The sequence below is a fragment of the Diadema setosum genome, chromosome 8 (genome assembly GCF_964275005.1).
Source record: "Diadema setosum chromosome 8, eeDiaSeto1, whole genome shotgun sequence".
In the NCBI taxonomy this organism is placed as follows: domain Eukaryota; kingdom Metazoa; phylum Echinodermata; class Echinoidea; order Diadematoida; family Diadematidae; genus Diadema; species Diadema setosum.
Genome location: NC_092692.1, coordinates 6,909,453 through 6,981,541, shown reverse-complemented (window position 1 = coordinate 6,981,541; position 72,089 = coordinate 6,909,453). Strand labels below are relative to the sequence as shown.

The following is a 72,089-nucleotide window of genomic DNA, read 5'->3' as shown; positions in this document are numbered from 1 at the left end:
TCATCGAATAAACTTTTGATACCCCTTAGAACTGCATGCTCTTTGACATCTCATAGAGTGGTTTCTGAATATCTTGCAAAACGTTAAAAGCTAAATCCTCACCTCGACCAGAACTGTACACACCCTTCAAGAAGAGGTACATGAAAGATATATTTTCTGAGAAGTGCTGAGCTGCTGAGTCTCCCTGATTCTACAGGAGGTTTCTTGAAAGTTTCAATGTTTTGTTATGTTTAGATAAGGAAATATATAAAACCTCTCTGATAGTGGAATTTACCCATTCGATTGAATTTAAAAAGTATCTCATTGGTTGGTCCTCAGAATCTCTATAAGTTTGATGGGTGAGTGTCAGCAGCCCTGGAGGTAACCTCCTAGCTCTATTCTAACTCTCAAAATAACCAGGCAGGTAGGAACCTAGCATCACTCCATGTAAATGCAAGTCATTTATCTGCAAAACCCGTCATTTCACCAAAGTTCAGTCGTGAACCAAGTGCTTATATAGTTGCAACTATATGGATGCAAATACTGTGAAAGTGGAAATTTTCACAGTGTTTAAATTTTCGCGCATTTCGTGCAACCAGAAAATAAAAGCACGCAAATATTTTTGCTTGCTTTAATGTACCAGCAGTTGATGTCTTGATTCCATGGATTTAAAAACATGCGAAACTCTTCTTAACCGGCCAAGAGCAAAAAATCAGTTGCTCAAAAATATCCACTTTTACAGTACTTCTTTGCAGCTGGAGATTTGGGAGAAGTGAATAGTGTTTTTGATAAAGGATAGTCATCAGTTGTCCTTCACATTCTGTGTTGCAGTGAGATGACTGGGAAAAAGTGGTTTGGGTGTGGGGTGATGGGGTTAGGAATTGGGAGTGGTTTAGGTGGAGATATGAAAAGCTATGAAACATCATTTTGTCTAGCACAAATAGGTCTGAGACAGTCACTACTTTGAAATCTACCTGGTGCAAACTGGGGTTCATGCCCTAGTTAAACTCTTGTCATCACTAGAGCTCTTTTGAAGTAGGTCCTCTATTGAACACTGTAAAGCATACAAGACTGAAAAAAAAAGATATATCAGAATGATTTTCACTCTTGACAGCTTTGAAGAGTAGCTTGATTTAGTAACAAGAAAATATGTCTAAGTGGATCAGAAAACTGCTAATCTTTAGCAGCTCCAATAACCCAAAGAGACCTTGCCTCTAATCCCTCCTGTTTGTCATGCCTGGTCAAGGTCTATCCTTTGGGTGTAGGGTGTTGTGATCCTAAATTCCATCACTGAAAATATACCCAAGGGAAGATATGGAGAAGTATTACTGTCACTGGAAGGGCATCGGCACCCCTCCCCCCCCCCCCATTAGTTGTGTATTCACCTTGTGTTTTATATACCCTTCTTATAGCTGTGCAACACCTCTGCTTTCAGTGTACAGGATTTATTTGCTGCACAAAGATGTAACACCCCGTAACACGATTGTGATATGTCCCTGTAACATCACCATCTTCACTCATGATAAAATTGTGAAGTATTCCAGGATCATTTTCAGTGCGCTGGAGTTAGCATTAATGTGTGCTAAATTTAAACTATGTCTTCTTGCTATGGAGGGAAAATAATGCATTTACTTCAATGTCTTGTACAACATGAAAATCACAAAATAAATCATCAAGATGATACTCAGGTTTCATCTCTGTCACAATTTCCAGAAATAGATCACTAGTTAAGCAAATAATCAGGATACTTGTTAAGAATATGTTAGCCTGATAGTGCATCAGGAAAGAGTAGATGTTTAGCGGTCTCCATAAACTGGCCCATACCTGCTTCCTCCCATCTTGTGGCAAATTGTGACAGTGTTCCTGTCCACTAGACAAATCATCCACATCCTCCTTGGTTAAGGAATCAATTACCACCTCCTGCAATTCCCTTCCAGAGCTGGGGCTAGTTCGCTGGTCTGGAGAGTGCACTATCACTGGTTTGGAGACCAGTACTGTATCATGAACATACCTGCATTCTATTCTGCATAGACAGAGCACAACATTGGGCATGGAGACAGTGTGTGGTCCAAGTATAATGAATCTAACTTAAAGCTGAGACTCATGTAGTAAGGATTTTTTTTTCCAAAAAAAAAATGTCAATTCGCTTTAGCAAGATTAGATTTTGTTATGAAACATAGAGAAATGGGCACAAGTTTGTTAGCAGTTGAGGTTGTTCTTCTTGGTACATGTTCTTCTTTTTCAGACTTTACGTTTGAAGATAAATGTACTGTTTTAGGTGAATGGGTATATGGGTGGCCTCTTCATGGGGTTGGCACCCTGCTCTTTGAATGAATGAAGCAGGATATTTTACATGCATGAGTTGTGACTCTCATGTACTGGTGCCTCCATTTTATGTCCTACTGTAAAAGTGGAAATTTTCACGGTGTTGAAATTTTTGTGCATTTTGCGCAACTAGAAACTAGCATGAAAACAAAAGCACACAATTATTTTTGCTTGCCATATGTTCCAGTAGTTGATGTCTTGATTCTGCAGAATTAAAAACCCGCGAAACTCTTCTTACCTGGCCGAGCACAAGAAATTAGTCGTGCAAAAATATCCACTTTTACAGTATCTGAGGGACAGAATGCTTTTCCTCTTACAAGAGGGGACTTCATGATTACACACAAAGGTATTCAATTATAATTATTTCACAATAAGCTCTCCCGGCACTCAAACACATGTCATCTGTTAAACACACAGCACAAAATTATTTTCAGATATCATTTTATCTAGAACACAAATAGAACAATAATCAAAACACACATATTACACAAGCTCATTGATTTACATCTATAGTACTGGGCATTGAGCTTGCACATATTTTAAGTTCCATGTACACGTTCAGTGGCACTGTGATTCTGAATAAGGTTTTCTTGTATAAAAAATGTGAACTTTGCTGGAAAAAAAAAAACACCCACACACACATTGTCATGTGAGTATTAGCTACAAATTCAGGTTGCCGTGATGATGTGGTCAAATGATAGCTCAAGTTTAGGTTCAAAGAAATACATAACTAGTAATTCAGGTTGCCCTGATGATGTGGTCTATGATAGATCAAGTTTATGTTTAAAGAAATGCATAACTTTACAAGATATTCAACCTGCGTTGATTAGGAGGTGACTGGAAGGAATTCTGAGAGTATAGACTCCTGTTCCCTCAAATCCCTCTGAACTTTCTGGCAATGAGTTTGGTGTAAATCTGCCCTTTGCAGAGAGTCCCTATAGCCTTGAACTTCACAGTTCTCCCCCTGAAAAAGGGAACAAAATTTGCGATAAGATATTTTAAAATGTGCATCTAACACAGCTGCCTCTCCTGTTTTTGTCGTCATGATGACAGAGCTTGTAGACTGGACTTCTTTATCAGAGGCTGACTCTTTGTGTATGTGTGTGAGTGTGTGTGTCGTGTGAGGTGTTCGGTGCCAGGATCCCAAATGGAATTGGAGGGCTAAAAATAACGAAGTTTGGTCTTCTTAGACCTTGCTTGATTTGCTGGGTAATGATCAGGTCGCATTCTGCATGTGCCTGCCGGAGGCTTCAGTGAGTTTATTAGAATGAGTCTGCAGGTTAGCAAAGTATTTGAAAGAAAAGGAAAGGAGAGTAACAGTGAGCATATATGTGAGAAGCATGTAATCCATTCTCTACCCAAATGATTACATGTGTGTATGCTAACTTACAATTTCTAATATCTCACAGATAGACGTCTGATGAAATACTGTCTGTGGCAAGCACAGGATTCATGCTCTATGGGGCCAAGCAGTTCCAAAGGATAATTGTAAAATTGAAGACACACATCAAGTATGCCATCAGTCCATAATTGTTGATGACATGAAATCCCATGACTGTCTGAGAGTTTCTCTGACTCTTATTAATCTTCTTCTTCTTTTAATCTCAAACATGACTCTGATCAAAGTGTTAGGATTTCTTATCTATTATTGAGAATAGTTTGGATGATGACTTCATCTCTTGTGAATCTATTTTGACTAGTATGACTACTATGACTAGTATTTTTTTTTTGTCTCCATTAACACGATCCATTGCATGATCAGTATGTGAAGTTATACATTTGTGCACAGTCATTTCATTTTGAGTCAGACTTTTTAAGCATGATGTGACCAAGGTATTTTAGGCCAAAAAAAAAAAAAATCTTGATATAGTCATTTACAGTGTACTTCACAGTATGACTGTTTTATCTGTGTTTAAAATTTTTTTTCCTAATTGTTATTTTTGCCAAATAGATTGGAATTGTCGTATTGATGAAATAGTAATCTCTAAATGATTGAGAATTAACAGAGAAAAATATCTGTAATGAAATACATTTGAATGAGAAATTACTTTTAGAAAAAAAAAATGTAAAGCTAAACAAAAGTTCCAATATTTTGGTAATTGCCTATGCACAGATTTTTAGTCTTTCTTGTGTGTACAAACTCCTCTAGAATGTAGGCCTACTCCATTTTGATGTATTTACCAGCCAATGTACAATTCCGGGAGAACTAGTAAAATTGCTGTTGGAATGCTCATGCATGTCAACAACCTGAAAGAATACATAAAGAAATCAATATTGAAATACCCAACATAGTGAATCCCCAACATCTTGTTAAAACAGTAGAACAGCTATGAAGTCATCGCGCATTTCTATAGAAGTATACAATTATAATCACACAACACACATACGCAGTCTTGGCAATTGTGACTTCTGAAAATAGTTCCTCACCCTTACCAGCCCCTCCACCTTTGCCCTCATTTTGTCAATTCTCATCAGCTTCAGCACCTTAAAGTGATGTTAAGAGTCATCATCTATTAAAAGCTTTGCCATTTACCCCTACCACCACCATACAATAATGACACAAATGCCTCATTTTATGGTGCAAAGGGTCCTGTTTCAAAATGGCATTGATGTTTTTTGGTTGCTAGGTTTCACGACTGATGTGTGCTTGTAAAGTTTGTTTGAAGAGCAACAAGTTGTGACTTTTGCACCACTTCTCTAAAGCTGTGATGAGGGGTTACGCTGGAGAGCAGTGTTTACCTGTACAGCTGTCCTGGCAGATTTTCCTTCTTTAAATTAGATTCTATAATTATAATCCTTGGCATTCACAGGACGTACAGGTTTGGAAAGCCTATTTTTGTGAAGGTCAGTTTACAGAAGTTTGACCACAGATCTTTGGCCAGTTCCCGCCATGGCGTTTTTTCCTCTTCCTGGAAGGGAAGGTGTTTGAGTCAATCCCTTTTAAAAATGTGTGAATTTATTTGTAACCTTGATTGGATTTTGGCTCTAGGTATATGATTATAAACAATGACTCAACTTTGTATTGTATTTATGTTGGCATTCCTATCGTTAATGCTATATATTATATGTTTGAGACCTTCCAACACAAACTGGAACAAAATAGAGCTGTCAGATGAAATTTGCCGTCAGTTGTACAGAGGAGATTTTTTGATTTAGAATGACATATAACTCATCAAATAGAGGATGGGAATTAAAGCCTGTAGGAAGGATACCTTTTTCTTATAAGTGTGGATTTATCAAGCATCTATTCCAATGCATTGAATAACCCTATGTTTCATATGGAATTAAAAGAAGATTTAAAATAGTATACCAGTCAGTGTGACTACATTATCAGACTTCCCTAAAACTTTGATGACTTATTATCAACATTTTATTCTCACTTTTGTCAAAGTATCAAAACTTAATACTGACTAATTTCTTTAGGTTTGAGTGAGTTTTTTTCATGGACACCTTGACAATCCGAATCATTGTAGAAAACCAACTTGAACAAAAAAAAAAAGGAAAAAAGAGAGGGTGTTTTTTATGACCATTCAAAACACTACCCTTATGATTCCAAAATGGCTGACTCTCTCAGAAAACATTCAAACCAAATATCAGTTTGGTTGATACAAAATGCATATTTCCAAGCCCAGTGAATAATTAACCCATGTGAGAACTTGATGCAGTGATACAGGGTCTTATTTTTCTATGTATCATAGTTGATATAGATCTCAGTACCTACTTATACCTTATGCAGCTATCTAATACACATATCATGTCAAGACCATAGTATGAAAGGACTTTAATGGAAGTGTTAATCTCTAACATCCCAATTGCTTTTGCACTTAGAACATGATCAAGTTTGCCAGGCTTCTTGCACTTTGAAATATTCCAGTTAACAGTGACTGCGTAGATATGACACACCCTCCTTATTAGGGACTTAATTATGAAAATACCAGAGATGACGAACAATGTCATAAATGCAGATTAATGAGAAAATCTCATTCGCATGCATTATCATGCCCCCATGGGAGAGTTACCTCTAATCTTGAGGATGAACATTTGGCCCCTCCCTTGTGCCCATCCCTCTCCTTATTGGGACCAACTGATCACACATTTTAATCCCCCAGATGCATGATAGCTCCTAAAGTAGTCCATATGTGTGAGATTATTCATAGTCTCAGAACTTTTAACAGTTCAGCCCATGATTGGTATAAATGTCAGTGTATACCTTGTTTTAACAACAATGATAATTCAAAAAGTTCAGGTTTCAAAAATGTACAATCAGTTTATTCAATTCAAACTTTATTTTCATTTTTTTTTTCAACAGAATATATACAAAGTGTTGATTGAAATTGGACATGAATTCGAATGATACACAGGAAGCGAAAATAACAGTATGTTGTTGTCTATGATGAGTGAAAAAAAAAGGAAAGCTTCATGTAACAAATTTTTCTATGATTAAATAGACTTTTTAGTGAGCATTTTCATTGAAATGATGCAAAATGAGAAAGTTTTGTCATTTTGTATAGTGTCATAGTTTTCTAGAGCAGTAATGTTAGTCACAGTCATGTATGCAGATTAGAGGGGGGTAAAAATGCCATGGTCTCAGAAGTTCCCCTTTTGTTTGAACACAAATTTGTCTGTTCTTTACTCACTTGAAATGTAACAATTGTTTGTGGGGGATCATTTCCAACAAGCCTCATATGCACTTTTAATGATCCCTCCATTCAAACTGTATAAATTGTAGCAAAGCAATTGCATTTTTGAATTTTGTAAATGTTATGTTTTGAAATGGAGATGAATGAAGGAATGAATGAAATTTTACCCAAGTTTTTTATTTGTGTGTGTGCAAACAGGAAGGGGATTCTACACAGTAAGTGCCCTTAAGTATTTATAATATTTGCAATCATCACTTTGCAAAGAAACTGTTCACAGTTGCTAACATTTTTGACAAAAAGAACAAATATACAATATTTTCATTTCTAAAGAAATGGATACCAGAATTTCTCACTCTGAATACACTTATCAAATGACAATTTAATTAGTTTTCTATCTGTGAGGAGAGTTCATCAGTTTGGAAACAATTTGGCTGACAGCCTGTTTCTATCCATTTTTTCTTGATATTGTGTGAAGCAATGTAATATTTGTGGAGATCGTTTCATCACGAGTTAGATCAATAGCTTTATAATGTCTTCAGTTATAAACTGTCTCTTTCTCAGTCTAGTATATAAAAAAGAATGGGGAAGAAAGATAAAGACCAAAACAGACAGAATAAAAGACATAAAATGACAGTTACTGAGGCTGGATGGTGTTCATACACTACATGTTAAATAACATACCATTTGTAAAATTTTTGAGTCCTTAATTTGAAAGCAATTTTTATACAAAAACACCTAACAACAGCAACAACTCAATTCCCATATGCATGGAAGTACTTATATTTACATTTATGAAGAATTACTCTTAGATGTGTTACTTTTTATATAGAGGAAAACCTGATGTATCCCCAAGAGAAAGTGAGGAGGGGAAAGATGTTGAATGCATGTTTTATGTTCAAACTGATACACTTTGTAGCAGGTGGATTATAATTTCATAGATTTTGTACTAATGAATACTTTAAATGAAATTGTGAATTCCAAAGAAGTGTTCACTCAATATGGAGATGTTCCTCAGTGGAAAATCAAGTCACCAAAGTCATTCTACTCTTGTAGATTTGACAATAAAGATCACCACTGATTTTAATGCTGTTTCTTCCTATGTACAAGAGGACATCAGACATCATCTTTTAATGCAAGGAAGTGGTATGTATGGCTTTTGGAAGCTGCAGCAACAAAAAACAGAAACAAAAACAAACACAAAAACAAAAATGAAAGGGGCAGGAGTGCAAGAGAAAAAAAAAATGTCTACAGAAGTAATGTACTCTATTAGTGGTGTGAACAATAACAGGAAGAAGTCGTGTGCAGCTTCAATCAGTCCGTCTAATGAGAGTATAAGCCCTTAGAGTTCAACTTCTGAAGGTCTGAGGAAGTTGGCTCAATCAAGGTAGGGTCTGATCGTGGGAGGATCGTGGGTAAAAGGGCAGCTATAGTCTATTCCTCAGCCTTCAGCTTGAAAGTGCCCGCTTAGATTTTTGCTTATGAAACAAGTATTGCATGAGAGAGTTATCTGAAAAAAAGTTCCAAAAGCTTAATTTTGCCAACCCCTATATTACGGGCCACTTCTACATTGCAGAGTGAATGAAATGACAAAAGATGATTTGAAGGGTGGGATATGACAAGAGATGACTTGAATAGTGGGATTTGGACATATACATGTAGGACCGCACGTCATAAGTGGGATCATTTTATTTGTTGCGCTTATTTCTATTTTCATGAAAAGTAGATTAATCTTCTATTGTACTACATTTTGTTTTGTTTTTCATGCTTTTGTTTAATTTCATTATGCATACACCTGTGTGTTGTGTTTGTGTTTGTGTTTGTGTTTGTGTGTACTTACTGGATCGGTGCAGCATGGAAAAGTCCATTCATTGCGCAAGAGCAAATCAGTTTTTCTTAGAATATGACGTCATTATTCTCCTTTGCTGCTCCTGCACAATTTGAGATTTCTGACAAAACACCTCATTTATTTTCACTTGTAACCTCAAAAATAGGTCTTTGGCAAAGTGAACAGTACAGTGAACGTCCGCACATGTCTTATGAATATGTATGTTAAGTTTCATGAATATTCAGACGTGCGACCAGATGTGTCTGTAAATAATCGGAGGGTAGTTTTCTGGGACAATGAAACATGAAATGTTGAATAACTTAAAAAATACTTAATTGTTTTTTGTGATTTTTCGTATGTGGATAGAAATCATCATTTTACATTAATACCGGAAGTTTGAGCGATTTTGGTCAGTGTGTAGCGGAGATATGAGAAAATGAAATTATGGTGAAAATGAGAACGCCCGATTCGGACTGCCTCGATGACGGTTGAAAATTCAAAACCTTTCGTGGGTTTCAGGGGAGTTAATTATAGTCGTCCACTGCGACTGTATATTCTCTCTCTGTGTTGGCAACATTACACTCAGTGCTTCCTAGCATCCAGTGGCTTTAGCTGGACTTCCATGGCAAGAAAACAAAGCTGACACTCCAGATCTGTTCTCCTAGGCATGGATGAGATCATCCATCCCGGATTAGCTAGAGCTAAATGAGTTCAGGGACTCCACTGCAGCAATGTGGAAGAATTTCTGCTCTACATCCAAAGATGTGTTACTTCCATTACCCTACCTCCCAATAACTCCCACTACAGCGTGAAAGATCATCAAAGCAATTCTACCTGAAGTACATCCCTTTGGTGTTGCTTGACATTTGAACTTCTGAACAATCATTTCATACACCGTCTGTCATAGATAGCCACCAGTGAGCAGAAAATATTATCAGTCAACAAGAGTGAGGATCTACTATGGCTGCTAGCAACAAACTGGTCCACCAATTTAATTAATTACAATTCTACATCTCCATTAGATAAAGTCCCAGTGAATCCTCTAATGATCCACTTCTAAGTGACACATGTTTACATTAGTAGCACTGAGAAGCAAGTCATTACTCACAAGAATGGCATTATCTACACAGTCTAGGTGGAGAAAAAAAGTTGGTTTTACCACTAACTCCTTAGCAGACACAAGTGCAGAGCCTGTAACAGTCTTCTAATAATAAAATGGAGGATGTTGGGAATTGTAAGACCTCCCTTTTTTCATTTCTGTGGCTTCCTTACGACAGACTGTCCCCAGGAAGCCCCTAAGCAACCTGTTGTCTAATCTGCTCACACTGAGCAATCAGGTGGTACTTAGCACCTTAAGATCCAGCAAGTGGATTAGCGTAGGGATAATCCCTGACCCCAGAGCTTTGTACCCATGGCCCCACATTCCCTTGACTTGGTAGACTTGTAAAGCAGTGTTGTGCATTCCATAGGCAGTCGTGATATGAGATGACGATGATTGAATTTGCGGCAGTGGAATCGATCCTTATGATCTGAGCTGAACCAGGTCCAAAGCAGGTGCCTAATTCTGGGTAAGGTGGTGGCTTTATTAAGGTCTCACTGAACACAATTGCAGATGAATAATACATTCAAAGAAATTCAAGTTTGTAAGGTATGCCTCTTTGTTTGGTTGCGTATCCTGTGCTTATATCTGAGAGTATGTTTCTAATCATCTGATTCTTATTGTGTTTTCTTTGCGAGTAATGTGGAAAGCATGTGAGTAGCAACACTTTCATTCAATCAGTTCCAGGAAAGTTTCTTCATGTTGATAATGAAGAATAGAAATGTTTCAGATTAAGTGGATCTCATCAAATTGGAGGCAAGTGACTGTTTCCATACTCCTCGCATTCCATTGAATGGATTCAGTTGATGTACACTTATGTAGGGTCTTTTTCTCTGTAGTATTCCTTGGGATTTGCTCTCTAATTGTGGGAACAACCAGATAAGGAATCCTACGAGAGCAGCACACACATACATGGGTGAGTTTAGGTGTCCCTACCGCAGAGTGTCTTATCTGCTCTCTTAAACATATTGAGATGAGTTAATGATTCTTGTACTGAGTTCTTTTTGTGTGCTTATTTAGTAATAAAAAAAAATAATAATATTAAGCTTTTTGGATCTCATTCAATAGCACAGATTTTCACTAATGCATAATCAATAATTAAGATAACATTTTCTGGAAATTTTTCTTTCAAGTTGTGAGAAATTTTGAAAAAAAAAAATATATAATGCAACCTGACAAGTGCTTAACTCTTTTCTTCCGCAATGGATGATTGCAATCTAGAATGTGAGCTGTCTGTTTGGTGAGCAACATGTACGTAGAACGATTGATTACAAAGCGGAGAGACGACAGGTGTTGTACTGACTGGCAGCATGCTAGTTCTCATTGCTGTCCAATTCAAAATCACTGGAATTTTAGTTGACAGATTGACAGGTACTACAAGGAGCCAATGGTGGTGATGTAAGTACTTGTCATCGATTGGTGTGTCAGGCTCAGAGCTGTCAGAATGAGCGTGAGTCTGGTTGTTTTGCCTGTAAAACAGGGTAATAGATGACTTCATATGCCTCATGTGAGTCTATGCCTTTCTTTGTGATCAAGCCCTTCTTTGTCTTCATTTTTCCAATCTTTGACAATAAATTTATACCATTTTGGTGGTTGCCATGGTTTTTGCATGGTTGTCTGAATGTACAGAAGAAAACCATTGGCAAACAGACAGACAGACAGAGGGGAGAGAGAGAAAGATAGAAAGAGAAAAACACATTTTAAGTGAAATGGGGAGAGAACAAGCATAATAATTTTTTTCACTAAGATTTGATTTCATAAATAATTTGCATAGATGACTTTCAATTGCACATTTTTTGAACAAACACCATATAACTATTATTTATTTTACATTTCATGGCCAAAAAACAAACAAACAAACAAACAAAATCCAGATAAGTCAGAAATGCCTAATCTCATAGGTATATGACATCACATAAACATGGGTTCGTGGATTCATCTATGTGATGCACAGCCCTTCTTTGTCTTCATTTGTCCAATCTTTGACAATAAATTTATACCATTTTGGTGGTTGCCATGGTTTTTGCATTGTTATCTGAATGTACAGAAGAAAACCATTGGCAAACAGACAGACAGACAGAGGGGAGAGAGAGAAAGATAGAAAGAGAAAAATACATTTTAAGTGAAATGGGGAGAGAACAAGCATAATAATATTTTTTTTTTCACTAAGATTTGATTTCATAAATAATTTGCATAGATGACTTTCAATTGCACATTTTTTGAACAAACACCATATAACTATTATTTATTTTACATTTCATGGCCAAAAAAAAAACCAAACAAACAAACAAAATCCAGACAAGTCAGAAATGCCTAATCTCATAGGTATATGACATCATATAAACATGTGTTCGTGGATTCATCTATGTGATGCACAGCTCAACAGAATTGCTCAATGCCTGATCTTTGTGCATATTATGATCCTCATTCTTATAGTTTAATGAATAACAATGGTTAAAACTAAAACCTAGAAACTGAAACAAGTATGTTCCCATCATGGACTCATTATCATGGTATATTCAACTAACCAAACCCCTTCTTCCAACATCCCCAGGGTATAGTACGAGAGAAGTAAGAATGACATCGATCATGTTCTGAGGACACCTTTGCCTGCTATGCATGTTTGTGCCTCATGAGCCAGAAAGTGGGCGGATCCCTCCCCCCTCCCTGCTACAAACCCACTCCTCTTTTTTCTTGAAAGAGAAGCATATCCTGCTCATTGGCAAAGCCAGTCAAAAGACAGAATTGAAGTGAACATCTGCAGTCTACAATAACAGGAAGTCTCTTTTCACAATGTGTATTGATCTCTTCTTCCTTCTCCTCCTCCTCCTCTTCTGGTATTACCCTGTGGCGATTCTCATTCCGTGCTTTCATTCACCTCAGTAAGTAAGTTGGGTATATTAGATTGTAGGATTTGGTATGCAGTGAGGATTTATATGTGGTGGTTGTCACCATTTTTTAAACCTGTAGGAAATGCTAGAGAGAACAAACCCATATCAAGGGAACTAACACCTGCTGCTGAATCGATACTGCGGTGCAAAAGGGATCAGTAGTATTAATTAAGCTGGAGAGGTTACTTCTGTAGCTCTAGAATGACTTGTTTTTTGAGAATCAGGCAGGCTGAAATTCTGGTTTTAGTTTTTTCTTTCAATAATCATTTCTATCTCTATCATGTGTAAGATTATTTAGACCACACATTACAGCTTTTGTTGTATGATTCGCATTATACCGGTCATTGTATTTGTCTTTTTTCCTGATATCTTCATGCTAGTATCGAGAACCAAAAGTCAGTAATGCACAAAAGTAGGATGATGTATTGAATGACAGCATTATGCAGTCAATTGCTTTAATTATCATTTAAAAAATTTGATACCATGAAAAAGGCCGTCAGCACCAATACATGAAAATTTCATGCTGCGAATATTTCTTGCTTTTGAGTGCTGGCTCTCTGAGCATGTACACACCAAGAGTTGAATCTGCGAAATCGACCAGTGGCTGACCAATGGCTGATCAGTGAATCATCAAACTCTCGCTAGCAGAGGAGTGAATATAACTACATTGTAAGCATGGCCCTGCCTTCCTGGTGCGGAGGGAACAAGGTTTTCTGATGGTTCCTGTCAGATTAATTAGAGTCAATTGGAAGTAATTAAAAAATCAGGCTATTTTAAGTCTTACGAGGACCAATACATCATCAGTTCCTCATACACAACACCTGCCATTTGCCTTTCTCTCCCCCCTCCCTCTCTCTCTATATATATATATTATATATCTGCCCATCTCTCTCCCCCTCCCTCTCTCTCTCTCTCTCTATATATATATATTATATATTTGCCCATCTCTCGCCCCCTCTCTCTATTTCTCTCACTCCTATGCACAACACAGCAGTGTCCAGATTGTGGTTTGGTCATTGACCTGACTTTTTAAAGGATATTTAATGAACACCACCTGTAGAGCTTTGAAACAGAATATGGACATTTCAGTGAATGAGTCTGTAGTCTATTGGTTTCACTTTTATTATACCACACATAAAAAAAAAAAAATTATAAACTGATACCATGAATAATGAATGATTCCTGTGCATGATTATGTACCTAGCTCCCATAGATAAGTTAAGTTCATGGTGAGATAAAAGCCATATGAGCTTCCATGGGAGTTTGACAACACAAAGGCCATGATGACATCATCTTTAACTTTAAATGCTTTTGTGTGTGTGTGTGTGTGTGTGTGTGTGTGTGTTTTTTGAGTCCACACACTTGCAAAAGAAACTCAAGCTTGCTAGTGGGTTACAAATCTCCAGCTTTGAAACCCACTAATTTGTGTACATATGCATCTTCCTATTGGGTGAGACATTGAAGTATTGTTGTTGTTTTTTTTCCTTAAAGAGCATGACCCAAATATTACCGTCATTTTCTGTCCTTTTGCAGAAATCCCAGACAGCTAAATAAGTTACATGACACCTGCTGCCCTGAAATGCCATTATGTCTAACCCATTTACATCTCTGAAGTGGAATTCCAAATGGTTCTCATTGTCTACGTGTCTCCACTGGCAGACATTGATGCCAGGTTCAAATCTCATCACGTACCCTCCATTACCTCCCCTCACCTAAAAAATTAGGTCTGCTTTAGTGAGACTCTGCTGTTGTTGAGACAACATAAAGGCATGACTTGGACCCCGTTTACAGTGCGGGGCCGGGCTCGGCCGCGGCTCGGCCGCGGCCGAGTCCGGCCTCAATTGCGCGGCCGAGCCTCGCAATTTTGTCCGTTTACACTGCTGGGCTCGCCCGCGCTTTTGATTCAAACCTTTCAATATTTTGTCGTAGTGGCGCTCTGCTTGTAAACAAACGCAATTTGGTATTGTCTGGTGTTCAGACCCTTTGCCAAATGAATTCCGTGGCGACGAAGTCGCCGTTCGGGCAAAGGCCTTTGCCGAAGGAAAAAATCCTTTGCAGGACAAAATCACCTTAAACTATACTAGTTTTCGACGTTGAGGGGGTTAATATCCTGCATAGCGAAAGATACAGGCACAGGATTTGGAAGCCAGACTAAAATTGGCCGCGCAATTGGCCGCGCATTTGGCCCAGTTTGCGTTTACACCAAGAAGAGGCAGGGCTCGGCCACGGCCGAGACCACCTCCAGAGCGAGGCCAAATGCGAGGCCAATTTTGGCTTCGCATTTGGCCTTTTGCGCGTTTACACTGAAGCGGGGCTGGGCTCGGCCGCGGCTCGGCTGCGGCCGAGCCTCGCACTGTAAACGGGGTCTTGCACTGTTCAACAAGATTATTTTTTTCTACTACTACAAATTATGCACACTTACTGTTCCTGGTTTATCTCATTGAACAAAACTGTTTTTATTTTTAAAATGTGTTGTTTAGCTTAAGGTCAGGTATGGATGGCTCTGCTGGTCTAGTAAGTGAAAAAAAAAAAGCTGATATGATTTTGCAAAGCTTTAGAACCTTCAGTTTAATATTGCAATATCTCGATGACATAACACACTAATAACGATCATTCACGGTATATCTATCTAAACAATATACCGTATCTCTGTTCCATGTAATGATTGCTTGCAGCTTGTGTTCAGATTTTCAATGTGCAGAAGACAGAGACAGTTCTGAACTTCCAGTCTCCAGAACTTGTTCCTGCTCCTGCTTTGTAAATAATGAGTTCCACCACCTGTAACACATTCCAGTACTGATCTCTACCAATATATCCAGCATTCCAATCACCCAAATATAGGTTTAGGGTGACGTACATCACCTGTTTAATTAGGGTCCTAAAGAATTCAAAGTGCAAATGGCCCCAAATTAGTCTGGTAATTATTTCCGAGAGGAAGAGCAAGAGTACACAGTTTCCTGTCAAGATGAATAAATGCTATTGATTTTTCTTCTGACGTCATTAAATGATTGGGGAAGGAGGAGGGATGGGCAGCATTGTTTGGTCTAACTAGATCTTTTGTTGAACTTGGTGGGGACTGATTATTTGGAATACTTTCCTACACCTAATTGATCCATCATCTCTGGGGATTTTGACAGAAAACAATAAATTCCCTTTCTTTTCCCTTTTTTTTCCCGGTTGAACTGGAAAGCCGTTAGGATGTCCAGGGGAGGGAGGATTTAATCTATAGAGCAATGATCTGTAACACTGCTTCCGTTACCAAAATTCCCATGTGGACCACAAGATTGTCAAAGTTTGTGTTTTGCTTGAGGTGCAGCCCCTTAGAGCTCTACTGTTGGTAGCTGTGAAGTGGATAGAAATACAGTTTGGCATGGACAAAGAAAAGGATAACACCCTCACTGATGAATAAGGGGATGGATTGGGTAGCAAAGGAATGGGTTGATGTCCAGTCTAGACCAAGAGCAAGTTCATTGCTAAATGTGAAAAAGCTTGCTAGGAAGTGAGCATCATGCTCCTGTAATAAATGTCTGTCATTCTTTTTATGTTAAATCCACAACAACATGGAAAACTAGGAAAATACCAATGTAGAAATAATAACAGCAGTACAAATTGAAACTATTATCACTATTGTTTTTGTCATCATTTGGATTATATTCATTATCATGCTCATGTATTACCGTCATTATATTTTTTTGCATATATTTAACATAATATGACTGACAAACATACATTACAGCATCATTATCAGAAGAAGAAAAAGTATATTAAATTAACTTAATCTCCACAATTGTTATTGATTTCGTCTTGTTGGAAAGAGCATGTGTGACATTAATATTTCAGCTAAGAAAGTTTTCAGTTTGTTAACTCAATGTAGCACCAAATGGCAGCACCCATATAGCACTAATCTGCAGAATAGAATTAGGGCCAGCTGAAGTTGTTTTCTCCAAGGTTGTGCATAGATCAGGAGCTGAAGTCATTGTTGTTTGTTCATTGTGCCACTTATTGCTGTCAACAAAACTGTGTTCATTATGTGACAGATGTGGCAAGCTTTTCTTTCCTCTTCTATTAGGTTTTTGTTGTTTTTTCTTTTGAAAAAAAACCCCCAACCTTTCCACACCAAGAGAAATCTATTGAACCGGCTACAAAATATTTATGGTAGCAGCCATTGTTTACCCTCAATTCATTATTCACCCCTACCTGTCCGTGTGGGGTACCAGCCTGCCCCTCTGTTGTGTATCATTCTCAGCTTGGCTCCTATTCTTCGGTCCCCTTCGTTCTAGCCTGTGTGAAGAGGCAACACTTATGAATATTTGATGTCAAGTAATGATTGCGCAGGGCACACAATACAGGAGTAGGCTGGAAGAGGCACATGACACACACCTGCCCCAGAAATATTGTCTTGTTTCGCTGCTCAGCATGGATAACTCTTTTTTTTTTCTTGGTATACAGAGACTCCAACCCAAGCCATCTTTTAAACAGGAGATTCTCCTGCTTGAACTCTGTAGCAAACAGGAGACTCTGAACATAAGCACAATGTTGTGTAACATCCCTCGCAGCTGGGGTCCAGGGCCCACTAAATTGCCCTGGAAACTCTTGCTAAGGTTGTAGATGCCCTCTGGTGCTGTTTTAACCTTATTTTCAAACATACATGACAACAGTAATGTTGGGCAGGAAAATGCTAAATCATAAGCAGGAGAAAAAGTGGGAGACATACAGCTAGAGCAGGAAAAATTTAAACTTGAGAGAGCAAGAGATTTTGAGAAAATGGCATCATATGAGTTTAAGATCTCTCAGTGAAAGCCAGAGTTGAGATATTTTTAAGCTTCTTCTGAGATTTGTTTTCCTTTTTAGGGGGGGGGGGGGTGCAAAATTGAGCTGGGAAATATATTTGAATTTCTGTGCCAACTCTAAGTCTAATTTACTTCAATTTGTATTGGTTTTTTTTGTTTACTCTCAAATTGCATCCACAAACATACTTATGAAGGATATGATTTCAGACGTGATTTCATAATCTCTGACTTTGCATCTCCTTCGTGAATAATTCAATATAGCTTTTGTATAACTTTCTGTCTCTCATTGAACATGCTTTTACATACTCTTGTCATCCCCTTCCCTTTATTTAGTAGACAACCAGACTTATTATTTAACACTTCATGGATGTTCTTTTGGACATATGCCTAATCTAACAATCAGGAATGAATCAAGTATTGCAGCCACATTATTTTCACAGCTGTGTAGATCCTGATAATGGTATGACTTGACGAACAAATCAGGCAACAAAGAACAAAAGGGTAGGAATTAGGTTTTGGTTTAGAGGCATTGATCAATAAAACTCAGTTGAGCCGAGATCGTCATGTAGCCGAACTTTCCAACTCAAGCAAAACAGGGGATGTAATTGTTAAGAGCTTTTCCTTTTGTGAACATGAGTAAGGGATGTATTCTCTAGAGATTTGAATTCCTACATGAAGTGAATTAAATTGAAAAGATTAAATGACTGTGGTTCTGTCATAGGACGCTAAACATCAGACTCTGTGCCTGTGGCCTTTGCACAAGTACTTAATTGCTCATTGATATTGGGATGAGTGCTCTGAAAGTGAATCTCGGCTGTTTTGTGTTGTCTTATCAATCCTGTGATCCCATGCATTTCATTTGGCAGATATTTACAGTTTGTTGCCAAGTTACACAATGTAGTGTAGAAAAAAAAATTAGCTACACAAGCAAAGACACATATAAAGTTGCTTTTGTTGGTGGTACACTTTCCGGTTTTACAAGGACTAGATGATATACCATACATGAAGAGCTTTATCTAAGTCCTCTCACTGGTCATTCTTTTCAGGATAATTTTTTGGGTTTTTTTCTTAGAGAATTTTTGCAGTGGTTGTCCCCATCCAGACACACTATAATTCATTACAAATACCAAGCAAAAATTATTCATATCATTGACATCTGAGAAATATGGAGTGTGGCAGCTGCTTCTGTATGTAAGCCAAACGAAGTGGTCATGCAACAGTATTGACTCACAGGACCCTCAATTGACCTCTCTTAGCCTAGCACTAATGCATGCGCAAGAATTGTTAATCCACGGAATTGTCCTTTTAGATAAATCAATTATTGACCCATCCCAGAATAGGGTTGAGCCTCCAAAACGACAACCTGTTACTCTCTGCACGTTGTGAAGCAGGAAAGAGAACACCTGAGGTTCCGTAGGATTAATAGTCTCTAGGGAACACTGTTGTGCAAGATGTTTTGGATTATGACACAAATACGATCTGCAAAATGGGATTGACCAAGGACATTCGAATGTATCCATTCTTTCAGAGAGTGAGCATGCAAACTTAATCCTGTCATTTTCTTGATTCACCACGTTTTGGTGCAGATTATGCATCACATCACTAGGCCCATTCACACTTGCGGTAAAAGGCCATGGTATTTCGTAATGTGAATGCACAGGCTGTGTGAAATACTGCGGTATTTAGCGTGGTACTAGTAATTCAAACTTCTTGAGAAATATGTAAGCCAGCTATGAGTGTAAATCGTGTTACAAATTATCACCCATCGCACTGCTGTGTATGTTTTCATGTGAGCTGACATAATTCCTGTCTTCTCTCCATAGGAGATATATGCACAGTGCTTACCTTGGAGAGGTATACTTTTTGGCCAGAACCACCATGGTATTTCATCAGTGAGAACAGTGACAACACATTATTGTGGTATTTAATACAATGGTAATTCCAATGTGAATGCGCCTACTGATGAATATGCGTCATCAGAAAACTGTTAGTATGGAAGCAGTTTGTCGATTGTTGGTTTTATTTCAATCAGCTTATGTGATTAAATCTTACGATAATGATAGGTAGGATATAACAAAAGATATTCACATGGAATACAAATAACTTTCATTCTGTTCCCCAAGTCACATATTACGAATCGGGGCTGTGACATATGCGGCATATCAAAATATGTTGAATTGATATTATGAATATGAGGTAATGTATAAAAATGACTCCAGTTCACAATATTGTGAGAGATTCATCTGGTGTATATAATCAAAAGTGTCAACATGTATTTAGGCAGATCCTATAAAATCTCTCAGTCTTACATACAGGTGGTTTATTTTACTACATCATCTTCTTTTGCATTTTTCCCTTCTTTGCAGTTTTTACCAGATAAGCAAGACGTGAACTTTGCCATTGAATTACTTGTTCTTGAAACTCCTTAAATGTCCAATTATTGAGAGTTACTGTGCAAGGTTGATTGGCAGTATGATAACACGGCATGGACTGACGGAAGTGACATAATCCATTCTGGAATAGGTTTCTCTGCCAAATCGTGTTCTATTGGTGCTTGATAAAACTCTACTTACTAATCAAATCTGTCAGTTTCCTGGCATGCTGAAATAAGGCTTTGAATAAGAAGATAACGCAAAGCTGAAGGGCGGGAACCTGTATTGTGGGTGACCACCAACACATTTTATCTACATTTCTGGTATGTTGGCAAAACAACACAGACATTGGCGCCGTCTTCAATTAACTATGTGGTGGATGTCATGTGACATATCCATTTTATAAAATTATGTCACTGGTGTCCTATTAACCCATTGAGGACAGGCTGATTTTGCTACAACACACATTTACCATAGACACCTGCCCAAGTATAATTGGGTCCAGTCTTCATTGGGTTGTTAAAGTATCAAAGTATGAATTGTATCCTGCAGGGCCAAAGTAAGTGAAACATTGTAATAGTCTGTTTGTGGTATTTATATATTACTTTAGTGAGATGCTCAGTATGTTTCCCCATTTTCAGAAAGGAAGATGTATTATATGTGCAAAGAAAAAACAAACATCCAAGCTAAAATCTATACTGCAGAGTCCTTTCATGGTTGAAATGAAGGATATCTCATTTAGTTAGATTTGGTAAGTGTCACATGCCATTTTTACATGAAATTTTGGAGGATATGCAAACAACAATTAACTCTTACTATCGAGGAGGGTTGTGCAATCATTAACTTTTTGTTTTGTAAGACAAGTGGTAGAGTCTACAAAAGATATTGTTTTGCAGGGCCTTACAGTTATTTTTTAGTACTTGTGGTTCATTAGACATGACTCATTTTTTTAATGCACACATGAACGTCATTGTGCTGACATTGAGGCTATATCACACATGAAGTTATAATTGCTCGCTACCAGAAGTCCAGTACAGCTGCATGTAAGAAACAAGTTTCTCCTTCAAAATGATGAAATTCTTGCATCAAATTGTTAAAATTTCTTTTATTGCCACTGATTTACAAATCGCCCTGCATCAATGTGAATAAGCAGTGAATTGATCAGTGTTTAGTCGAAGCCATGATAAAAAATCAAGGGCAAACATACTCATGCAGGATTTGAACCTACAACCTCCTGATCACTGGATATCTGTAGGTCTCTTATCCACTAGACCACCAAACTTTCGTCCAACAGCCAGAGCTGCGTGGTTCTAATCTTTATAACATGCAGCAGGTCACTGTGTGCTTATTCAGATTAATAAAGCTCCTGTGTCGAGTTGTTTTTTATTGCAACTGATTGACAAATTGCCCCACATCGACATAATTAACATCAATGTGGGGCAATTTGTCAATCAGTTGCAGTAAGTTTCCTCTTACTGTAGACATTTCATAAAAAGACAACCAGACTATATACAGTCTAATTCAATACTGTCTGGCAGTCAAGGAAAAGGGGAGGGAGTCATATTATCACGTTTTTTCCCCCTAGGCAGTTTGTTTATTCGAGGAAAATTGTGTTGCCTTTGTGACATCACATGACAGCACAAAATCCTTGGGACACGAAGCTCACAGGAAGATGATCACAGGTTTATCACAATGTGTCACTAGTAGGATCACGTGGGATTTTCCATGAACTTGGCCTCCACACATTAGGTGTCTTAATATCAAGATGGGGCCTTGCGTAAGAAACGATGTTAAGGCAGCCAGTCTTGTGGCAGAGCATGTTGCGCAAGCACTGCATGTCGAAAATTGTTGCAATGGGATAATGTGTGGAACACTTGTGTGTTTGTTTGTTTGTTTTTTCATTTTTGTGTAAATTATGTGACAATGTGGCTGGATCCTCCATGACATTTTTCTTATCTATCTGAGAATTTTTCTTTAACAGAGTTCATGAAGATAGGAACTCCAGACCTGTGGCAATTTAGCCCTATGAAAGGATACAAATGGTATAATAATAAAGGTGTATACACATGGTGTAATAATTAAGGTGTCAGTCTTCCGTTGGTGTGTGCTACACACACACACACACACACACACACATGTTATTTTATTACCACACCACACAACAAGCGATATCACTGTCATAGAAACTAAAAAAGAATCAATTCCTGAATAAGTAGTGAATAATCTGTGTAATTGTGATTCTCGAGTGTGAATATTTAGTTTCTGGGGAATGATCAAAGCATGCAGGATGTTTCATTTATTTATTTTCTTCTTCTTTTTCCAATTCTATTTCTTTTTTTTAGGGGGTATCAGAATTAGATTAATCCAAAGGCACTATTAAAATATTTGAAGATGGAGTTGATTCAATAAGTTCCTCCATGCATTGGCACATCTCCAAGAACAGGATATGCATCAATGGCAGGTATTTGTTTACACATTTCAAGTGGACAGAACATCTAGATGGCATGGATAATAGTGCCAAATGCAGTGGGGATGACTCAATTGTTTGTGCATGGACTGCTTCTGTGCCACTTTTACTTCCTGTCTGGATTTGGGTCAGAATATCTGACAAGACATGCTGGTGTTCATATGCCCATGTAATTGGAATGCTCCACGTGAGAGAGAAAGAGATGATGACCATTTCTGTTTGGATCTTCGGTGTTGCTCGTGCTGTCAAAGTTTGTTCAAGTGCTCAAGACTTGTCATGTTCTATAGGCATCACAAAAGAAAGCAACAAAACCTTCCACCAATTTGAATCTAACTGTCAAGAGTAACTGTCAAAGCTGTTCATGCAAGACTGTAAAATATTCCCAACCCACAGCCAAGGGTTAGCACACCCTTACCAAAAGCAGTTTCAGTAAACTTTCTTTTACAAAAAGTTTAAGTCTTTCCCATTATCACGTCTGCCTTTTTTCCTCCCCCCTAGGGCGTTATCCAGAGCTCACAGAGCAGATAGTAGTAATCCTTGGGTAGTTCTACCCAATAGCCGATCAATTGTTCAGCCATGCGTCCCCCACTGGTTACCTTTTGTGATGGGCTTGAAGAACCCCCCTGTGCTCCTTTATTCACTTCATCTTATTACAAGAGATCAGCTTTACCCCCATGCTTACAAGCCACGTAATTCTCTTCGCACAGGACGTCGCAAAGCGCACGTTTCTTTCTCTCGCCAGCTCTTGTTGTTACCAGGCATAGAGGGGGGTGATGACCGAGCCCCCAATTAAAGCGTAGGAGTGGAAGCTCACCACTCTCATTCAGTAAAGCGTTGCTCTCAGGAGGCACCGGCATGTCAGCAATTTGTGTGGTATTGATTAAGTTATAGTTGTTTGTGTAGATCTGCAAAGGTGTGTGCTTGCTTTGGCCATTACGTGGAATATTTCCTTGGAATATGCCATTATAAGAAGTCATGGATACATCACTACCATAGCACCTATCATTGTATCATGGTAAGATTCCAGTTTTTAAATTTTTTCCAGAAATCTTTGATTGATACCTTAAGGTTTAATAGTGTGTTGAAAGCCACGCAGGGGTTGGTCTTTCTCCGTGTACCCACGTTGGGAAGTGGGGATGTTGTTTGCATAGAACTTATTGACTGGAGATGGGAGATAGATTTCATTGATCCGAGGTTGTTGTTTTGCCACAGTTTAAACTCTTCCATCCATCTCTGGAAGGTGGTGGACACTGGTAGTAAACATTCCAGTGATCCAGCTGCCAAAAATTCAGCTACCACAAATCTTTGAAAGATATGAAGATGCTGCTCTCTGCTGTCTCTCCATCCATCTCACTCTATCTCTTCCCTTTCCTCTCTCCAAACTCATACCGGTATCCTCATCCAACATGTCCCTCTCTCAATCTACAGTTACTTCATTGTATGTGATAAAGAGGGTCAAGATGACCCCTCAGCAGAAATCAATGAACAGACTTCGTGGTAACTCAAGGTGACATACCCTTTCTGTAAAGCGGACATGCGTGGCTTTAAGGTTGTGTCTGTCTTGCATGTTAGACACGGAAATTCAAGTTCCACAATGTAACAGTGAACAGAGAAATGGAATAGTTGGTAATCAGTGAAGGATTGATTTGGCAGCATGCTTAGAAACAGAGATCAGTCATGCAAGGTCATACATTCTGTTACTCTTGGTTTCATTTAAGATCCATAGAATATGGAATCCACCACATCATTGATTGATGCTCTGAACATATGCCTCTCAAGACACACTTATGTGTTTTCCTTTTTTTTATTTATCTAGATATGGAGGGGTATTAGAGATATACAGATTTTGTAAGTGACTTTTAGCTTCTCTGAAACTTGCCTGATAACTGATTTTTAAAGGGATGGTACAGTGTTGGTGGAGATGAGAATTGGGCTTGTGACTTTTTGCGAGATACCAAGAAAACACTTATGATATAGTACAGAACATACCATTTTAAGAGGAATTCAAAGCTTATTTGTTGAAAATCGGGTTTGGAATGACTGAAACATCCAAAAACAAAGTAAAACAAAGTGATCGTAATAAAGTGTGGGTCCCACACTTTATTAGTATCACTCTTTTTTGGATATCTCAGCCATTTCAAAACCAATTTTCATCAAATCAACGTTTAATTCCTCATAGAATTACATGCTCTTTCATATTTCATAAGAGGTTTTTCATTATCTCACCAAAAAATGTTAGAAACCTGAAATTAGGTGTCAACCAAAACTATACAATCCCTTTAAAAACAAGTGGACATATATCCTGTAGGATGTTCTTCATGTGAGGGTGGTACTATGTTGCAGAATCAAGTCCACCTTGTATTTGCAGTGATCGTACACAGAGAAGTGAGGCGGGTAGTAATGAAATAGTACGTAACAAACCTTTCACTGTACCATCCTTTTGTGCTTTGTAATGCTTCATGTTGGGTGTGTGTGTGTTTTTTTTTTTAAATCAAAACTGTCCTATGAGCACTTAATATCAGACCACAAACTACAGTGAAAAAAAGAACAAGTCTCAGTACCGGAAACAAGATATAATTGTAGTTGGGTATTAAGCTTGTTGCAAGTTCCTCTTCTCTTAGCAGTTTTAGTTACCCTTAATCATTTTGATAAGCAACATTGGGATCTAAATTGGAAATACCCTCATCACTGTTTTGTAGTTGAGATTTCATAGTTTTACTATGTCTCAATAATCCATTTATATCCTTGAAATTGACGAAACACTAGTGAATGTGAATGGATGATGGAATATATAACCCCTGAAGGAATTGTATACTTCTGAGAACATAACAGTCTGTAATGTTCAAAGGAGGAAGTGATGTGATAAAAAATATGATTCATGCTACCCTGATGCTGTATCTCTATTGACTAATTATGTCCCATTCTTGTTTCTGTCTTTCTATTCTTTGTCCTTTTGATCAGTTGTTGATGTAGACAGCTTAAATCATCTATATTTTTGTACCAAACATCCTGTTATCCTGTGCTTTGAAGCAGTGCAAAAGAGTAATGATGATAAGAGTATGCTTTATCTAGTTTGACATAAGTGTGTTCAAGGAAATATCATGGATGCACATTCAAACAACATAGATAATGCACATCAAGACTACCATACAGTGCAATTTGACAAATTGTTACAGATTAAGCGCACACGCAGTGATACCCGTACAGTTATTCTGGATTTGATGTACATGCAGTGAACCTTTACCCCACCCCCATAGCACTTGTTGTCATATTTAAATAGAAATACTGCTATCAATCTTAATTCTTTCTTTTTTTAAGCACAAGACAAACCTGAAACTACTTCACGCTTTTATTTCACCTTCATGTGATATAAAACATCATATGCTATGTTTGCATACGAAGAGGAAATGAAACAAAATAATGGACAAGTAATTCAAAACTGAAGTTTGTTTCGAAGAGGATTTCTACCACTGTCTTTGTGTGTTTGTGTGTTTTGATAATAATAATAACAGCAACAATAATGATGGAAATAGCTGCTGTTGACCCAAAATGAATCATGTCCATGTTGATTTTATTGAATATACGCAGTCTACAAGTAAATTTGCATTTTTTAAAAACTTTTGTAATTATATGCAAGTACACAGGTCTTTGAAGATCAAACTTTTGAAGTACAGTGAAATCAGTTTCCTATCTGTGCCGTCAGTGAGTACATTATGTGCCTTTAGTATGGCTTTACAGCATCGTGTCTGGGACTACTTTTGTGCTATGTTGCCTGTTATTTAGAAAACATTCTGTAAAGTACAATAGCAATTGGCTTGTGCATGCAAGGAACATTGAGTGCTCACAAAAGGTGGAGATGTGATGGATGGTGCTTTAAAGGGGACCGTGCCAGGCTAAGGAAATCTGTATTATTATTATTTTAAATAGTATCTGTGATGTGGGGGGTCCATTGACACCGGTAATGCGTGATGCTTTTATTCATGTGCGCTGTCAGAGTCAGTGATGTACAACCACCCTCTTTACAATTTCCCTTCATCAAAACTGACTCCAAGCTATTGTATGTGGCCTGTACATAAGACATTTCCTGCAGAGAAAAGATTCGTAGCCTCTCAGAATTATACTAAAAGTTTTTTATCCCCCACGTTGCTGATAGATAATGTGCTCGATTTAATCCCTAAAGAATGAAAGGTGGTAATACTCTTTTGTAGACCGATGATACAGGTTATAAATCAAGATAAAAGGGCCTCCGCCGCTCAAAAAGATTACTCATGCAATAAAGTTCCCACAGTGGTCCATGATATCATACAGTATAATCGTATCCGGGCAATTACCCCCGGAGGGCAATTACCCCCCCCCCCCCCCCCCCCCCCCCCCCCCCCGGCCAAATACTGGTTAGTGGTAAGGTAAGAGAAAAGATTAGGGTTAGGGTTAGATTTACTGTTAGGAGTTTGGGTTAGGTTTAGGGTTAGGTTCAGGATTAGGATCAGGATTAGGGCCAGGGGAAGGGTGCGGGGTAATTGCCCAGGGGGTAATTGCCCTAGACCCAGTATAATAATCATGGGAAAACCACAGAAAGATAAAATAATAACACTTATAAATCTACTGGAAATTGGTAGACTGCATGATTTCATATTTTCCAAATGACGAAAAAAGTCATGTTCAAAAATGATTCAAGAGATTCAAATGGCTAAAGCAAGTCATTTTTTACAAAGCATTGAAGTGATTAAGTTGTGGCAGCCAATGAAAAATGTGTTTTATTTGAGCAAATTATACACTGAACAAGAAACATTTGAGTATGTGAGAAATAGAGGGGGAGGGGAAATGCGAGAGAGGGTGGGAGAGATGAGCAGACGGCAGACTGCAGGAGAAGTTTATACCCTGAAACAGGAAACGGGCAAGCACGTTAAAATACATGGTAAATCATCGAACATTGAAGATAAGATGTAATGGAAAGCAGTGCATGTGAGGGAGTGCCACATGAAACATTGGAGTATGATGAGAATGAGTCAGTCTGTAGGGTTGATGATATCATGTGAATCATCCGAAAGTTAAAAAAAAAATGCATGTAGCTTGGTGTGGGACAAATTATGTCGTTTGAAACATCTGCATAGATTTTGAGTGCTGCTCGGTTAGTTTCTTGGAATTTATTGAATATCACTGGCAATAGAGGCTGAGACATCACATAGCATGATCGTCTAGGTTTCATGTCAGTTACATTTTGTTGGTTTGGTATCACTGTAGCAGAGAAAATCAAGTTGTGTGAATCAATTTCCATTGAGTCATTGTCCCCAACTGCTGAGATTTCTTTGTGGCTGTCACCAGCTGAGCATATCAGTTTATGGTCCCACTTGTTACAAGAGAATTCTGATACACATATCTCGTGTGACTGTTGCCTCAGGTATGATTCACCTTTGGTATCCTCCAGTTACATGCAATCTATGATTGAGTAATCATGATAATATGCTGTCATTCTAATGACAGTATCAAATCAGAAAGAAGAATCAATCAGATATTCATGAGGGGAAAAGATGAATTCAGGGTTTATTTCATATCAAATTGCTTACCTGGTTTTATCATGGATATTGCTGGCACAATATCATTCACTTCTTTATAGAGTAATGATTTCTATTGCCTGTTACCTAAAAAGGAGAAGATATGGTTTTATAGAGGTCAGGGAAACTGACCCTGCCCCATAATTGACAAAATTGAGGAAACAGTAGATTAAAGGTAATGCTTCTGTGCCAATCTGATGATAAATGATCTGTCATAAAAGTGTTTGTAGGGAAGGCGAGGCTTCTTAACCCATTGAGGACGAGTCTCGAGTATACTTGGGCAAGTGTTTGTGGGGAAATGCGTGTTGTAGCAAAATCAGTCCATCCTCAATGGGTTTATTTTCAGAATTTTGAGATTTTTTCTTTTATTGTGAAAATTTAGATGCAAGTTCTGCATCAACAGTTGCCAAGTAAAGGTCCAGAGTGTATATTTACCTTGCTTCATGCAAACTGTTTGCTTGTCCTTTGATATTAATAAGTCCACAGTCTAACTTGAGCACTCAATGGTCATTATCAAACTTTGCAGTGATTTGTATGTAGTTTTTAAGAGGGTTGATGTGCATGTAAGTGTGTGCCTGAGTTTGTTTTCTTCACCTGTGTCAACTACTTTGCAGAAGACAAATTTGAGAAAAACAGCTGTTAGTTAATATTCATGCATAATCTCTTCTAATTTCAGTACTGTACATGCAAAGTATCAAATCGTATCCATTCTAAAATGTGCAAACTAAACTAGTTCAGTGCATCATTGACATCATTTGACAGCAGTAAGATTGCTATCAGTATCATTTGTGTAATGGCATCATTGAAAAATAAGTAATTTCAGATGGTGAACCAGGGGATCTTTCACACACAAAAACCCACACACAATAAGTGCTTTGTTTATCAAAATATCCTACTCTGTCTGTTTTTATAGTTATGATATGTGGGGGATTTTGGTTGTTTTTTTTTTTTTTTCACTTTGAGAGGGTGGAGAGAGGATAGCAGTCTCAGTGACATGATGGAAAAGGCTCTTGGTGGAATTGGTAAACTGTTGTAACCAGGTGATTATATCTCCCTGTTATACTGTATTATAATGATAGATGTAACCTATTTGGCCATATCTTTTTGATTTGGATGAATACACCTCTTGTTATAGTTACTGATGAACAATAAGTTTCATACAAATCAGGAGAAAATCATGTCAATATTAAAATATATTCAGTATTGATGAACATGGTCTTACACTGCTTTATGCCACAATGCATCGTCCATTTCAAAGTGACTTGAAAAAGTGTACAAAGAAAGTTTGGAAAATATGCACTCAGGCAGGAGGCAATATTAGTCTACTGGTGGTGTAATATTAGACTTTCTCTTGTTTGGATATGATTTTCCATGAAATCTTGATTTAATATTCAGTTGCTCTATGTCTGATAGGAAAAGAAAACTTTGCTTGAAAATATGTAGTTTGGAAAATCACCTTCTTGAAAATGAAAATAGTCCTCATATTGTGCAGGATTATGGAGATATCAGTAATATATGGGGATATGTTTATATGGCTGTAGGGCAGATTATTATGTGACCAATTTCAATAAACTGATATATTACATATAGCACACCCCTCCCTAATGAGAAAGATTATTCTTACTCATTTATTTTTATTTTCCAACATTCCCATATTTTTGTTATTATTATCTAAGTAGCCTTTGCAGTTTGTGGTTAATGTTTAAAAGTTTCAATATCTCTTATTATTGCTTGAGAGTCACTCTGTCTGACAAATGAACTCACACAGCTGATTCTGCTTTGTCATTGAAAGTGTCAACTAGATCTGTTCTGAATATTGCTATCCCACTTTCGGATCGCCTAAGGCAAGTTAAATATATTTACAAATGCTCTTGAACACAAACTTTTTGGTGTATATTTAGCGCAAAAGTTGCCATTTATTTTCTTTAGTTGACCTTGTGTTACCCAATTACCATGTCACGCAACTGAGAGGTTTTTCTTGTCAGACATTTATCAACAAGAGTCGGGTCAAACAAAATTATTCACTTTAGTAATCGAAATTAAGGGAGTAGCATTCATCTAAAGTTGAATGCTCTTAAGCAGGAAACGACCATGCTTTATTGAACAATTAGGCCCCACAGTTTGTGGTTTGTGTCTGTGTTAGTGGTATTATTCATGTGTATGCCAAGAAAGTTGCCTGCCATAGGTACAGACACGCTTGTCAACATTCATAAGAAGTCATATCATATATTCTTTTCCACCACCTTTCCGACACATCACATCGGCAGTTGGGAAGTGAGCAAGTGATATCAAGTGTCAGGTGCTTGTGTGCATATGGTCATATGATCGCAGGACTAGCTCCTGATTGCCAACCAAACTGTGTGCAGAGCACTCCAAACCTCTCCAGTCCCTTGCCAGGTTGTTGGCAATAAATACAAGCTGCATAACGAACATCATGGAGCAGCGGTTTGGTGAATGTTGTTGAGTTGGTCGAAGTTTGATCTGTGGAACAGCATCTTTTTCCCCCTGTCATTTGTGAGAGGGGACTCGGTGAAAAGATGTGGCAAGATTTCCCTCGGAGTTGATCTCTTCCCGCTGCTGTGCAGTGTGAAAATGACTGTCACAGATCATCAAGAATATAAAAATCAGTGCTGTACTTCTGACTCTTGTGGAAAATGTATCAGGATTTTATTATGCAGAGTATTCCTGAGGAAAGTGAGGAGGACTTGTTGGGTATAAGTGATATATCAATAACTAGTAAGTATCTCGTTGGGCAGAAATATTATCATTTAACTCTGTCCTCACAAACATGGCTTACAAAGTTGTTTTTAATGAAAAGTTAAACTACTTTGTAAATGTATTGTTATATATGCATTACCTTGTTGGATCTAGCATGTTTACTGAATTTCCATTATTGATTTCTTCTTCTTACAGATGAAATTCTCCTGTCTGAGGAGGAATGTCCATTGGACATAGCAGTAGAGAACAAGCGCAAGGTCCGATTTGTCCTCAAGGTTGCCCAGGAAAACAACATGGCTGGTCAAAATGGAGGTGTCCCTGCCCTCCCCGATGCTACCAGACATAAGATGTTGTCGAAGTTCTTTGGAGTTAACAGTAGTGAACTAAATCTGCCGTTTTCACAGTCTCTACCATCGCCTCATGAACACACACCAAATGGCTTGGATTCACCAAGATTTGATGTCCATTCAAACAGTGATGCTATAAGCCTGAGTAGCAGTGGTAGCAGCAGCAGCGGTCTGTCAAACAGCCAGCGAAAACTGAAGGGACAGCGCCCTTTCAATGGACCCAATGGTGTGACTGGACTACTGCTGAAACCACAGACACCACGATTCAAGCGTAAGGCACCTAATCCAGGGCATGAACACAGGAACATTCGACCACAAAACAGAACACCAAAGAAAAGACATAGGCCTAAATCTCTGACACTTATTCTTGAGAGATCGCTTAGTCTAAAGAGAAGACAAAATGGTAGCAGTAGGACCTCAAATGGAAAAGAACTTTCAACAGAAGAGACTGCACCAGGGGTTCTTAAAGTATTTGGTGACTCTCTTTGCCCTGGTTCAAACTATAAGAGTGTTCTTGCCTCAGCCCGATCTTCGGCCATTGAACTTGTCAAAGAAATCTTGAGCAGGTACTCTCTTCCGAGAAGTGCCTATAGGGAACATGTCTTGTGTGATGTGATTGGAAAGTTTGTCAAAACAAGAGCAAACGGTGTCAGTTTGTCACCGGGGGAGGATTCACGAGGGACATGGATCGAGGAGTGTGTTCGGCCCATTGCAGACCATGAGAAACCCCTCATACTGCAGTCCTACTGGAAACCAGGTGATGGCCTCATGAGGAGATTTGAGGTGAGGAGGCGGCAAGATCTTCCTCCAGAGGAGGTTGACAACATAACCTCAGGAATCAACAAGAATGCCCGAAGACTTCAAATGTCCAGATCGTATGCAACCTCCACGGAGCATAGTTTAGACAAAGTTGACTCTGGCCATGACTTTGAGGATGGTTTCTTCAATGGGGACCTGGCCTCTCATTCTAGCCCACGCTCTAGCGTCATCCGCACTCAGGACCCCAATGGGAGCATGGAACGGGAGGAGACAGAGAGCAGTGATGATGCCATGTCATGTGGTATCCGGATGCCTTCTGACTTACCCTATCTCCTCACCCTCCACAGCTACGATAGTAATGACCTCTTGATGCACATGCTGAACAAGGAAGTGATACTTGTAGGAAATAGGAATGTGGAACCTGAGGACGAAGACAGTGATGACTTGTTTGCAGAGAGTGTTGATATTGCCCTGGATGCACCTGACATCTTGCCACAACATTGCTGGATATTCCGGCAACACAATTTCGCAGAGAGAGGGGTGGAGGGGGACTCAACCGGTGAAGAGGGCGAGTTTCTCGTTCGCTTGGAGAGTGTGTCTGATGCACTCGTCATCATCAATGGCACACCAATCACAGGAAGTGCCACTCTCAATCCTGGAGACTTTGTCTGCTTTGGACACCACTACGCATTCATGTACAAGGACCCGGCAGCGAGTATGTCACCTGCCATGTTTCCCTGGACTGTCCCAGCCAGCATGACCCAGCGCCGGTGGGTTGCCCCTAACCAGTATCTTGCCCAGAAAGCCAAGGAGTATGCCAATGACCGACAGCGGATTAAGGTGATGTACCGATTGCATGAAGAGGACCAGATCCTGGGATGGATTGGACACTACATTGAGAAAGCAAAGACAAACTGCACATTAGGCATCTCCTACCTATTGTGCTCTATGGTGGAATATGCTGCCTATCACTTTCATCAGAGCACTGTCAAGTCACTCATCCTCAAATCAGCAACTCTCATCCAAGGCATTGCATGGGTGAGTTGAACCTTTACCAAGTTACCATCGTGGTCTGATACGTTTCAACTTGTTGTCGTCAATGCTAAACTTTGACCATGAGGCAGTTAGTGTACAGCAGCATTTTGGTGGTCTATGTAAGAAATATTCTGGTTTACACCAATTCAAAAAATTACATATGTTTTCATCAAATAATTGTAAAGTGGCCATCACTTTGAAAATAGTCTTGAGGGAGCTAAAGGTTTACTTCAGTTCAAGTTTATCTTTTCTTCTTCAACATAAACAGTAACATGCATGTACAATGTGAGCAAAGGGAAAGAGATGGAAATGTAATAATATAAGAAAGCATGGTATATTATACTTTTGGTGAAAATTAGATAAATGAAACATTTGAGTGTTAAATAATTTAGGGACAGAGATGGGGTGGGGGGTAATAGAGTTACCATGCAAACCACAACCACCACCACCCCCAAAAAAGAAAACAAGTGAAATTAATGCATGGTTACCAATTGAAGGACATATTACCTTACCATTTGACAAGTTAAACATATATTTATAAGGTCATATCATTTATTAGGCAGTTGAGAAAACTAGAGCAAGTGAATAAATCCAGCAGAAATGAGTATAACAAGCAGTTTTAAGTGTTAATGTACTGACAAAAATCACTTTAGTCTTATTGCTAACTTATATTAAATTTCAGCAGGAATCCAGTTTATACGTAGGTCTGATACAAAGTGTATGGAGATTTTAAAATGAAGGTGCATTGGTAAATATGTACAAACAGATAATGTGAGAGCTGTGACATCAGTATCTCATCTTATTTGCATATACCATGGCAACCAATGTTGCTGCTTCATGAGACTAAGTTGTGTATATCTTTCATAAACTTTCGATGTTCTATTTGTTTTACTTAACTCCACACATCCAAGTCAAAATATGCAGGGAGTAGAATTTCCCTATTGCATGAATAAACCTTTTTTTTTCACTTCACAAACCAAAGCTTAAGTTTATAAAAGACTGCATCTAGTCAAATTTCCCACTGAAGGAAACAAAAGTGATGCAACAAGCATTTAAAAAGAAGTTTGCGTAAGGTGAATTGTAAGTGTAAGGGCGGTACATTACATGAATTGCCGAATCATGTGCAAACATGTGCCAATCATTACTTCATAAGAGAAGTCCAGCGATTTAACAAAATCATGTTTCACAAACGCCAGTGTGAGAAGATATGACTAATAACTTTTGTTCACCAGCCCTTCTGACAGCTGCTGAATTATGCTGTGCTTTTGCTGTGAGTAGGCCTTTTGGGCAAAAAAAAAAAGAAAAGAAAAGAAAAGAAAAGAAAACACTTTCAAAAGTCGCTGTATGCCTAACAAAACTCTTGACACTTCATCACTCTGCATTGGTTGAAATCAATACTATATCCGGAATTTAGAGAAGCAGTTCCTCTATGCGGAGCTAATTGGTGGTATGTGAAACACCTAAGCTCCATTGTTGTGAGATGGCACAATTAAAATGGTGGTTTTTGCCTCGTTCAAAGCTTCGTTGCCTTTCCATGGGCAGCAACAATGGACTACCCCACTGGCCTCCTATCCCAGTTCTTGGTACTCCAGCCAGAATTGACACAAAGGTGTCATAGGTGCACGCTAGGGTCAAGCATTGATCATCTCGTATTGGAAAAGCTGTGATAATCGCTTTGGATAAAAATGGCAAGCGGACCGTGCTACATATGGTCATGGAGCTTTGTTTCCCACTGTCCACTTTTGGCCACTGGCTGAGAGAGAAAGGAGTTGGTACTGAAGTACTACATCGTATAATGATAATGATGATGATAATGATAATGATAATGATAATGATAGTTATAATAATTTCAATGACGACAGTGAGTGTAATAATGATAATTATGATAATAGTAATAATGTTAATGAGAATTGTAATGATATTGATAATAATAGTCGATTCTTATATTAGCACATTTTAGATCAGACAGAGCTCTTAATTAGCTTCACATCTGAGAAAATGTAGATTCAACACTTGAGATACAAAACAATATCAAACAGTATAGAAAAGGAATTGCTATATGAAAAACTACCAAATCTGGTTTGATTGAATGCATCAGTAAAAAAAGATATATTTTTAGCTGTTTCTTCCAGAATGTGGAGTTATTCTGAGAACAAAGAATGAATAACAAACAGCAGATAGCTCTTATCACTTGAGCCATTAATTTTTAGGTTATCATTTGAATAACCTTATACCTAAATTTCAGCCATGTCTCCTTCAAACACCTATGACAAGTCATTTTCTTTTGATTTGACATGGTATATATTGCTTTTGTTTATACTCTGCATTAAAGTAGTAAAATATTAAGTGTAATTTTAGTAGTGACATGAGTATCAGTTTTATATCAAGGTATGCACTTTGTCATCACTACAACTTGAGGCCACATTACATCTTGGCAATTTCATTATTGACGTCAGGGTCTTGAGATTCATTTTTAGCCTGTGTTACATGAAAATGACAAAGACTAGACTCTATCATGGCATGTCTAGATTGTCCACTGGATTACATCACAGAGGGTGTGTAAGACAAAAGGTAATAGTATTACTTGTGTCTGATATCATATGTGAACTGCCAAGTACTTGTATGTAGCCTAGGCCAGTTTAAATTACTAGTGCCCAAACACATAAATTCTACTGCAAATTGAGTCATTCTGCCTTTGGTGCTTCATCAGTCTTGTTGCAAAATTGAACCATCAATTAATGATATTTATGTTTTATTGTAGGCCTTCATGTAGGTATATATCCCCTGTCTTCTCTTGTAATGAAGGTGAACCAGTGTGTTGTTATCAGTGCTGTGTAACTACTGTAAATGTATTTCATTACAGAAAAAGTGTGTGAAAATAGTTTTGAGAGATAGCCCTTAAGTCATGGAAATATATGTGATTGTACTTTTTCTGATTTATAAACAGTATAAGAGTTAATCTGTTCTTTGATTATGCATATCGTTCCCATGCTTTGCTCCTTAATGGGCAGATACACTAGAATATTTTTTTTTTCAGATTGGCACAGATGTATGGCAATGAATTGACAATGAACAGAGGTTACCTAATCTCACTAATTCTTTTTGTAACATCATGGTATGTCTGAAGCACATTGCTTCACTTGAGTGGGCTTGCTAATCTCCAAATAGGTCAAGTTCCGATGGATAACTTAATGCTAGTGAAAAAAACAACAACAACAACTTAGTAAGTTAAGCTAAGTGCCTTGGCAAATGATGGTCATGTAATCTCACTTTATCACCAGTACCAAGTACATCTTCAGTCTTCTGCATGGGTCATATAATAATAATGTCCACTGTGTCTAATATGGCAAGATGAATTCTATTTATTCATGTTCATTCTTCTGCAGACAGCATCCTATATTACTAAATATTAGAACTGATTGTAAGTTTCTTTAGTACATGGTGGGCATTTGAAGATGTCCCTTCTTCATACAGTCACTTGTAAATGTTCCTGATGTGGGATGAAGAGTAATTAGAACTTCCATTTGTGAATTCAAAATGATGTGATGTATTCATGTGTGTATCCAGCTATAAGCCTAAATTATCATATAATTTTGTTAGTTTTTTTTAATGACACATAAAATCAAACTTGTAGGCCGACTGTTTTGTCATGTGTCCTGATTATTTGTGTACTTTTTTTTGTCATTTCTATCTCATCACATGCAGGATACAACCAAAGGCCTTGCCAATCGTCCAACTGAAAAGTAAGTAGCCTTCATCCTATAAACCTTGTTATTTGTAATTGCCATCAGTATGATAGTTCAATGAAAAATGGCTCAATGCTTCTCTGGGGATGGCAATTTTGTCATGATTCTGTTCAGAGGGACGTTGATTAAATGTCAAGTTATCTTGAGCTAGGGTGTCGAAGAGATATTTAAGTTGATGATGCAGTGTGTGTTTTTTTAATGTATTCCATGTCTCATTTGCTTCTATTTTTCACCTTCTTCTTGTGGTTTTCTTTTTTACTGAGTGTGATATTTCCACCAAAATACTGTAGCAAGGAGCGAACAGAACACCTCAGATATTGATTAAGGGATACCGCATGCTCACCCCATAAGTGTCTCCAAAAAAGCCATGTAGAAGGTCATCTCAATCAACATAACTTCCTTTGTTATAGTCTCTGTTTAATAGCTCTGTATCTTTCTGGCTCCCCCCACCCCCATGCTAAATTTAGCCCACCTAGAATCAGGTTGCAAATAATTTCTATGGTGTCAAAAATTAGCTGTGTGTGTCCCTGAATCACATAGAAATAATGTTTCATCGTGCAACATTCTGAATTACATCACAAAATCTTCAGAGGCTGGTACCCCTTGGAAGCGTCTAGTGCTTGTTAGTATAAGACCCATTATAACAATGAAATTTGTTCACATTTAAGATATATCCATACTGAAAAATATATATGTATTTGACATGACTTTGATAATAATTTGATACTGTAAATCGAGGAATGTTCATGTGCATTTAAATTTCGCAAATTTCGCAAGAGCCAAGATTTGCAAAATTAAAATGCATGCAAAAGTTCTTATCTACACTGTATGCATTCAATTTTAAAGGCAACTTGCAAAAAATTTCATGCTGCGAAAAAGGCCGTCGGCTCCAAGATGTGAAAATTTCATGGTGCGAAAATATCTTGTTTCACAGTATGTGTCTCACACACATGCACAAATATATATACACTCAGGCAATAGTTTGATGCAGTGGAGGCAAATGAAAAAGAATGGAAGAAAAAAAGAAGACAGTTTAAGAATATATGTCTACTCATGCAAGGATGATATCTTTTTAGTTATAAAGCATTTGAATACTGTAAAACGTGATATATTCGCGGCATGAATTTTTCGCGAATTGGAGCCGAAGGCCTTTTTGCGGCATGAAATTTTCGCGAACTGCTACTGGCATTCAATGCATATAGTGTAGACGAGAACTTTCACGTGCATTTTAATTTCGCGAATCTTGGTACTCGCAAAATTCGTGAAATTAAAATGCACGCGAACATTCCTGGTTTTACAATATGGTTCTTAGGCAAAATTGTGGTTTTTGATTTAAGTTCAGAAGTAAGTAGAACGGGTTCTTGTTAAGAGATTACTTGGAATGAAAAGATTATTTTGGTTAAAGTGGGAAAAGCATAAAATGAAATGTTTATTCTAAACAGGTTAAGAATGTATTATATCTTCCGTCAAAATCAAATAGACTCGAATTAAGACTGTAAGATCTGTGATAGTGCGTTGCAACAACAACAATGTCAAAAATGCGTGCTAGGCAGGTTTTTCTCAGCTTTAAATCCCCCTCCCTGAAACTAAATATCGAGACTTCCCCTTAGCTGGCACTTGAGTCTGTAAAATGTCTGTCTGAGACAAAGTGCTGTCATGCTACTGTCATGTCAGGAGAAGTCAGGGAGGAAGTTCTGTGGTGTCTGGACTTGGACATAACCCAGTTTCCAGAGGATGCGCACACTGACAACTACAACAACAAAAATGCCTAACATCAAATTTTTGTGTGCCTTTTGCATCCCTGAAAATTATATTCTTTTCATATGCTGGTATATTGTAGAGGTAGATAATTCAGACCTTTCCTCAGAATCATAAAACTCGAAATTCCTGTATGATGGAGGGAGAAACAGTACTCTAGATTTTAAGTGTATTTATTCAAACCCCAAGAAATTTCCGACCGTTATTCTCAGTAGAAAAGGAAAGCGTATTCTTGAGTGACATCGGGATAGTTTCATGATTCAGGATTCAAAATTTCGTGACATTTGCGAAAGGGATATACAACCTTTAATTTAGGTGGCAATGACTGTATTAATAGGTGGGGTATTGTCCACTTGCAGTATGATGCCCTAGGCACTTAAAATTAGCCAGTTTCACAATATGCTCATATTCCATATTCTGCTCTGATGCACTGGATGCTACAGCATGATAATTTTAGCATCTGAAGGTTATTGCTGCGAGCAACAGCCGAAAGCGTGGCAAAACACCTACTTCCATGCATGCTTTTTTAGGCCTCCGGCTGCAAGCCAATTAAACATGACCATTAAACACTGTCTGAGATTTACCAAGGCTGATGTTAATCCGTTCCTTATGGGAACCTGGTGGTCTTTGTATCATGTCTATGGGGATTCCAGATTTCAGTATGGAACGGGTTAAAGGACACCAGCATTCATGTGCAAGCATTCTTTCATAACACACTTTCAAGTGTGTGATTAAAATGTAAACAAAAATGGCCCCGTTAAGTCTGTTCCCCCAAAAAATCAACTCCAAAAGCCTTACTCAATCTACTGAAATATTGTCACACGGAGGCAGCTGGCAGGAACATAGAGTGGCATTGTATTGTATTCAATTCAATCGCAAATCTGAAGCAAAAGGTGCTATCTTTGCTACCTCAACCATCCCTATGTTCACCAATGCAAAGCTGCTATGATGGACGTCTCTTATTTTCCTCTAGGCCTGAGGATGTCCATGCAACCATGGATGCCCTCATCCCAGATCTCCGCCTCCTCCTAATCTGCATGGCGAACGCCCTGGAGATGCTAAACTTCTACCAGAACAACCTGCACAACTACCTAGCAACCAGCCCCACCCATAGCAACAACAGCAGCAAAGATGGGGCAGGCAGTAGTAACAGCAGCAGCAGCAGCAGCAGTGGTCAGCAGGAGAGGCATACCCCACCACCTAGTGACCAGAGCAAGCCCAGGGAGATGGGTGAGGGGGAACAAGAAGTACTGTCCATCTTGGAAGAAGTCATGATGTATACCTTTCAGCAATGTGTCTATTATCTCACCAAGGTAAGAACATTTCTTATCATCCTTAAACCTCTCTCCTATTGCTTTTCTTCTATTTCTTCTTCTTCCTCGCCTTCCTCTGCTCTTAGATTTCTTCTTCATTTCTTTGCTGTACTGATGATTATGACATTACTAATGTGTCTGGCTACTAATGACAGATTATGGAGTAGAATGGACAGAATCGTAGCATCGGAGAAAACAGTGGGTTATTAGTCACCCTGTTTATCCCCTGTAAGGCACCCTTGAGTGCTGGAGAGTGAAGGAGTGAGGGGTATTAAGGCATATCTGTTAGCAGCGCCTCAGACTAACCCCTGTCCCTCACCACATTTCGTCTGCGGTCCTTTGGAAACGGAGCAAAGCCGTGTGAGCAATCTCTAAAGTGCGTAACGCCCAGTCGGAGCGTGAGGGGCAAGCTGACCTGCTCGGGATTCAAGAAAGGGAGAGGAGCGTGCTAGTCACCCTTTGCTTGTAAAAGTCTTAGAGAGATTTTTGGAGATTCTGACTTTCTGAGACCCTGGAGTGAATCATACATTAGAAGAATTGAGTTAGTATGTTTATGTGTGTGTGCATGTGTGTGCGTGGAAGGGAGTGGGGCTAGCGGTTGGTTGAAGGATTAGATTATTCTTTATTTTGATTCAATCCCGGTGGTTAGAGGTTTCATACAGATGAAATTTTGTCACCTCTAACAAAGTGGATTTACGGCAGCCTTACTAAACTTCAATTTCTCTCCCCCCCCCCCCAAAAAAAAAAAAAAAATAGCCAGTAACAAGGTAGATTGAGCAGACTCTCAATTTGCAGAGATAGTGTAGGCACACATCTCATTTTTTTTTCTCCCTCCTAGAATATTTCAGAAATTGAATTGCTCCAGCAAAATGAGTGGCTGTGTTTAAAATGTTGCCTGTAGCTACGATGCATGGAACCTGTGTTTAGAGACATCATCATGTAGCCATAAATAGCTCTCTGTATAATAAGTCTGTTGTATTTCATGAAAACTGCTGCAACAATGTTGTTCGTCATGGCAGCTTTGTGAAAAGGAATATTTTTAGTGAACAAATGGCAGCTGAATGTATGTTAATCATTATTGTCGGGGGGGGGGGGGGGACATCATGTACTTTTTTTCTGTCACAAGTGACTGTGTCATTGTCAGAGTGATATCTTTGTACGTCAAAATCCTACTGTTTTGTATCTACCAAGCAAGAGGACAATATGTCACCATAATTACATATGATTACAAATATGTGTGTTCCCTCATGAAAATATTTCTGGAATATATATATATATATATATATATATATATATATCTTTGTCAGGTATATCTCCCCCCCCCCCCCCCCTCCTTGTTAAAGTATCTTGCTTAAGAAATATATCAGAATCTCTGTCTAGGACACTGTGCAGCCAGAATCTTTTACACCCCTTATTTGATCCCCTGGCAAAAAGAAGGAGCAAAGGAGAGGGTGGGGAGGGGGATAGGGGTAGGATGCACAGGCTTTAATGTTAAGCTGTGCTTTTTGAAGCCCTCCTCCCGGAAAAGACAGTCACTGCCAAGTGCAAGAAAAAAAAAAATCAAGTCCTTTTTTTTTCTGTTCCTTCCAGGGTTTTATAGAATTCATGTGCTAATCCATCACGTCTCAAGTACATCAACAGTCACATCTGTATGATCCCCCTGATCTCTCTCTCCCCTGAGATATGGGCTGAGATGTTTGACCAAGAAAGCATTCATAGATCAAATAGCAAAAACAAATCAACCAACAAACAAAAATTGAAGTGCACATATTAAACAACAACCCAGTTTAATGCCAGAAGGTTACTAACTGAAAAAGCTGTGCAAAGTCTTACCTGAGCCTGGTTGGTCTTGGACATTGCTGATTGAAACTCCAGAATGCCATAATAGTTTACCAGTCCTCCTCTGATGCAGTATCAGCAGGTAACACTTACCCAGATCTCTGTAGCTACGAAGGCAAATTTCAATTTCAATTTCAATTTTTGTTTTCATATTTCTTGATGAAAAGATACATCAAATATAACAAAATTAAATAATACACAACATCCAGCTAGGATATTACAAAATGATATACATGATATCCAGCTAGGAGACACACATAGCATATTACAAACATGTAAAACATAGTGGTCGATCTATGAAAGTTGGAATCTGAGAATGAATGCTAAAGATATATGAAGGAACCTACTTAAAAGCAAGCTTGTTGAGTGTAGGTCCTAGTTGAAATCAAGCTACAGATTGAGATGAGGAGCATGGGTACAACAAATGACCGAAACATAGAGACAAAAAAGAAAATACCAAAAAAAAAACCAAATATACAGGGATATAGCAAATTCTTCTCTAGTGCATATATAGCAAATTCTTCTCTAATGCAGGTTTGCCTCAAAGCACAAGCTGTTTTGAATGATTACAGTTTGGAACCAAAGCAGCATAAATTGCAATAATCTTACCATTTTAATGAGCAGAATCTGTCTCAGACTTAAAGATTAATTGCTTGATGGGCAGTAGGTCAGTTAGTATGATATTCCCTTGGACCTTGCAGAAGCCATCATGGTCATGTGTCTTTGATGTCGCGTAAAAAAAAGTCTTCACCTGGTTAAAATGTAATGTAGGGCTTCAATGAAAATGCACACTTTTTAAATCTATGTTAACGAGGTAGACGAGATTGTCCCACAGGGAGCATGTAAACATAATTATTAGCATACTGAGGGAAAAATATTTGTTTGACATATAAACACATCATGATAAGTTAAAAGCTGTTAGTTTACGAGAAGTTAGATATTAAGAATTGGCAGCAGAAAAACTTTGTGTGAGATGGCCACAGTGCATTATCAAAGCTGACAGTTTGTCTCACAAATTGCTGTACCCTGACTTTGCAGAGGCAGGACATGCCAGGTGCCTCGTTGATGACTTAATGTAGATCACATGCTCCTGTTATTTCTCAGCAGTCCCTTCAGAATATGTGATATCATAACTTTGTCATTAAACTTTGGTTGATTACTGGCATGGGAATAATATAACTTAATGCACACTGGCATCTCTTCCACACATACACAGGGGATTAGCATCTGGTTCTGTAAAGGGGGTGGGCAAAAATATCACTTTCATCCACCCTCACCGTCCACCCTCTCATGAAAACAAATTTGTTCAACAAAGTGGAGGTATAGGCAAGTTCACACACACCTGAATATAATGGTTTTGAAAAATAATCTCAGCAACACAATGTGAAAACAAATAATTCTTGTGCTTGAACACACTGTGGTGTTCCTTAGACCCACGATGTCTGACTCAGAATTTGTGGGCTCAGATTGCAGACCCATGCTATACAGTGTGTAAGATATCTCTTCTGTGGGAAGACCAGTGAAAGAACAGGATAGACATCTAACAGTATGTTTTGTATTATATGTTCATGTACATAATTCAATAATTTCTAATATTATAGTTGTGAACAGACTTGTGGATACATAAAAACAAACAAACAGAGATACCAGTAGATAGATAGATAGATAGATAGATAGATAGATAGATAGATAGATAGATAGATAGATAGATAGATAGATAGATAGATAGATAGATTGATTGATTGATTGATTGATGAATAGATAGATAGATAAAGAGGTAGGTAGGTAAATAGGAAAGGATAGGATAGGGTCGGATCAAATTAGATCAGATCGGATGGGATAGAATACGTATATAGAGCAATCTGAGTGAGAAAAATTATGCCCAAATGTTTGATTAGAATGAATGTTTGACAGAGTATAAAAGCACTAGTAAATTCACAGTGTTCAACTCTGCGAAAGATGTGATAGAACAGAAATTGAGAGTGTGCAAGAACATGATCCACCAGCTAGCAAGTCCCTTTGAAAAGTTTGGACCTCTGCCGAGAGATCTCCAAGGGTCTGAGGTTTGGAGCCTGAGACATTCAGATTCTACTGTGGTTGACTCTTAGAGGAAGAAGAAAGGTGGGGAAACACAGAGCTTTTCTTAAAGTCCCCAGTAGTGTACTGCTAAACTGTGGATTGGGAAGGGTGGTCCAGCTTAGATGCATGTGTTTGCTGATGGATGCTATAAGTTGTTTTCGAATGTACCCTGGTGGGCAGCAAATGAAGATTGATTAAATCAAACTACCCATGAATCCCAATGCTACCGAACACTGTTTCATGAAAGTTGTCAGCCCTGACAATAACCATAGTAACAGTCAGTGACCAGAGCTTCTCAGCCAATCAAAACCAAGGATTGCACTGAAATTGTCAGAGACTGACAAATTGTCAGGGCTGACAACTTTCATGAAATGGTACTCAGGTCTTTAAGTCACACTGTGAGATGGTACATTGTATCACATTACTAGTCATCCCCCCCCCCCTCCTCCACTGTCACAGTTTAGTCCTTCCTGCCCTTAATGTTTTATGTGGCGGCAGTGCCGTCACGTCAGAGGGAATGAAATGGAGTGCATTGCTGTAGTGGTTAATACTAACACGCTCTCCTTACCACAAAGTGTAGTCACTTGAATTGATAGGCAGCAGTACTGCAGTCAATAATATTTCTCCTCTGATACTGAGTCAGCATGCATGGATTTTTGACAAAGTACCACCTCAGGGAGTTTAACAAAAATTAATGTCTCTACGAAGTCAAGGAAATGTAAATAAAGGAGATATATGATACATTATTCCAGTCTTTTCAGTTGGAAAGAAGTACTCTGTTATCCTAGCAGAGATGGCAGATAAGCTAAATTTGTAACACATAAACAGGTTACCGAGATTTCCATAGAAATGTGATATGAGTCATTTCTTCTTGATTTTACAGCAAGACAAAGGAGGAAGAAGATTCTTTGTTCTTCTCCTGCATGTTTAAAATTATTGTTTCATGAAATCACATAAATAATGATTATGAATGTGCATGTGCAAATGTGGTATATATATATATATTCAACTTAAAAAAAAAAAAAAACCAACAAACAGGTGGATATTACAACAACAAAAATTGCCCGAGATATAGATCATAACATCACATGATTTAGCTGTGAATAATGATGATGGACTTCATCACAGTCAGTGCCTAGTCAAATTTGCCATAACCAATATTGTGACTGTAAACCCACAACTCTTGAGGAATGGAAGCAACCAGTAGCCCAGTCATACCATGGGGCTTTGCTAGGAGACACCATTCCTTGATCAGCTACATTACCTGACAAGTTTTATTGGCAGTCAGCATCATATTTGCTACATTATGTTTTAACCCGTTGAGGACGGTTTGATTTTGCTACAACACGCATTTCCCATAGACGCTTGCCCGAGTATACTCGGGACTCGTCCTCAACGGGTTAAAGCCACTGAAATAATGAAGAATGTTTCGACACACAGCCCTACCGTTCATTTCTGATGGACTCTTGTCAGAGCCCTGTCAAAATGACTTATCTGTTTTGATTTATTATCTCATGTGACTGTTCATGAATGCAATTCACATGCTCCTGACAAAATATAACTCGGAAATGGCATAATACCTGGCTGTTTTCCCTTTCCTTTCCTCATTTTTTTTTTTTAGGGGTGTAGATTTTTTAATGTTTAATTTTGTTTCCCTCATTCATTAGACCAGGCATATTTCCAGGAAGTTGTTCACAGAATCAGAGATAAACTGATCAACCATTTCTGACACACAAAATCATGTTTCCTGTTTTCAGTGTATTCATAGCAGCATGTAACCTCTGATGATTATTGTGTTTCATTAGTGGTTCGTTACATTTTGTGGCATTTTCCCAACAGGTGGTGCATATTCCAACATACCAACAGTACATAATTTGCCAACACCATGTTATGACTGGATGCTGGTTTTTTTTTTTTTTTTCCTTTTTTAGTTAAAGTTGATATTGCAGTATTGAGAAAAAAATGAAGATGTATATACATTATGTCTGAGACACTCAAGGGTTAAAAAAAAAAAAAACTGCAAGGTTAAACAGGCAAAGAACAGATCAGGTGATTTCAGGAAAAGGTGAATATAATGTATTTGTTCTTATGACCTTCTCTGCTCATGCACACCCTACAACTTGTGACTAATTAATGAACATTTTGAAATGTTTGGAAACTGATCACACACAAGAGCAAGTAATCCAAGAAATGGCACAGCTGTTGGGAAATATATGTTATATACCTAGTATAAACATGGAAAAATGCAAACTTGCTAGTTGGCACTGAGATTAATCATGTTATGAACCTCTAAATAGTTTCCATTGACTCAGCTTTTGGAAGTTTAAAATGCAATGTATGACTCCGTCTATTGTTTCTTGAGCTAAGATGTTTCCTTATAAATGTTGGAATACACTGAATTTGACCATGTCGTCTTGTTTGAAAGAAATTTCAGCTGTACTACACTAAATGCCAAAATTCTACTTCTTCTGCCTTTGTTTTTTTTTTCTAACCTTCATTTTCTATTTGCCATACCAAAGAAAATGCCCCACAATTGAAATAATTGTGTATACAAATCTAAACTCATTCCCTTTCAGATTCTTAAATTCCCATAGCTTTTACACAAGATGCCCTAGTTACTACAAGCAATGAATATGTTCGGTGTTGTCTTCTTGTGTGTTGCAGACACTTTATGTAGCTCTCCCAGCTGTCTTGGACTCCAACCCTTTCCTGGATGATGTTCAAGATGGCCGCAACTCACCCAGCAACAATGGCATGGACAAGGTCCTCTATGTCTTCAAGTCTACCTTTGACCTGATGCAAGAAGTGGGGGTGCATCCACAGATCACGTCACAGCTGTTTGCTTACCTCCTCTTCTTTACAAATGCATCGCTTTTCAACATGCTCATGGAGCGAGGTAAGCATCCCTCCTTGCAGACTCCTTTTTCTAATTTTTTTTTCCTCATCGATGGCATCATTATGTTAAAGCAGAAATTTATAGAGAATCTAGAAATATGACAAGTTTGATATCTATGGAAAGCTACGAAGCTACTTAACATAACTGGATATCTTTTAAACGATGTAACTTTACCCCCAAACTGTTTTTGAGATTGAAAAAACACCCAATTTCCATGACCACGTAGCTCCGTTCGCTACAAGAAACATCGGATTTGAGCGACGTCACCTAATGTATATGAGCTGATTTGCCGTACGGCTATATGAGACCCGCTCTGGCAAAACCCGGAACTTCTCGGCAAATGTGATTTCGCGCTACAGCCCGAAAAAGGTCAAAAAATGACCTACCTCAGGGACCAAATTGACATTTTGGTATCAAGTTGTAAGGGAAATTTTCTAGTTTCTGATTGATATCAACAACATTTTGAAATACAACCTACAAAATGTAGAATTTTGAAGAGAAAAGTGGGAAGTCAATCTCAAATGTTGGCCAAAATCTTACGTCTAAAAACCAAATCGCCTTCGCTTACGGCGAAAATGACTGTTCTTTTGGCGATCGTGTCTTAGATATTCTGCTTTGAACCCTGACACATTTGGTACCTACAGAAAGCTCTGCCTCTGCTTATTCCAAATATGGTCATGGCATGATGTCATGCTACTCACTTTCATTCATAAATTCGTCTGAAACATGCGTAAATTTATCTCCCAGACGTCTCCCAGACGCGTAAACAGCCTTGTTGCTTACCAAGACACGTGATCGAAATACGTGTTCACGATTGGTCAACTGCGCCGAGGACCTCCTTGTTTACAAGCAACCTACAATGTACGTGTTATACTATGGGGATCGCTGCGTGCAGCGGTGCATGCTTGCATGCAACACGTGTATCGTGACTGCTGCTCAGCACGGAAATGTTGCAGTTTCCCGCTTTTTTAGACTGTTTTTTTAGCAAGTTGAGGTAGAAATTGGAATATAAACCAACACACAAGAGAAAAAGAAGGTCACATTTATCTAAGAAACCTTCATCATGCCATTTCGAAGAAGAATCAAGCTGAAATCACGGCATCAAGGAATACCTCTTCAGTGCTGATTCTGCTGGTACTGTTGTGCGTACGCCTGATCACAGCAATCGCGAATCTTGAGCTGATTACGGTAGGTTTTGTGCTTTTCAAACGTCGTATTTCCGTAAATTTATGGGTGTAAAAATGATTTAAATTTATGAGTATGTAAGATTACCTCAGCTATACGCAATTCCCCCATAATGATCGATTTGTTGTGTCAATAATAACAGCAAATTGTGGCTGTACGAAGGAACAGCTGATCACGGCGATCACAGGTGAATCTTGAGCTGACGATTTGTGCTTTTAAAACTTTGTTTTTCCGTAGATTTATGGGTGTAAAATATGATTCCAATGAACACAAACAAACAAACAGTTTCACGACGTGAATATATAGTTTTGGCGGACGATTTATTCTAGATTGACAACAAATTACACACCAATTTCCTGAAAAGTGCACACAGTTTGCCTATAGATACGTAAATCCCACTGGGTTGCATACACACGTGGTGATGTCGCAGATTTGGCACTTTTCGTAGCCGCATCGAACTTTTTGCAGTGCTCAAATTTGGTAAAAATAAAGATTCTTATATTCAAAGCAGAGACAACTTTATTGCATGATTTATGTCAGAAATTAATCAAAATAACATTAAATGGTGGAAAACAGTCAATTTATATGATATTATTTCCTATAAATTTCTTCTTTAACAATTATAATAGTAATAATAATTGGGTCATTTTTTATAACAAGGCTAGCAGCACCCCAAAGTCCTCTTTCAGCCTGCTGTGTTCTTTAAAATTTCTTGCACAACACATGACAGGATAATGCTGTAGATTTCAGGGTCTTATTTGAAACCCAGGGCAGCCTCTTTAGTGATAGCACTGTTCTCCCCCAGAGGACCTTGCTCTTTATAGCCATTACCCCAGGATTACCCCAGGTACTCATCTGTACATCTGGATCAAGAAGGACAGATAAAATTGGTTGAAATTGTCACTGCTGATCAAAGGATACGTGAACTGGGCAAGACTATCTTTTCTATATATGATTTCAGAGTTTGTATCCACAATACTACATCACTGTTTTCATCGTTTAAGGAAATTAAGATCTTAAAGGAGTTGTGCATCACATTTCCTGTGTATCACATTTCACAATGTGATGCATCATTTCATTTGCATTACTTTTCACATCCATTTGCAATACATAGGATTAAATCACAAGAAATAATAATGATTGAATCACAAGAAAAAATTGCTTCATAGCAAAAACAATGTTTATTGAAGTGAAATCAACAGCAAGAGAATAAAACTGCTTACTGGTAGTTAAAGCATATTTAGAAGAGAGATTTTAGTTATTTTACTGCAGAAATTGTTGTGGTTAACTGTTGAGGATGATTTAATTTTGCTACAACACGCATTTCCCATAGACGCTTGCCCGAGTATGCTCAGGACTCATCCTCAACAGGTTAATATATGTGATCAACAAGAACCATTTTGAAAGCCTCTAATTTTATTGATGACATCTGTCTGCAGTGCATGGGAATTATATTGATTTTTTCCTCATGTCATTACTACTTTATATATCATTTCTTTTTACTCAGTTGCTATCAGAATTAAATGAAAACAGAAATTGGGCAATGAGTTTGTGATATGGGCATATGACATTTGATTGGTATTGCCCAGCTTTCGAAATCAAAAGGTATAAAAACACAGAAATGGCTTCCCATAACAGTTTTGTGTCAGGTGCAAAAAAATAAAAAATTAAAAAAAAATTAGAAAATGACATATAAGGAGACAGCACCTGCCCATGGCTTTCCATACTCCCAAGTCCTCCGCATAACCTTCACGTGAGAGGATACTCCCTTATGTGCCCTTAAGCCCCTTTTTAATGTGGATTGGTGCTGGATGCGGTCCACTGATCAGGGCCTTTCATGAACCACTCTAGGGCGGAGCCACCGTTTGCCACCGGCCACCGGCAGCGGCAGAAATTAGATTACATGGCTCATCAGCAAGTTGACCAAACTGATGATTTGTCAAGAATAATCATGCATGGGACAGTGATGACAACCTAAATTAACTCTTTTGACTCCCCAAAGATGTGGGGATAAGGGAAGAAAGTGATGAAGCCATTTCACATCATAAGGCAGAGGGGATCACTGGTTGAAATTAGGTGATGACAGATTAAAATCAACTGTAGATATGAACTGGGCATCTCCATTAAATTCTAGCATTGATGTTATCCCATCATATTCAATAAATATTTTTTTTATCTGCTATCCAACTACAATGACATTTTGTATCAGCTTTCTTGGAATTAAGCAACTATCCAAGGAAACAAGCACAACCAATCCCAAGCAAACTTTAGATATTTTTAGCAAAGAAGCATGATATGTTTTAGAATGTGGAAAGTGCGTCATATATCCTGACAAATGACAAAATAACTCCAATGTACAAATGAAATGCGGGGACTACTGTTAGTTGATAATCTGCCCCTTTCATTTGATTTGTGATTAAAAGATTCTAGATGTTTTAAAATGTTTGAAGTATGATTCATAATGCTTTGGTTTATGGATAATAACTAATATCTAGTAAAAGCATGAATTATCATCTTATGATGTTCTTTGAGATTTTCTTGGAATATCTTTTTCTCTTTTTTTTTTTTTGAATTCTTGATGTGATGGAAGATTTTACCATGCAGTCCCCACCATTTTCATGAAACCCTGTGTGTAGCATATTGAAGTATATTCATAAAATATATATAGGGATTCTTTTTTTTCTGACATTTGATCGGTGAAAGCCTATGGCAGTGTGGGTTCTGGCACATGGTGTGTGTGGTATTACAGGGGTTGCCACCTGTAAGCAGCGGTGGACAACAGGTCCCCACCTTGCCAGATATCCATGCCCTCTCATGCCAGCAGGAAGTGGATTTATGATGAGGATGACTGCACACAGGAATATGATGATGTAACCCCATTTCTGCTGACAGAGGCGACGACCGGCATCAGATTGTCCAGACAAGAAGTCTCCATCAACGAGAGGAGATATATGTATGCTGTAAAACCAGAAATTTTCCGTGTGTATAAATCTTTCACAAATTTCACAAGGAGCCAAGTTTTGCAAAAGGAATATGCACACAAGAGTTCTTGTCTGCACAGTGCATCAAATACCAGTGGCAATTTGTGACAGTCTAATACAGCGGAAAGGCCATCTGCTCCAATTTTCAAAAGTTTAATGCAACAAATGTTTCTGATTTTACAGTGTATTTTTCCTAAAAGTTATTTTAGAACAATGATAGATGAGTCTGATACTGTTGTAGACTTCAAACAGTGCAAAGTGAATGAGAACATCTACATTCAATAGATATCCCTGATTCAGTCATCTAGTTCCTGTCTCTACTGTCTGTTTATTCTATCTAGGTGAGTGGAATTCATGGGATGACACGATGTGGTTTGCTCGCCCTGGCAGGATGTTTTGACATCCGCTAAGATGGCGTTTTTGTTGGTTGTTGCTGCCAGATCCATGTTCTCTTCTTTTCATAGTTTTTTGAAAAACAAAAAATGAGAAATGTAACAGGCTGGCAGGTTGTTAGTCTTTGGGGACAGATTTTTCTTCATGACTCTGTAATTTTGAAACCATTCCAGGGACAAATGCTCATGAAATGTTGAAGAGTATACATATGTGTGGTTTTCACAGTTGTTTGAAAGAAAAATAAAAGTAAAATGCAACAGGCTTGCAGGTTGTTAGTCTTTGGGGACAGGTTTTTCATCATGACTCGGTTATTTTGAAAACAGTCCAGGGATAATGATAATGAAGTGTTGAAGAGGATATTAACCCATTCAGGACGGGCTGATTTTGCTACAACATGCATTTCCCATAGACACTTGCCCGAGTATACTTGGGACTCGTCCTCAACGGGTTAAAGTAGTATAGTACATTACCATCCCATAGCCTTTCCTCCAGCTAACTGAGCAGCTGCTTGCAGCCCTGTGTGTAAGTTGCAGATGTGAAAGTATGTGCGTTTTATAATCTCGTTTATATGATCTTGTGTTTCACAGTACTCCGCAAATTAATCTTTGTAGATACACAGTCAACTTTTTTTGAACCAATGCAATATAGTTTGACATTGCCAGAAATATGTAGGTGCTGAAGGGTTAAAGAAGGGGAATTCAATGAACATGTTGTATATGAGTGAACATGAAATGATGTTCACATTAACCATAACAAGACACAGTAAATGTAAACCTTGTAATATGCCAGATACAGATATGTGATTCACAGATGCATGTGATTACTGCAACCTGAGTCATTGACTCCTACATACTTAGTATTTCTTTCCTTCTGTTTTGACTCATGGCCACCCACAAAAAAAAATGTTAAAAAATGAGGAAGACATTTTTCCCCTCTGTCTGCAGAATTCATTAACTTAACCTGGTCTTTAATGTGTGAAGGTCGTACAAAATCAAACATTCATCAAAATCAGTAACTGTCTGACACAAACCCTTCACCATTCATGAAATGTCATAATCTAATTTGCCTTCATGATAGCATGGCCTGAATATTTGATCAGATTGTATTTGGGTTTCTGAGGTATTTTAGCCTTGTGTTCATTAATCTCCACTACCCCATTCCCCCTTTTTTTTTAATTTCTTTGCACTTTTGGCTTCCTCAAATCACCTTTAGCGCAAATAAAGTATTTGAACATGGGGAAAAATATGTCAAAAGAAATTGGCACAGTTTTGTTCGATATAGCTGACTGTGCAATGTTTCAGGCATTCAGGCATTCATAGAACCTCAGTGTCATGATCTAAGACAGTGTGTACCTGAAAGACACTAAGTGGATATGGGTCCCTAACAGAGGAATAATATATCAATAGTACAAAGGTAAAATATATTGGGCTAAAACATACCTTTTGAGTAAGTGCACTTGCATGTCTGCTTTTCAGTATCTATTTTGTTGTTATTGTTGTTGTACTACAATATCTTAAGGGAAGTGAAATTTTGCAGCATTTGTACTAACCAAAAATTATTCCTGATTAAAATGTGTGTAATTCACCATTTTAATTTTGCATCATAGCAATGACTACAATCATACCATGATGCCTTGCAGAGTAGACTGGACAGCATCGATAACCTTGATTCTGGTAATTTAGTCTGAATTGAAAGTTTATTGTGATGACATAACTCAAGGGTCATCTTTAGGTAATTTAGTTTCCCTGCCTTCTCACTCTATTTAGATATACATTCTTGCCTCTCAGTTTTCTTACACCTCGGCTTACTGTTTAAACCTCAAACATGGCAGAAAATGTTAGTATGTGTTCAATACAGATGTTCATATGTATGCCAAGGTTCTCAAGGTGCATTGAAATAACGTGACAAATACAGGGAGAATCCTGAATCATTGCTGGTCTGAAGTCCCCTTGACATGAGTCTAGAGGAAATGAAGCCAGCATAAAGGAAGAGAAACTAATGACTATTTCTCTTTCTGAATGTTGTGGAGACATCAATTGCATTTGGCTGGTCCGGAGGCACCTAGCACTAAGCTCAAATCTTCTATCTGGAAAGAAAGATAGGGAGGTAGAGAGAGAGTGCATCAGGGAGATCCCCCATAACTCTCTAGTAGCGACTCTGAGGAACAGGGTCCCAAGATGCCATGGGGGTAGGAGTAATTGGAAAAGCATTGTTTAGTTGCATCACTTGGTTGTGTGTTCATACTGTGATGTTGTCATGTCTCCCAAAAGAGCTGTATACATTCAGCCACCCTTTTACCCTCTCCTCGTATCACTCTAACTGCAGACTCAAGAGGGTTGTTGGGATGGGAGAGGTGGGGATGGGGTGCAGAAATGGTAACCATGGCAACATTTGCATCTTCTTTGTCTTTCTGTGAAGGTGAAGAAGCTTCCAGTGTGTTTGCACAACAGAAATGAACTTCATACTATCTTATAGGATATTTAAGTCATCTGCCAGTCATCACAAATTCAGGAAGAGAGATTATTACGCTACAATGATTAGAACAGGTGCAATTGATTTTGATGGATCATGCACCACCTATAAAAAAAAAAAAAAATGTCAGAGAAACTTTCTGAGGAAAATCAGAGTAGGAATCTGCTGGCAGGGACTACAGTATTTGGGTGTCTCCCTGAATACTGTGTGGTAATTAGAACCACCTATGTATTTGTTAACAATCTATAAGTCATGTACATTCATACTGCAATGTCATTGTCTTTCACAAATTTGTCATCTCTTCTGTTCTAACCCAAACCCCTCAACTCACCCTGCAGAAAAAAAATGCAGTTTTAACAATGCTATGATATTCTTTTTTTTTTTTCTTTCTTTTTTCAAGATAGGAAAACTTATGGCGAGTTTGTAGTTTAATACAGTCGGATAGGAAATTCCTGCTGACATGCCATAGTAATCATGCCATCATGAATATAATTGCAATTTTCATAAAATCCAGCCAGGATTCTGTCAAAAGTGAAATTTTAGGACGCCCACCCATAGTTGAGGGATTGGTTAGAAAGTGAGGCATAGAAAGAGAGAGGGGGGGGGGAGAGGATGGGCTTTAATTAACTATAATTCTATGTTATCTATACCACATAAGCCAACAATAAAGAAGGATTTATGGCAGGAATTTTCTTGCCATGTAAATAGATTATAATCATCACCCACATGCTCAAAGGGATGCTCGTAAAAATCCACCACTGCACACATCTCCTTGTTCCACCAAGGGCTTTCATCCGGTGCGGTTCATATCCTATGTCACAGTTAGACAGAAGCAAGCCCCCCTTTTTGGGCAGTTAATCTCGACTGACAAGGGAGGGGTTAAGCCAAGAGGAAATTGGCTGAACGTCCCAACGATCAGATTGTCACTTATAGTCTGTCCTGCCTCTTCTGCGAGGAAGTCAGAAGGTCATATCTTGATTATCATCATCACTATGGCAGGAGAAGTCGATCATGTTGCATCCAAGCTGTTCGATCACACCGGCTTGGTTTCCTCTCATAGATGCCCCTTAACAGGTGGTGGAAGAAGGGAAATTGATGGCATATTGTGTTAGGAGGTGGCTATTTCTTTTACCGTGTTGGACCATCTCCTGTTGGCTGTCTTTGACAATTCCAATTTTTAGGAAAGGTTTTAAGTCATCGTAAAGTGAAAAAAAAAAGAATCTTACCTTTTCCTATTTGTTGGTACTTTTTGTTGCAGTATTTGTGCTTATTCAGCAAGAGTTTTAGAGTGATGTGACGTGAAGAGAGTATGAAACTAGGATTTTATTCCAGATATGGACAAAAGTTTCACTGTTGTTTTTTTTATTTGCTCCAGAAGGGTTGTTGAAGGTGGGTCATTATTTCAAAAGTGTACCGAGCTACTTATCTAGTTAGGATATATATTTTTTTTTCTGTTTTACTCAGATGATTTGGATATGAACCCCTATAATAATTCAACTGTGAATGTAATGACATTTGTCCTGAATTTATGATATAATTCTTGATAAAGAGATGACAAAAATGTAGTAAATATGTTTGCTCCGTCATCATCATGGAAAGCAACAAGTGGAGAGTTTCTATACTAGCATGAAACACAGACCATGAGATTTCTGTTTCTCACCATATTTTCCTTCTTCTATTTCTCTCTTTCTTTCTCTCTGCCTCCATCTCTGTCCTTCCCACTCTCTTTCCCACTTTGTATCACCTTCAGGAGTTGGAGGCAAGTTCTTCAAGTGGTCCAAGGGAGCCCAGATCAGGGGTAACCTGGACCTCCTGGAGCTGTGGATCCATGAGAAGGACCTCAAGCTACAGGTGCGATTCCTGCAGAAGGTCTCCTCGGCAACAGACCTACTGGCCACACCCAAGTTGCAGCTCGCTCAGGTGAGACATCAGTCAAAGTGTAAGAGAACATTTACACACTCCAATTTGAAATGACAGAGTTTTGGTCTGCTCATGAAACATACATTTCCCACTAACTCTGTAAAAATGACATAACACACTGGTCAGTGCTCAAGTTATTTTTTCTTCTCAGTATCATGCCATTCAGTTAAAACAAAGAAAATAATTGATGAACATTTATTATTTGAACCTTCATGTTTCTGTACATAGATTTTTATCCAGCATAACATATGTTCCCCCCCCCCAAAAAAAAAGAATATATATATATATATATATATATATATATATATATATATATATATATATATGATACTAATGATGATTTTAGCAAAAATTCTAATAGATTGCTTGTTTGAAGCAATTTTGGGGCACAACTATCTCTCATTAAAGTGTTCTGAAAGATTGTATCATATTTGGGGGCAGTGCACACTGGAAACATGAAGTTTACCTGACATCCCTGAAAAGTACCTTCACTGTGGAAATACCCATATACATTTGTGAAGAGATTGCTTCAGCTGCATATACGTATGTGGAAAAATATCTGATGTATTTCCCCCCAAGAATTTGACAAGTGCCTCCAGTACACTTTCAGTACCCCAGTATTTCTTGGCTCAGTGTCTGTCAGATCCAAGGTCAGATTCTTTGGCAGTGACTGATGCTATTTGTTAGTGTACCTCTAGCATGGGTGCTTTCTGTTTGTTGTCGTTTTTGTAGCTGATTCGCATGGTATCTTCATGTTATAAGATATGCTACTGCTAGGAAGACAGAAAACTTCCTGATCATCTCCCTGATGAAGCGGCCTCTGAGTGATTTGTCTTAGGCTGCTTTGATATCAGATGGCTAGATCTTTATTTTTCAGTAGCAGACAGCAGATCCTTACAGAACTCATCTCTATTTCTGGCTAGATCGATTATAAATTAATGTGACCTTTTAACCCACAATTAAAGAAGTGAGGCAACAATAAATACATTTGCACTATACCTCTGTACTAATCTGTTTAGGACATGCAAAACCAAGGGACCCCACTGTATATGAGTATGGTGATAATCAGCAATTTATTATAGTTGAATATCCCTACCTGCTAGAAAGTAAGTGCGATAATAATGAAAATTGTATATTACCCTACACTTATATTCATTCTAAGAGGATGTTCAAGATGTCTGCAGAAGGGAATGAGAGTGATGTGTTGTAATGTATAAGAATGGAGAAACGATCTGATGATATGGATTGCTGACAGTGGTCATTCCATTCTCAAGAATGATGGTGGTGATGGTGATGGTGGTGATGATGATGATTGCCATAGTAGACACTTGTGCATCTCTTCACTGGCATGTTAATTAAGGATTCTTAACTCCTACTGGCTCAGCTTTAAAGGGAATATCCCTCAGCGATCTGCATTGCATTAAAGAGGTTTTTTACTAGGAATATTCATCAGTAATGAAGGATTAACATTTTCTGCCAGCTGTAAAATATGTGTGCATAATGTGTATTGCTACATAGGTTTCATTATATTGTTTCTGTTTTGAAATGTGATACAGCTCGAAAATTATCTCACCATCATTGTAATCCAGGTAATTAAAGTATTATAAGGATTTTGACTTAGGCACTTTTTTAGATGGGGTAGATATGGATAGTTTGAATTTCTTAAGGCCTGCAAGGTTGAATGTCCTACATATGGGATAAAACAGATTTTTTTTTTAAATGGCAATCTACACTGACTCTTCCTCTTCATCTCTGACCACTGGTAGGCGGAGTGGAGCTCCCTACGGCGAGACTTCCCTGCCCTCAACCCGGCCCAGATACATCAGATCCTGAGCGAGTATGACATTGGTGGCTCGCAGGCCATGCGACCCCGGGGCTGGTTCCCCCCACCCAAGGAAGTGGAGGCTGCATTGAAAACAGGTGGGCAGGAAATCTTCAGCTTTTCCCTATTCCCTTATCCCCCACCCCCATGCTACTCCCCCTCCTCTCACCCTCTCTCCTGGTCTCCATCTCTCTAACTCCCCCCCCCCCCCCACATTCTCTATCTCTCACCCCATATAACCTCTGCACATCATGAATTTGTCTCATTTTTATCAATTAAAATCAATATGAAGAACATTGTATGAATTACTTAACATTTCCATCAAACATTGACCAAAATAAAACCAAACCAAAGGCATTTCACTTTGTCTCAAGTTTAGTTAGCTTGATTGCTATGAATTTAGCAGTTCTAATGCCAGCCTTTTGTAATCACTTCAGAAGTAACCATGCTTCAAAATGAACCATCATATTGGTATGCGGTTGCATATTGTCCTTAAAATTGTTTTTCTCACAACCCTATAAATGTGTTCTCTGAGCAAATGCTAATAATCATCCATAATTCATGCACGTGATCCCAAGCATGAAGAGACACATCTTAAGTCACAAATTCTCACTGCCAATATGGGATTGTGCTATAGGGGAGTTAACATTTATTTTTACTGCTGATCTGATATGTTTTATCATGATGGCTACAAAGTAATTGGATTAATTGGCTTCAATACACACATTAGTCTCAGTGGAATACAATCGTTAAAGTGTGCAGTTGCTGGAAATGTTGAAGCAACAGAGACTGACTTCATTATCAAATTGACTTGGTAATCTTGTGCGCCAGGGGAATTGTGTTAGTATGTGATTGTTTGATAGGCTTACGAGGCTTACCACTTACAAAACATATTCCCCCCAATTAAAGTGCAGTTTGAAAGCGGAGAAGGTCAAATTCTTTTGTTGATGATGCTGTAGGTCATATTCAAACCTATCATGTGACATATATGACTAATTGAAATATCCTTTTGTCATCACATTACATATCACTTGTTATGATGTAAATACAGACTACATGTATTATGGCAAGAAATTGTTGTGATCCTGGATTTTCTTTGGAAGAGGTCGTATGCACTTTAATGCATTTCATCACAAATTGCGAACGATTAAAGAAACAGCACTGCACTTGATCAGACTGCTAATAGCAAGTTATTTTGTGACAGCTGATTCAGCAAATGGATTGATGAGTGTCAAGTTACTCATGAACAAGGCCCCAGCGAAAGGTTTCAGTTTTGCTACAATAGCATTCTTTTCCCACAGTAGCTGTGCATCTTGTGCAAACACAAACACACGCATACAAAACAAATGCTCTAAATGAAATCTGCCCTTTACATGTATAAAGTCTTAAAGGGAAGGTATAGTTTTGGTTAAGATGGGGATTCTGATTTAACTTCTTGCGAGATGATTTTGAATCACTGATATATATAATTCTAAGAGAAATTAAAAGTCTATGTGGTGAAAATTGGTTTTAAATGGCTGAGATATCAAAAAACAAAGTAAAACTAATAAAAGATGGGTCCTACCTTTTATTACGACATCTTTGTTTTTGTATATCTCAGATATTTCAAAACCGATTTTCATCAAATAAACTTTTAATTCCTCGTAGAATTGTACACTATGTAATATTTTGCATAATCAATTTCAGATTATCTCGAAGAAAGTTAAAATCTGAATCCCCATCCCCACCAAAACTATACCATCCCTTTAATGCAAGATATCGAGGTGGCTTCTTTAAGAATTTTTTTTTTTTTTTTTTTCTGGCGTCAGTTTTTCCTGCAATGTTGTCCTCACAGATTTTATCAGCCTTTCCTCTGAGCAAATGTTCAATGCCCACTGGACACACGATGACAAGGATGATAAGGCTAGCTATTACATCTGTACAGGACATGGCTGTCACATTCATTATGCTACCTGCGTTTACCCAATAACTGTGCATCTTTCAAAGTCAGGAGATTATTATTGAGAGCATGGACCACACAAAAATTCACGGTCTCACTGTTTATTACACAGTTGTTGTTTTTTCCAGAAGTCATGCCTTTGTACCCCCAAACAAGAGTTACTTTGTTGGTATTGAATAATAAATAGCTGTTGACAGTGTTTTGGTTATTTCCAGTATTCATATGAATACTTGTAGAAAAGAAAATGATTCTCCATTGTAGACGTTCATCTCTGAACTCTAATCTCACAGAAGAAAAGGATTAGTCTTAGTACAGACATGTATGCCCATTAACTGTGGCCTTGCACATTCTAAACATTTGTTGATATATGTAAATGATCTAGATAATGGACAAGCAAAGTTTTTTTATTCATGTTTTTATCGCTATTTATGCCTCCACGATGAAGTGTCACCGAAGGCATAATGTTTTCAGGTTGTCTCTTTGCTTCGAGAGGATTACAGGCACTTGTTGTAACTAATCCCTCTGGATAATCAGGGTGTTGATGTGTTTTCCACTTGTCTCATGTACAGAGGACATCCTGGTGAGCTTTGATGACCACCCACCGCTGGTCCTGCCCTCAGACGCCTTCCAACTGGACCTCGGGTGTGATGTCTGTGGGCTCATGCCGGGCTTCAAGAGCACCCTTCAGTCATTGCAGAAGGAATTCCCCAAGATACGTGTCAAGACAGGTACATATCCCTTCCCTTCATCCTCACTTTGTTACATTAACTCCTTCCTGTGTCTGTTTGACCTTCACACCACATCAAATTACATCCATCATTGTAAGCAATGTGGCAGCATTATCAATTGAACTGCTTTTTTTTTACCAGCTTAATATCAGGAATGTGGCACCAAAAACAACAACAACAACAACAACAACAACAACAACAACAACAACAACAACAACAACAACAACAACAACAACAACAACAACAGCAACAACAGCCACATCAACAACAGCAACAACAACCCAAAACTGTTAGGTCACAGTAAATGGCAATCTATGCATATCCTCTTCGTATCACAGCTTTTACATTATGCGTAGAAAATCATATTCAAAACATCTGATTATTCAGGAACGTGAAACATTCTGTCATACCATATGACCACTCTTCAGTGGAAAGTCCAGATAATGCTATAATTCATAATTTGATTAATTGATTGATTGATCTTTGTTCATTTGAATGAAACGGTATATGGCTCAGAAGCAGAGATTCATATCTGAGCATTTTCCCATTGTGGTAGAAAAACATTATTTTCAAATCAGGACATTTTATAACAGGAATGGAATAAAATCTTAGAAGAAGCCAGGCTGCAAATTTGATAGTATGATAGCTAACTTGTATGATATATTACCTGGCATTACAAATTGTTTGTGTTTTTTTTCTACCAGATTTTGGAGTTTTGGATGCAGCATTGTTTGATGAGGGAGACACGATAGAAGAGACAACGGGACCGGAAGAGGATACGCCGTCGAAAGATGGACGAACCTCTAAGGATGGCCCCCAGCCAAGGTCAAGGTGCTCCTCTTGGCCACAGAATGAAAAGGACGTTTCATCAATTCTTGACGAGAAGAACAGCAGTGGCAAGAAGGTGGCGAGTGGGGATGTTGCATTGTCACGGCAACAGAGATGCCTCAAGAAAATGCAGGAGATGGATGAAAACGGGGAGGTCAACAACAACGTCCGGAACATCCGGGCACGTGGAAAGGTGCAGAGGCAGTCGTCCTTGTCAGCAGTACCGGTTACAAAACCACCAAGGACGCATCCTCCTCTTACCAAGAGTTACAGTCTGCCGGCAAGCACGTCTGAAGATGCGGCCATCGATCAGAGAACACATCTCAGCAATGGTAAGAAGGATGAGGAACCTCCCAGTAACGCGTTGACCAACGATCGCCGCCAGGAGCAGCAGAACAAGACCGTGAAGCCCATCCTGAAGACGAAAAAGGCCAAGAATCACAGAATGGACATGGAGAATGGAATATCTCCCATCACACAGGATGTCATCCCAGAGGAAGACAGTGAGGTCTTTCTACCATCTCCGCCTTCAGCAAAAAGCAAACCAGTCCCACCTCTCGTACTACCAAAACCTCCATCTCCGCCAGATTCTCCCGATGTCAGAGTTGCAGCATCATCGCCATCTCGAACACCAACATCTCCTTCCAAGAAGCAGTCGCTGCCTCCCCCTCCTCCTCCTAAACCCAAATTCAGGCCAGCGGTCAATGGCCATAACCTGCCCCGATCCCCGTCCCCACACACCAATGGCAACGTGGATGTGGGTCTCCTGGCCCCGCCCGCCGGGTTTGACTCCTCCCCGGAGGAGAGAAAGAGGAAGGAGTTAGCAAAAACCAAGTCTGCAGAAACTGGGGATGGAAGAGCTGAGGTTTCAGTTGAATGTGGAAGTGCAGGAGAATTGGTGAGGAACAGCAGGATGGAGGATAGAGAGTCTCCAAGCAACAACACCAGCAATAACAATGTGGACCTTGATGGAGAAGCTCTGGAGGAACTCCTCAGGGGAATTGACAATCAAGGTAATTGTAGACGTAGATGAGTAAGGTGTCCATTCATATGATAAGTGATCTCTCCCTCACTTCACAGCATAGATCAATGAACTCACTTTAGGGCAGACAGAGGAATGCACTTGATCCATCCAAAAGAGTTTGAATGGTGCAAAAGCAATTCCAAGTTCTTATTTGCTTTAAACAGCAAATTCTTATAGCACTAAAATACTTAAGAGTGTAAACCTGGTGAGTCATGTGCTAGTCTATAAAAATGTCAACATCTCTTGTAGATAGCAGCGTAATGAACTACATGGAGACAGATACAAAGAATTCCTGGATCTGCCCCTGCGTGGGGTTATCATCATTCATCAAGTGAATGTACTTGCTGACTGTTATAGGTATTTGCTTGCACATTCTTTTTGCCCAAGGCCTTAAGATTGAAAACAAATATGGAAGAAAAAGTATGTCTTCATTCATTTCTCTTTGGTTTGAGCATACTCTTATCACTAATTTCCAGATGCAAGGTACTGTGTATATTGAACTGTTCTGAGCAAGTTCTTTTTTATCCTCCTCATCTTTCCTCCATTCTTGACCCCCTTCCACAGAGCACAGTGACCTAAGCTTCTGGCAGGATGACCGGCCCGGCTCGGAGTCCACTGGCAGTCTCCCCACCCCCGAGAGCTGGACCAATGATTCGCCCAACAGCGAGTGGTCATCCTCATCCTCATCATTCCGGGAGAGGAAAGACTCCATCGATGATGTCTTCGTGGTGGACCTAGAGAAGGGAGAAACTGGTCTAGGTCTTGGGCTGGTGGATGGACTGGTAAGACCCTGCATGGACACTCTTTGTAGAGGATGAGACTGGTTGACTAAACAGCGCCATCACCTGGCCACCATTGACAAGCCATTACAGAGTTGGCTGCTACAAGTGGTCAGCTTACTTTATTTACAATCTACAATTTACAATCTACAATAACCCCCTGCTGGACAGTTGCCCCTTTCAATTATTACTTGGGAGCGAATTTATAGAATAGAATTTTTACATCTGAGAAATTTATAGTGGTGAGGAAAAATTGTTGTTACACTAGATGAAAACAGTCTATGGGGGCACTTCATTTTGGCTACCTTGGGCATTGCTCTTACATAAGTTTGTATCCAATTTAAATTAATATGCAAATATCATATTGAAGCACATTGCCAGCATATGATGTAAATAATCCATTGAAGGTAACCTTCCAAAGACTTTGAATAGTATATCACTATATTTTGTTTGTCTGCTTCATATTGTCTAACATTGTATAGTTTGATATGAAGCAATTTTTTTTTCTGCTTGTGATAAGGATGAATTTATAGGCGTCAGTTTGAAGCAATTTTGAAAATGATTTAACCTATCCTGCTTCTGTTAAATGATGATGTTATTCAGTAATAGATATTAAACCAATTACTCTAAATTCGTGTTGCTCTTTCCCTGGCCCCTTCATCCCTTCCCACAGCACACAGTCCTAAGATCGCCAGGCATCTACATTTGCAAGGTCTTGCCCGGAGGCTCGGCCAACCAGTGCAGGCGACTGAGGGTGGGAGACAGGATCCTGGCAGTTAATGGGACCAGCTTGGTTGGCTCAGACTATGACAGGTAAGGGTTCCCACAAAAAGAGGGAGAGCTAAGCAGTTATGGGGTTGGATGATCTGTGAAGATATGGATGGACATATGGACTTCCTACATAGATATTCAGGTAGACAGGCTTATGAATAGACAAGTATGTGATATGCCAGTGAGTGAATGAATGAATGAAAGATCAAACTGATAGACATACAGACAAATACACAAGGAAGATCAGCTAAGGATAGATAGATAACTAAGGTCATGAGTGCATACATATGATACATACATGATATGTATTATACATAATATAAGATGGTGCAGTGTCCACTGATAAGAAATTATGGCATGTAGAAGCAAGGAGAGGGACTTGTGATTAGATAAGAACAGAAATAGACATATTTTGATATTAATTTGATGTAAATTTGAAAAACAAACAAGCAAACAAACAATTAAAATATATATGTTTCTATATCGCTGGCTGAGGGCACCATCTGGTTCAAAGATTTGAGCCTAGATAAAAACCAAACAATCAATTTTCATGAAGTATAAAGTTTATTTAATCAAAAGTTGATAGATTTATAATCATTGTGCCAAATATTTGGTCAAATTGCACCACTTTGGTTTTGATTTTTAACATTTTACTGAAAATGAAAATAAAATTTACACCATAATGTAGAGGAGGTCAAGTTCTACAATGTAATACCAATAATTCAGTACCCCAAAATTGTGATGATGACCTTCTGGTTCTTATACAATGATATGACCTTCATTTAACTGCCAGAGTACATCGCAAAGGGTGTATGAAGGTTGAAGTTACTCACTGTTTATGCCCTTGTCTGGGTTGTACTGCTGAAAGTTAAAAACAAAATGACTAACATTGCTGAGTAACATGTGGCTCCCCTGCAGTAATCCTGGCTAATCCCCAATACCCTTGTTTTCTCACAATAAGTGGGTAGACTAATCTCATAGGATGGAAGATAAACAAGAATTTCAGCAAAAGAGAAACCAACAGCATCCACACAAATTTCACTGTAATATTTGCCTTTGTGGAAGTAGATGTAAGTTTTGCAAGCATGACTGACCATGACCTGAAACATGAAATATGTATTTGTTTCCTTAAGGTAGTTTTTGACTTCCATAGGCCTGGCTTACATTGCAAAAGCCCATGATATCAAACCTACAGAGCTGGTATGCAGACATAAGATAATGATTCATTACTGCCATCCGTTCCTCATAGGCAAAAAAAAAAAAGCATTGTAGGCAAAAGCAACCTTTGAAATACACTGTATGCCCCCATAAAAATGGAGCAAACAATGAGCAAACAAATTTTCTCAACAATATGCCAACTCAGTAAAATGACAGTCAACCAAGGTTCAGGAATGATGATTATTTCCTTGAAGACAGTGAGCTGGATTTTGTTGTTGTTTATAATTTCCCTACACTTGTGTATGAAGTCAAAGTTTAGAGTGTTATGTAGTACATAATCTTAAAAGCACCCTCTTCCCCTCTATGTGTGTGTGTGTTTTTCAAATTGGCATTTACAGTCTATGTAGAGTCACATAGCACATACATCAGTAACAGTAAAGAGCTTAATGACTGCAAGATGCATTCATAGCAAGGACGCCACCTGCTGGTGAAAATTTGGCCAGTCGCACAGCTCTAAACAGTTCTAGAACAGAGGCCCATTACAATAGAATTTTGTCGCAGGGAATGGAGTGGGGGATTTCTACAGTTTCATCCTGTTATGGCAATTTAAAGTAATCTCTCAAATTGTCTGCTCAGAACTTTATCATCTTTAGAAATATCACGATCCATGCATTCCATTTTCATTTTTCCTCTAATCCCTTTCATCTTTCCAGTGCCATGAACCTGATTAAGGACAGCGGCAACAGACTGCGCATCCTTGTTGGCAAGTCAGACAACAACGTCGCCATGAAGATAACAGCCTCCAGTTGCTAGTGTTCGAGTTGTGGTGACAGACTGCCAAGCCAGATGTGGTGCTGTGTCTCTACCTCTCTCTCTCTCTCTCTCTGTAATGATTTAAACATCGTTCACTACCGAGAAGGGTAGTGCATCATAATCAAAACATAATATTATCAAAATGTTGCTTTTCGTGAAAATGAAAAAGTCAAAGTAAAACACATATTACACTATGGCCTATATGAGAGACTAGTTTGAAGAAGATTTTGGGAACAAAATATTTGACCAAAGCAAAACTGTTTCATGGGATGAAGAAAAAATAGCAATACTGTCTTAGTATGTTTTGGATTAATATGTTTTCTTCCCCAATGTCTCACAACAATACAATCATTACAAGGTACTCGGCAATTCTGTTTTTAGCCCAGTTGTATGTGCATAGTGTGCATTATTGAGGACAATATTACAAAAAAAGAGAGAGTATTTGCTGGAGTTTGTTCCCAAAATAAAATCAGTAACTTCTGTAAACAAACAAGCCTCTGGTCCACATTGAATGTTGACAATGAAATACAAAAAAACAAAAAACAAACAAAAAATCAAACTTTAGTAAGGTCTGACCACTATTGTTTCCGTGCTTTGCCCTACTACAGAAAAATCCATATATCAATTACCTGTAGATCATTCGTATTTTCCACTTTCGCAGCAATGTGGATATTAATCAAGTTGAATGCAATCGAAACAAAATTGATTCTTGACAGGTTTCAATTGCTGAATTGGTTGCATGTAAATACTGCTGATGAAATTCAGAAACTGCCTACATCACACATTCAGCATTTTCATTTAAATTCTTATTTTAAATTTAAACAAAAATATACAGCACTACAAGGGTGTCTTCTTTGGGAAATATTGTTGATTTTTACTTGGTATTTATCCCATCCATTTTTTTTTTTTAGATCTGTATCATATTTAGATAGCTCTCTCTCTTATTTGACATAGCCAACAAAGGGAATATACAAAAGTATGTCAATACTCACTGCAGCCCTAATGTTGTGACCATTATAAAACTTATCACAGGCTCCTTTGGCTTTAAACTGCACAAGCCGCTTCTCAGAAAGTAATTTTGACAGACATCGTCGTCCGCCATAGAACCATCATTATAGAGAAGTGGTCGATACAATGTGATCAGTTTGTGGAGCTTGTCAAAGCTTGGTTTCTATTGCAGTAAGGCAATATATTACACTCCCTCATCCTGGTCACACAGAAACTTTTATCAAATGCACGCCATCCTATTTGCCAAAAGCGTTTAACCACACTAATGGTATTGTAGACCCAATGTTAGTCAGCCCATCTGTACATAATATATTAAAGGTGACTTTGTATATGTATGGAGTGCATTGTTTTCATGTTGACTATTAAGATATCATTTATCTGTAAAGTATTACAAAAAATAAAGTGAATGTGCTGCTGTGTATTATTTGTACATACCTACTCACATAGAGATATATGATATATTTGTAATAAGAGAAAATGCTAGCTTGCCAGAGAAACTATTATAGTTTCACATAGAAAAAAGCCATTGAGAAAATGTGAGTCCAGCTACAAGGTATTTTAACTTTTGAAAGCAAGTCATACTGTACAGAAAGATGTAAATTTGTATTTTGACTATTGAGTGATATAGGTACAGTTATATGCAATTTTAGTGTTTGATTACACACATGCATGCCTATGGTGTATGTTATTTTGACTCGATATGACAATCGTGTATTGGACGTTATTTATCTTCCTATAGGAATTATCTCTCGTTTTGATGTGTATATCATTTTATGCAGGTAATTCTGCAAGTTTTTGTCAAAGGTAATAATCATGAACTAGAGCTGTCTTTCATACAGAGGATACATGGTTTGATGTTGTATACTTGGTCTTTCATGATGGAGAAAACTATGTAGAATCATTGAACACTGGTGTGTGAATTGGATTGGATTCAGTCAGTCAGAACTGCTGCCTTCAAGCTTGCTCCGGTAGTACAAACATGACAGCCCAGCTCAAAACCCACCAAAGGTTGCAGATTAGGGTACTCTGTAAAGGACCCAAATATATTATTTGTGTTGCAGGCTCAAATTTTTTAAGACTGTCTTACCTTGAAGGGCAATCCTTTCTCTACCTACGATCAAAATATGGCAGATTAAAACAAAACGAAAATCAAAATATTAGCCGTTTTTATGGACCATGTTTTTTTTTTTTCAGACAGGCACTGCTTTCAGTGGGAAATAGAGTAAAGTATATTTCCATTGATACTTGTGCACAGTACGCCTGAGTGACCCTTATCATTATATCCCCTTTTCTCCCTTTCCTACAAAATTGATCCTCCTGCCTCTTTCTCACAAAATTGATCCTCCTGCCTCTTTCTCATTCCAATTACTCTTTGAATGGTTCAGTTTTAACAATTGTTTAATTTGAAAGCTTAGAGCTTACTCTTTGAAACTGTGTAGAAAACTGAAAATTCATTTTAGCCTACTTGTAGTGGGCTTTGAGCTGGGCTGTCACAAATTAAATTTTGATCACACCGTTTTGTTGAGAACCCCACTAATTTGTTGAGGTTTATGAGGAGTTTAAGTGGACAGAAACTTCTGATTAAAGCTGGTTTGATTGGGATTCTATTGATAGCTCTCTGTGATGTGGTCTTGCTTATCAATTAAACAAGAGCAGTGTTCTTGGAAGTTTGTCTAGATTGTTCTTACTAATACCTATCTGTGTATGTAGTATTGGCTCGGTTGAGTATACTTCTGTTATTGATTTCATTTTCAATTGCTGGAGCTTAATTCATGCACGTAGCTTGATACTTGGAGGATTGTGCTGCTATTTTCTGAAAGCGGGATATACATCTATACATGTCAGTCACCTACATTTGAAATGGATAGACTAAGCAAACATGCAGTTGATTTGATACACTTTATAGCTACTGAAATAGTTGTCTGTCTGTATCCATGACAACTGGTTTCCGGTCTTCTCAACAAGTGTCACCTTCTCAGTTTAACCTTCTTATTATAACTAATATATAGCTACACAGTGTTATGATGTCAATACTCTTTTAGATCAGTGGTCTCCATAGGGATAATGAGGTTAAGGTGTCACATTATGCCGAGTTGAGCTGACACTTTCATCGTTTTCTTTTTATGACTACCAAGGAAGCAGTTCATTGTGCACCTTGATATCATGTGAAATCACACTGTTCCAGAAATTTTGGTTTGACTGTTTTCAGACATCATGGCCTGTCAAAATTCATCAAAGATTTACAACTCATACTGTCAGAAAATATTTATCTCTTTTTGTTGACACTCTAACTGAATTTAATCACATCAATAGGTAGGTATAAGTATATCACAGTGATATCATACAATTTTTTGTTACCATGCACAGATTGGGAAGCAAACCTTTTCCCAGTTCCTGATCAAATGTTCACAATCAACTGTTGCTAACATTTGTAAGGTTCCAATATTGACCGATACGGGTTCGTTGAGGGCAGCAGACATTTTATGGCATTGGGCGCAGCCATGAGCTCAAATTGCGGTGTCTCAGCCGACCCCCCCTGCTCTCCCCCACCCCCCGGGCAACATGTTTATCGCGCACTAAGCAAGCATTCGCGCACTCAGTACGAGACGCCCATTGGCTAAAGCAACCATGCATCAGTTTTTCATTCTGCGAGCGTGCTAATGTAGGGAGAGGGGTGGGGAGTGGGAAGGGGGGGTCGGCTGAGACACCGCGTAATGGCGCTGCCCATGCCAAAAATACACATAGCGCATCACAGAATCGGTCAATAGATTGAAAGAAAGATATGATTCAGAGGGGTGAAGGCTCAGGTGTGAGTTTCTTCAATTTGTCTCCCTCTACAAATTAAATTTGTCAAGATCGCAACGGCTGATCTGTAAATTAACAAACATGTCGGAAAATGTTAATCAATTTACAGATCAGCAGTTGCGATCTTAACAAATTTAATTTGTAGGAGGAGACAAATTGAAGAAACTCACATCCAATATTGATTGTCTAATATCAGGCATATAATAAGACATACTTTGTAAGAATTTAACAGGAATAGTTTTATAAAGTAACATTGCAAACAGTATATTGTGTAGAATAAATGAACACAAGAAAGCTACCACAGATTCTAGTTTTAAATATCTAGGATTAAAAGCACATTGGTGTTGGTAATTGGTCGCATGAAAGTTTTGCAAAGTTTCATGCCGTGAATGTCTTTGGTATTACATGTACAGTATATGAGCATTTGTTACTTCCCTAGCTGCCATGTAAAACAAATCATAATTCATAATTCAGTTACAACAACAATCTATAGGATATTTGACAAAGTCTCTTTGAAGCATGGCAACCTGCAGTCTGCTTCCTAAGTGTGAAAATACTAATTATTGTATGTGACAGCTTCATTGGTATTTTGTTACCATGGTCAATTTGGATTAGAAATGGCCGTAAAGTTGACTATGCAGTGTGAAACAAGTCCACTGGAGTTTAAAACATCTGGCCGTACATTGGTGATGGAATAATGATCTTAGACAAAGTTTGTATGGGGCAGATAACATTACACAGTGACACATCTGTGCATGCATTCAAAACACTAAAGCACTTGAAGTGTAAGAGTTTTTACTCTGTGATAATGTTCTATTTTTGAAGTTGGTGCTGTTACACATCATGGTAATATCTTTTTGCCGAAATGAAAAAAAAAAGAGAGAGATGTAATATATGCTGTATAAGTCACAAAGTTATCACTGCAGACTCCTGTGAAATCAATGGTCAAACATGTTAAGACAGGTTGAGTGATGATATGTTACATAAGAATAATCATAAATAAATGAGTATCCATGCTGGTGAAATACAAAACTTGGCTCCTGTCCAATATTTGATGTTTATGTTATAGAGCTCTCTATCTGTTGGAGTGGCACTTGGGATTCAAAAGTGCATATTCATTACACATATACCTAATCATTGTATTTGAGAGACAGAGAGTGGTTGACAAACATAAGTATATATCTCTATCATGAATAGTACAGAATACAAACACATACACATACAAATATATTCCATATATAACCACTTGATATTAATTTCTATATAACCACTTGATATTAATTTCTTTGATTTCATCATAGTACATGATCATGAACTATACTTTTTTATTCTTGCAAGGAATCCCATATATATCTTTGACAAATCAGCGTTCCAAATATGAAGAGTTTGTTTGCAAAAACCGATAAGTCCATTTTTGAAGATTTTGAAGCACGGTCTCTGTCATAAAGTACAAAATGATACCTTTTAAATGATATATTGGTCACTACATATAAAGGTAGATTTTTTAAGTTATGGTCAAAAGAAGCAACAATTTTCTTATTATTCTCTTTATTTTTCTTGACCTTTAATCGTAAATATCTCCATTTGGCAAATATGGACTTATCGGTTTTTGCGAACAAACTCTTCATATAATTGATTTACTATTAGAAATAATACAATATTCCATATATAACCACTTGATATTAATTTCTTTGATTTCATCATAGTACATGATCATGAACTATATGAAGAGTTTGTTCGCAAAAACCGATAAGTCCATTTTTGAAGATTTTGAAGTACAATTTCTGTCATAAAGTACAAAATAATACCTTTTAAATGATATATTGGTCACTACATATAAAGGTACATTTTTGAAGTTATGGTCAAAAGAAGCCAAATTTTTCTTATTATTCTCTTTATTTTTCTTGACCTTTAAATGCAAATATCTCCATTTGGCAAATATGGACTTATCGGTTTTTGCAAACAAACTCTTCATATTTTTTTATTCTTGCAAGGAAACCCATATATAGCTTTGACAAATCAGTGTTCTGAATACAATTAATTTACTATAAGAAATAACAATACATCCTCTTTCATGCATATTTCTAGCCAAAATACACACCAAATGCATAATTAGCCCTCTTGCAATTCCATTTCACCTTGGCTTTTGACCTCGGTGAAAAGAAAACTACACTTGGGCTAATTATGCATTTATCGTGCATATAATCTAATATAGTGCATTCAAGATCACGTACAGCTAGTGTATAATATCGTCTGTTGAGAATGAGAAGGGCGTTTAGTTGTCCCGAATACTATGGGTTTAGTGGCAACTTAACACCCTTATCATTCTCAACCGACGATATAAAATAGGAGAGAGAGAGATGTATGCATACATACACCAGAGCTGCCAAGTCTCCCTTAGTCTGCATGCTGGAGGCTGTCCGAAAACTTCAACATTTATTCATGTCTGCATAGGAGAAAATAAAGTCTCCTTTAATATTCAGGAGTAATTTTCATTTCTGCTCACATTAACACACAGGTATATTCATGATTGCTATTTGCAATCTCCCTGACTTTGATGGGTGAATGTTGACAGCCTTGCATACTCTATACACCAAATATTTTATGAGGTTTTTATTTTCATCAATTTTGCGAGTCAGGTTTGCAAATTTAAAGAGACATGAAAATAGTGACTCTAATCCCGACATGAATGTTATTAGACCAGGAGCTGGCTGCTGGTCAATTTACCCCATCAAGCCCAAAAGGTTTGACCCCTCAAAGTTACTGGGGCCACCCCCCTCATTACAAAACTGGGCGTCAGCCTGATACCTGAGGGCGGGGTCGTCCCCCTGGGACCCCCCCCCCCCCAAAACGCCCTCCGGCGGGTGTAATTTACCCTGTGGAGCCCATGGACCAAACCTGGTCTAAAAAAGTGGCCTAGGGGTGTACATAATAAAAATATAAAAACGGACAAAATATATCTGGTTGGGAAAGGGGTTGCCAGACCGTCCCCCCCCCCCCTGGGCCCCCCCTGGCGGGTGTAATTTACCCCAT

General features: G+C 38.2%; 1 protein-coding gene across 1 annotated transcript; it reads left to right on the top strand.

Moving 5' to 3' along the window:
* Window positions 1–30,942: 30,942 nt before the first annotated feature.
* LOC140232013 (ras-associating and dilute domain-containing protein-like) lies at window positions 30,943–65,272 on the top strand. Its single transcript, XM_072312164.1, has 11 exons — window positions 30,943–32,802; window positions 36,505–36,542; window positions 39,277–39,616; window positions 46,199–46,430; window positions 55,212–55,381; window positions 57,148–57,301; window positions 59,712–59,870; window positions 60,575–61,711; window positions 62,287–62,504; window positions 63,175–63,314; window positions 65,144–65,272. The coding sequence occupies exons 1-11, from the start codon at window positions 30,952–30,954 to the stop codon at window positions 65,241–65,243; spliced, it is 4,539 nt and encodes a 1,512-aa protein (XP_072168265.1). The 5' UTR covers window positions 30,943–30,951; the 3' UTR covers window positions 65,244–65,272.
* Window positions 65,273–72,089: the final 6,817 nt, after the last annotated feature.

What these genes read in the sequence shown, in the direction of transcription:
- LOC140232013 (XM_072312164.1), top strand. Translation starts at nt 30,952, where the DNA reads ATGGCTGGTCAAAATGGAGGTGTCCCTGCCCTCCCCGATGCTACCAGA. An exon ending in CAACATGCTCATGGAGCGAG is followed by an intron (nt 46,431 to 55,211) that starts GTAAGCATCCCT and finishes TATCACCTTCAG; the next exon opens with GAGTTGGAGGCAAGTTCTTC. An exon ending in CAGGGGAATTGACAATCAAG is followed by an intron (nt 61,712 to 62,286) that starts GTAATTGTAGAC and finishes CCCCTTCCACAG; the next exon opens with AGCACAGTGACCTAAGCTTC.